The 72,089-nt window shown below is 34.4% G+C and overlaps 6 protein-coding genes and 1 long non-coding RNA gene across 8 annotated transcripts; 2 read left to right on the top strand and 5 right to left on the bottom strand.

Annotated features, from left to right (window-relative positions):
• Positions 1–13,613: 13,613 nt before the first annotated feature.
• On the bottom strand, positions 13,614–14,048 carry LOC132034923 (uncharacterized). The gene has a single exon (XM_059425255.1). The coding sequence runs from the start codon at positions 14,046–14,048 to the stop codon at positions 13,614–13,616; it is 435 nt and encodes a 144-aa protein (XP_059281238.1).
• A 1,747-nt stretch (positions 14,049–15,795) lies between these two features.
• LOC132033928 (SKP1-interacting partner 15) lies at positions 15,796–17,383 on the bottom strand. Its single transcript, XM_059424096.1, has one exon. The coding sequence runs from the start codon at positions 17,270–17,272 to the stop codon at positions 16,127–16,129; it is 1,146 nt and encodes a 381-aa protein (XP_059280079.1). The 5' UTR covers positions 17,273–17,383; the 3' UTR covers positions 15,796–16,126.
• Positions 17,384–22,361: 4,978 nt separating this feature from the next.
• Positions 22,362–26,639, bottom strand: LOC132034922 (cytochrome b5-like). The gene is made up of 3 exons (XM_059425254.1): positions 26,609–26,639; positions 22,879–22,942; positions 22,362–22,605 (listed from the first exon to the last, which is right to left on the bottom strand). Exons 1-3 carry the CDS (start codon positions 26,637–26,639, stop codon positions 22,362–22,364), a joined length of 339 nt encoding a protein of 112 aa, XP_059281237.1.
• Positions 26,640–28,918: 2,279 nt separating this feature from the next.
• LOC132033926 (serine decarboxylase) lies at positions 28,919–35,732 on the top strand. Of its 2 annotated transcripts, none has more exons than XM_059424094.1 (6): positions 28,919–29,063; positions 29,505–29,828; positions 33,416–33,647; positions 33,767–33,960; positions 34,048–34,184; positions 34,911–35,732. In XM_059424094.1, the coding sequence occupies exons 2-6, from the start codon at positions 29,528–29,530 to the stop codon at positions 35,484–35,486; spliced, it is 1,440 nt and encodes a 479-aa protein (XP_059280077.1). In that variant the 5' UTR covers positions 28,919–29,063; positions 29,505–29,527; the 3' UTR covers positions 35,487–35,732. The 2 variants fall into 2 exon arrangements, with proteins under 2 accessions (XP_059280077.1, XP_059280076.1); XM_059424093.1 differs by having other exon boundaries at positions 28,922–29,063; positions 29,524–29,828.
• A 23-nt stretch (positions 35,733–35,755) lies between these two features.
• Positions 35,756–39,473, bottom strand: LOC132033927 (abscisic acid 8'-hydroxylase 3-like). The gene is made up of 9 exons (XM_059424095.1): positions 39,154–39,473; positions 38,261–38,579; positions 37,860–38,012; positions 37,532–37,783; positions 37,359–37,445; positions 36,959–37,037; positions 36,761–36,867; positions 36,559–36,677; positions 35,756–36,473 (listed from the first exon to the last, which is right to left on the bottom strand). The coding sequence occupies exons 1-9, from the start codon at positions 39,366–39,368 to the stop codon at positions 36,383–36,385; spliced, it is 1,422 nt and encodes a 473-aa protein (XP_059280078.1). The 5' UTR covers positions 39,369–39,473; the 3' UTR covers positions 35,756–36,382.
• Positions 39,474–42,677: 3,204 nt separating this feature from the next.
• On the bottom strand, positions 42,678–47,652 carry LOC132033925 (transcription factor VIP1-like). The gene is made up of 4 exons (XM_059424091.1): positions 47,032–47,652; positions 45,927–46,059; positions 43,135–43,219; positions 42,678–43,058 (listed from the first exon to the last, which is right to left on the bottom strand). The coding sequence occupies exons 1-4, from the start codon at positions 47,598–47,600 to the stop codon at positions 42,874–42,876; spliced, it is 972 nt and encodes a 323-aa protein (XP_059280074.1). The 5' UTR covers positions 47,601–47,652; the 3' UTR covers positions 42,678–42,873.
• Positions 47,653–63,819: 16,167 nt separating this feature from the next.
• LOC132035466 (uncharacterized) lies at positions 63,820–64,771 on the top strand. The gene is made up of 2 exons (XR_009409269.1): positions 63,820–64,344; positions 64,638–64,771. It is a non-coding gene; the product is annotated as an uncharacterized LOC132035466 (long non-coding RNA).
• The last annotated feature ends 7,318 nt before the right edge of the window (positions 64,772–72,089 follow it).

The following is a 72,089-nucleotide window of genomic DNA, read 5'->3' as shown; positions in this document are numbered from 1 at the left end:
AACAATATTTTAGTATAATAGTCATGTTTGCTATGAAACCAATCTTTCATTATATGTTATATTATATATATATATATATATATAAAATAAAAATAAAAAAAAATTTAAATAAGATTTTTTCGTTTTCACGTACGGGATTCAGGGTTATGTTATATTATATGTTCTCTGTAATAGTGCATCGCTATATTAATAAAAAAATGTCAAAACAAACGACGTTGTTATAAAGATGTTTGACTACATGTACAATTATCTTTGACTTGGTAGAACTTTCTGCTAGATGTTCCTCGTGAACCACATAATTTATTAAAATGTAAGAAGTCTTCAACCAAAACATTTTGACCAATTAATAAGAGGATATATAATATTTCTTTTTCAACCAAAACTAAAACTGATAAGACGATAGGATTTGTTTTTAAGAAGTAGATAGGATCTATAAAGGATCTCAGGAGAATCTCCTCACAGGTTGGATCTTAATATCTAACCTCGTCCTATTTAATAAATAACCGTGTCTTAATAAATTAGTTGATGGCAACGTTTCCAGCATTAAAAATAAAATAAAAATCATTGTCAGTGTGTACAATAAATTTTGGTATTATGTTTTTTCTATCATAAATACAATTCGTTAGTACAGTAATAACGCGATTACTTGCTCACCTAGTGGAATTAAATAATGTTCTAAAGTGTTTCGTCATTACTCATCACGATCAAATTTCTTAGGAGGGTTTGGTTTATTTTTTCCTAAATTAATTACTTTTTCTTTCACAGGTTCAAAAATATACTAGCATTAAAATGTTCAATAATTCGCACTATATTAGAACGTGGGGGCATGTTGAATCGTTGATTAGTATTGGTATATGAGAATGAAGATAAACTTATATAGAGTTACAAAGACATTCTTAGCTTGAAAACAAATAAATTCGAAATGCTTCCAAAATTATGATACCAACATGGTATCATCCTGTCTCTTATATACCATGATGGTATCACAGAGGACTTCTTTCATTCCTTCAAAAATACTCATCAGCCCTCTATGAAACTGATAGTATACATATATTGAGATGCAGGGGCGGATTTAAGTAGGTCAGAGGGGTGTCATGTGACACTGCTTCGTCGAATTTTTTAACTAGATATCCATATATAAAAAATAAATAAAACGAACTTAATGGTCAAATTAATAAAGTGACACTGCTTCTACACAAAGTTGTGCGCTGTTATGTTGGTTAGGTGCTCCAATTTTTGGGGCTGAGGCCAAATTAATAAAGTGACACTCACTTTTTTGCTTACATTTATAATTTAAATCCTAAAAGCAAATTTTAATTTAAATCCTATATCATTTCCTACTCTAATTTTACACTAAATTTATTAATATGATTTGAGTTGTTACATCGTGACACTGCTTATGAAAAATCCTGCGTACGCCACTGTTGAGATGGTATCATGAATGACTGTTTTAATCCTTCAATGAGACACTCCTCAATCTTCATTGATACCATCATGATATATACCACATTCTGAGATGGTATGTCAGAATCGCTTCGATTCTTCAATGAGACACTCTCTCTCTCCATGATATCTGGGCCAGTATATAAATATATTGAGATGGTATCATGGAGGAAGGGTTTGGGACGAGGGGTACTCGGATAAATATTTTCGTCCGACTGGATAAAAGCGAAATTAGTTTAGGAAGGAGCATGGGCAGATAAATATTTTGCATTTTAAGGGTATTTTGTGTTGTTTTCCCAAATATTAAAGGAAAAAAGATTGAAAAAATGGTGATTTGTTTGTCCAATATACATGCTTAAGACTAGGATTTATCTTTTAATGATAGGTTCTATATGCTAATTGACAGAGGAATCTCAAAGAACGACACGGTACATGTATGAAACAAAAGGGGAAACCTCATAAATTAAAATAGTTTTATTTAATAAATTTTGAACTAGAATAAATTTAAACATAAATTAACTTTACTAATATCAGTTATAAATAAAATCTGGCAATAGTTAGTTCATTTTTGGTGTTAACAACTTTAAGTGTAATTTAATCATTTTCACCAAACAGGTCAACTGATCATTTTTAGCTTCAAACATTTTTTAAGTTCACCTCCAGCACTTCAAGAGTGCTTTCAAGTCCAACTACTTAAAAGGTATTTATTTAGCTATATAAACAGGCTGAAATACTTTAAAAGGACTCAAAAGCCATAGCTTAAGCTTAAAGTGACAAACCATTTGGCTTAATTGATTCTTGACAAGATTTAGATGATATTCTCACGAAATGCTTTTCCTAGTTTGAAGATCTTAATGTCCCATAACTTTAAAGATGATCACTAATTAAGTCCCTACTTTTTTGTTTTTGCTTCATTTTGTTTTATGCTGCAAGCACTACTAATCTACTACGTTATTATAGTAGTACTATCATTTATCTTATTGCCCCTTAGGAACTCCAAATCTTACATCAAAGATGATGTGACACGAGCTTCATGGTCATTGAACTAAAAGAATCATGTGAATTGGAGAGTATCCAAAAAGCGAAATTCTTTTCTTTTTCTAATTCTTTATGTTTATATTCCACTCCAGAACTTCCATCACTTATTCCAAACGAAAACGTGTGTCATATTCCACAAAGTCTTGCCTTTTTAATTAGGGAAAACGTTTCATAGAGTAATTTCATTGTGTATTTAATTTACAATTTGCTTCCAATAATGTAAAAGAACCAGATTAACCGGTGCATAAAATACGAACTAGATTCGTTATAACATTTGTACTTATAACTGCCGCAATAAATGACACTTCTTCTTATCATAAAGATGGAGTTGAGTTTTGCTTACACGCATCTGGACTAATTTACTCGATATAACCATTATAGATATCGGATAACTCTGTTAACGTACTCCAGCTTCTTCTAGAAAGTTCATTAATTTCCCCTAACCTAGAAGGAATGAGAATCATTTAAGCTTAGCAAGAAAATATTTCAAATACGATATTCAAAATATAAACAAATCAGCAAACAACACAATAGCATCCACAATGTAGTCATTAAAGAGTCTTGTTTAGGGGGAAATAATTCTCTCAATATGTTTTATGCTTTTTATATTAGTTTTTCCAATAGGTAGGTCACTTGGCCAAATCATATTAAAGTATTATGAGTCTTTAATCTGTTTTTCTTTGTTGTCTGATTTATCGCTATTCAAGGTTTGCGATTTTAAGCTTCCGCATGACGCTATGTTATTTCGATCCCTACACCTAGTAGTAGATTAGTGAAAATAGGAGAGGCAGTGATAGGGCTATAGTTGTAAATAAACCAATGAAGAAAAGAAAGTGGAAGTAGCTGTCAAATAAGAGAACATCATCTTTAAAGAAGTGAAAGCTCCTTCTATCCAATCCTCTTAGCTATAGGCTACAGCTTTAATATCAACAGCTCAAAATCATGACCCAACAAACCGCTTAATTTGAAAGCCATCGTTTTACACCTACTTATATATAAAGTCTATTCTAAAGCTCCATATATGTATTATTATTATTATCCTTCCTTCATTTCTTCCATTTTCATATATATATATATATATATATATATATATAGCTCTTGATGGAATGTGCTCAAACAAATTTCATTAACTTTTTAAACCACCATTTTTAATTTGAATATAAGATAACACAAAGTGACAAATTCTTAAAAAATGGTGAGTGTAATATGAATTAGTCTTAATAAGTACAGGTCATATTTCCTGTGTTTTAAGAGGTCAACTAACGAAATGAAAACAAAATTCTCATTTCTGGAGAGCGAATTAAAGTTGAAATGATTGTCATGCATTTTAATACGCCCTTGGAGTTGTAGGGTTCAAATAGAATTTAATCTAATCCCTTTTTATCGAAAATTCATAACGTACAAATAGGAGAAAATATTTTTTGATATGAATCATTAAATCTCTCTTGTTATTGTTACGATGACTTAGTGTCACAATTACTTATCTATAGTTCAATTGCATGGTTATGTCATAAATAACATATGCATAAATGGTTATGCCAATGGAGTAGGTATAAAATGTTTGATAAAGTTGAAGGAATTCAATTCCCCACCTATGTCACCAAATGGCCCTTTGCAAATTACTGTATGAAAAAAGAAAAAAGAATTGGGGGAATTGCAAAACAATGGGAAAAACAATAAATAAGGAAACATCAATCTCTGTCAGTTAGAAGGGGCTCCACTTTTCTCCAAAAGGGACATGCATGAATAGAGAAAGAAAGAGGATAAGGTAGAGAGGGGGTGTCCTATATTGATTATTTTAGAAAGGCAAAAATGACATGAGGCTATGATTATGAACTATGAAATGATCAGTTTGCAAAAGGCTTAAGTCATCAACAGACTCTCAAATTTGTCCGTGTATTCTATTTAGACCCCCCAATTGAGATTCGTACCATATGAATCCTCCAGGACTACTTTTAATGTACCATTTAGACACAAAGTTAATTTGCAACCAAACAACAAAGGTGTGTGTAATTCACACGCCAAAATGCCAAATAAAATGATGACACGTGGAATTTAACTTAAATATTTTTTTTAAAAAAAAATGTTTCTCTTTCATCCCAAAACAGCCCCCCCACCCCACCCCCTCCTTTCTTCTTCTCCTCCGCTCGTCAATCGCGCCGGCGTTAATAGAGCTTCTGAAAAACTTATCAAAAACAAAACATATCAATTGGATCATTTGGGTTGTTTGGATCTGGCCAAATCTAGTGTTTTCCGACCAGTGGGAGGGAGAGGGGTGGTCGCCAGCTGGTGGTGAACTCCGGGGCGATGCACCGGTGGTCGTGAAGGGGAGGCAGCATCTATACTCGTCGGAGTTAGTTGCCCCTGTGTCTTTTCCGGCGAAGAGCTTCTAGCTCCGGTACCGGAGCAACCACAGAATCACCATGATAGCCACTACTCTAATGGCTATCAGATCGGGGAGGGTGGTTTTTTTTTTATTTGTTTGAAATTTGTTATTTAATTAATTAAATATATTTAAAATTGGTTTCTCACGCTCTTTATAGCAGTGTAATGCATGCACTATGCCACCTCAACAAATTGTGTCCAAGTGGCACTTTAAAAGTGGTCCTGGAGGGTTCATATGGTACAAGTCTCAGTTGGGGGTTTAAATTAAATTCACGGACAAGTTAAAGGGTCTATCGATGACTTAAGTCTTTGAAAAATGGATGATTTACATGAATGATCTTAGAGGTGTATGGTCTTTAAATTTTGTATTCCACTTGTTCTATGGGAAAAATTTCAGGTTTAACAAGTTTTAACTTTTGATTTTAAAGGTTTGCCCATGAGATAATTGGGTGTCAAAATTCAAAACTACTCATTTTTAATGACATTGGGTGTAATTTCCTAATTGCAAAATAGTGGCCAAAGAATTTTCAGAGAGTTTAAATTTTAAGCATCGAAAAAATAAAAACAATCAAGATATTTATGAGGTAATTACAATTAAATCTTTCTAAAAAAGATAATTCAGTAAGTATATTAAGTATAAGAATGCATCTCATACGCCCGCAGCAGCATTCAGAGTTTCAAGTTAAGTCTTTCTTGTTTCTCTTTACATTGATGCCTTTTTATATGTTTTTATCTGCCTTACATACTCGGTACGTTCATTCGTACTAACGTCCCTTACCGAGGGCGCTGCGTTTCATGCCTGCAGGTCCAGGTAGACACACGGACGAATCTTTCCAGTAGGCTGGCCCGCCTCAATGTTGGTTATCGCACTCCTTTCTTCCCGGAGTTGCTGTAGATAGTTGGTATGCTTTGAGACTCTTGTATGTACATGCATTTTGGGTATGGTGGGGCGCTGTTCCGACCTTATGTTCTTTCTTAGAGGCTTGTAGACATATGTCCTGTGTATAGTAGTGTTGTGTGGCCTCGCCGGCCTATGTTTCGCAGTACAATTTCCATGTTGGCCTCGTCGGCCCGTAGTTATCTATAAATGTGCATGCTTATGTCTCGAGTGTTGTTCCTTGATGGGCTCTCTTTACTATTCTGGTATCATATGGCAGCCTTGTCGGCCCATATCATTGTTAGGATGGGTTGTTGAGCGTTACAGGTTGGTGCTTGGCAAGTAAGGCCTAGATACGGGTCCCGCCTCTCCGGTTCGGAGTGTGACACGAAGCATCACACGTTCATACAGAATCCAGTGAAGGGTCGCAACCCAAAGGGGTGCTATAGCCTATCATGACAAGTATCGGAAGTTGATTTCATAACTCGAATCTGTGACATATAAGTCACACGCCACATTGGGATGATTTTTTCACACGCCACATTGGTATAATTTTACTTTTACTACAACACTCCCCTTTACAATTTATTTTTAAGATTATCAATATACTTTAACATGTAATAGTAGATTACTTATTATTTTTAAAAGTCAACATTATTGTTTATAATTAAATATTTGTAATAAAACATAATGTTAATTTTTAAACATGGTAGTAACTTATTACTCCCTCTGTTTCAATTTATGTGAACTTATTACTATTTGGGGAGTCTACGAGGTGTTTTTTTTACCACGTTTTCCTTATATATATTTTTTAAAAATTATTTGAATTATAAATTATCATGATTTATAGAACTTTTTATGTAGTTTCTGAAAATATAAATTTTATTTTACAAACATGAAAAATCTATGTCAAAATTTACATTCAAAGTTATAAAGTTTGACCCTAATATTCAAAAAAAGTTCACATAAATTAAAACGGAGGAGTAAATGTTAATACCACTCTCTATAATAAATAAATAAATAAATAAAAATAAAAAAGGTATGAGGATATTGTTTTGCCGAAGGGGTGCGGGGTTGCGTGGGTGTGTGAGAGTGGTTGGGTGTTAGAAGAAGGAGTCTTAAGGATCACTTGTTCATAAAAGTGGAATATCTCCATTAAGGGAGTGGGCCAATACCCAAAGATTTCTTTCTCCCTCTTTCTTGAATCTTGATACTACTTTTTTAGGAAATTTGAGTAACTAGCTAGGTCTACGTTTGTAATTTCCATTGACCTTGGAAAATGTTAGATGACAATCTTCATTTTGCATGTCTCTGCTTTTTGTTGCCCCTCATATCACGTTAATCGAATATGTTTCTATCGGCTGATTTGATTTATGAGCAGTTCTACTGTTTCCTTTTTTTATATTTATTTTGTTGATATTCTTTGACTAAATTGAATGTACAGATCCACGGGTATCCAAGACTACTTTTGGAGGCCAGATTAGACCTAATGCTCTGGCTTTTTTTATAAAAAATAAAATAAAAGGAATTTCAACAAAACAAATGAGAAAAAGAGATTTTACCACCGGGATCTAAAATAAGATATGGATAAACAATGCCTTCCCTTAATCAGAGGTTTTGAGTTGAGTTGATATTGGGATATGAAAAAAATCGCCAGTAGGAAATGCCTTCCCCCGAATGGGGCCCATGCGGCGGAATTCGAATATAGTCAATACGCAATCTGACAGTGCGGATCTTAGGATAAAAAAAAATTCTTAATCAATAGTATAGATATGGAGATCATTTGTGACATTGACTATAAAACACTATTGGCACGTATCTATCCTCTAGCAACACTTTCGTTTCGAAAGGACAACAGTAAACAAAATTTGATAAAAAGTAGTGTCTCTCTTCCAAACAAATTATAAGTGATATTTCTTTGACACCATATAAGTAAAAAAAAGTTTCCCGTAACACCATATAAGTGTTACACACAAATTATTGAGGTTTAAGAGAATTCGTTAGTGATCCTTAAATAAAGATTAGCCAAAGGTTAAACCTTTCTTTTTGAAAACGTCAACAAAAATAGAGGATGGCACGCGATAGTTTAGAGTACAATTTGCTCTAAATCAAATACTAAACTTTGATTAAAAATATGCCAAATGCCACGTTTCGTTCAAGTGATGAATTCTAGCCAATTGAAATATTCATCTGGTCAATTCAAAGATTCATTTGGATACTTTGTAAAGCTTTCAACTCTTTTGGTTTGATGGTGGCCTGAGGATGGTCCTTTCTCTGTTTACTTTCTCAATTTATTCCTCACAATGCTTTCTTTTTGGCAGATGGAAATCATATGGAGGATGAAACATGTCCAAGACCATTCTCTATAAGAGCCAATAAGGAGGATTTTGTAGAAATATTATTAAGTGATTTCAGCAAGCATCAAACACATTCTACGAGAAACTAACAAGTGAATTAACATAATTGAAAAAGAAAATAGAGATGATAATAGGAATTATATCCCATATCACAAGTTAGAAATAGAATGAGTTTAAAACCCAGAGCAAGTTAGGGGTGTGCATAATTTGATATATGGAGTTTGTCTTCCAGCTGATATCGGACAAACTGCATAGTATTAGATATTGACATAAATGTTTGAATTTGATTGAGGTCCCGCTGGGTATGGAGTCACATTTGTTAGGGAACACTTTACCCTCCAATTCAATGTGGGACTTTCCGGCGCTAATCTGAATTTAGTCAAGCCCCAATGCTGATATCGAACACTAGGTTTTTGAAAACTAGAAAAACAAATAAATGTTTGAATTTTTAATTGTACTTAAAGAAAGGATAAGATTATTCATATGTCTGTTCTACACTTCTGTCGAGCACATCTCTGGCAGCCCAACACTATTCTGCTAACAAAAGAGGGTCATTTGCACTTTTGACTCTATTTTGTGCCCTTCAAAATCAATCTTATGCCTAGAGAAGCATAAGTTACGTATCATTAACATCCACAGTTATGTCAGTGCCCTTTAAAAACTTATGTCCACTAGTCATAAGTTCGATTTTAACGGACAAAAATTAAAGACCAGCCCATTTGAAGGCTAAAAATTAAAGTCCGGTCCGCTTGAAGGGAAAACTGTCCAATTACTTAAAAAATGTTGAGGTCCTGTATCCGAGATTTCAAGATTCATGGTAATTCTCATCTTGCAAAACATTTTTTTTGCGTGGATTGTCCTTCAAACGCGCTGGTCTTTAATTTTTGTCCCTCAAATTGTTCGTCTTTAATTTTTGTCCTTCGCCTAAAAACTGGCCAAAAATATCTGGAGGTTTTGGGTTCGAACCCTGGCTCAGTATAAAAAAAAAAAAAAACAATTTCACAAGGCAAGGTTTCGCGAAAGTTAGGCTGGACAAGGGGTAAAATTATGCCTTAAGGCATAAGCATAACTTTTATATAGAAACAATGCCTTAAGGCATAACTTATCTTACGGATTTTTTTTCTTTTACTCTGCTGAGATTCTACAGAAGTTAGGCTTTTTTTGCCCGAATAGCCTAATTTGCTACGAAATTTGTCTGGTGAATTTCTTTTTTTATACTCTGCTGAGGTTCAAACCCAGAATCTCAGGGGTATTTTCGGCCATTTAAAATGCCGAAGGGAAAAAATTAAAGACCAAGAATTTGAGAGGCAAAAATTAAAGACCATCAATTTGAGGGACAAAAATTAAAGACTGCAGCCGAACAAGGACATTTGTGCGAATGACCTCTTGCAAAAGCAAGCTTCGCTTTTTCCTTAACTGAAATATGGTTTGGGCTTGGAAAAGCATCGCAACAAACAACATATAGTACTGACGCAGATGCGTGACAGAAATAGCGTTTGTTTGTAAATTTAAATAACTAAATACTTTGATTTCGGAGAATTAAACTTATTCTAAACACAATTTGGAGCACAGTTTGTTAAGAGTCACCCTTCCATTGCTGGCCAAAGTAATCAATACATTGATAAGGGGTCGTTTTGAGTAGGAAGAATCATAATAACGTAAAGAAGTTATTCAATTTGGATGCTCCAAAGTGAATTTTATTTGAAAGGAAGCCAGCGTACACTAATTCCTAATTTTAAACCTCAGTTCCTAACAGTCCCTATGTTCCCTCTTTACTTGTCCAATATTCATTTTACATGTCCCTAAAAAACATCAAGTTAACGTTAATTTTACTAAATTAAGCACATTTACTATGCTGTGAAATACAAATTGACTAGTACTGCAAAAAATTTGAGAAATAGCTATCTAATGATAAGCATACAAATATAAAAAGATTTAACTAATTCTCTCGTGGTTTTGCTAAAGTTGACCAAGTAAAAGAAGATAATTATTTTTAATATAGGGAAAATGTCTAAAATACACCCCAACCTTTGCCCGGATTTGGTGTAACACACCTAATTTTTATGGTGGTTCTATTACCCCTGAATATATTTTTAAAGCATTTCTTTGGCATTTATAAATAAAACCAAAATCCAACGCGACACAAGCCAAGACTCTATTATGAAAGAATATAGTGATTCACAAGATCAAATTCCAAGAGAATCAACTGTTTTCTCCATGAAAAAAATTGAGAGTGTAGGAGAGAATTTTAATTTTTTGTTTTGTTCGAAGAGTGAAATGACCTGAAAATGACTGGACTCCTTTGTTTTTTGACATTTTGTTCAGCACGTGTTTGAATTGTTATCCAGCTCACTCGATAAATGCCAAAAGAAATTCCTTAAAAATATATCCAGAGGGGTAATAGGACCCCCGTAAAGATTACGTGTGTTACAGCAAATTCGAGCAAAGGTTGGGGTGTATTTTAGGCATTTTCCCTTTAATATATGAGAGAAGTAGAAGGGAACGGAGGTAACACTACTTTTTGCTACTTCTCTTTTTCTGGTATGCATTATAGCTTTAAATTTCCAATTTCCAACTCAGAAGGTTTCAGCGTTTCTAATTTTCTAGCTCTAAAGAATTTTTCGCACCATAGAACACATTACTGTAACCAGGTAAATTCACACATGTATCACTCCAACCTGCTCAATTGCTCCTCTACGCTGAGGGTGGAAAACGTGATAGTAACTCATTTACTACAATTTTAACATATCAGTGGCCTGTGGTTTCTACATACCAAAAACTAAATCAGTGGGTGCAACAAACAGGTAATACGTTATGTTATAACAAAATGCACATACCAACAAACAGGCAATACATTGTGTTATAACAACAAAATGCAGATAACAACAAGAACCTCACCAAAAGCCTGAACTCTATCAACAACACTAACTTATCTGTCTTTTATGAATTCCGTATCAAACTATAAAACTTCTACTATAACAAAAGGACGCATAACTAGTTTCCGTTACAAATCAGGCGAATAAAAACCCTACAGTGAACCATCAAGATAGATTCCCACATACTCAACCTATTTGGTTCCTGTATATGAGGCTTTAACAGCAAGAAGCCGCCAAATTTTGAATTTACACATTAAAAGTGAGAAATTTATCTAATACCGCAGTTCAGTTAGCAAGAATTGCAATAGTCTACTGAAGTTCCACAATATCAGAAACCTTTTCAGTCTAAGTCAAAATGCAAATAGTAGCTTAGCAAGTTAAGGAAATGACACACATACTGTCACTAGCAGTTGATATTGTGTTCTCTAAAAACAGCACAAGCCACAATAGAGAGGCAGATCAGCACTGCCCATCTCAGTATGCTTACCTTTATGGCATGTTCAATCTGGGCATAAGCTTATTCTCGTTTAGTAGCAAGATCTTATGCTCTTGTTTTTGTCACTTCAAACGACTTATTACGTTCTTTCCTTGGTAAAAGAAATTTCATACCTAACTTCAAAAATGATGCAATGTTCTAAAAGAGTAGCTGGCATCAATCAAACATCTCCTCAACCGCAAAGATAGGAAACAGTATATAAGACAGAGGACAAAAATTATAATTGGAACAGGAAGAATGAGGACTCTCTTGCTAGAGGAACTTTAGGTCTGTTAGCCCAAATGCCCAATGGAAACCTGCATTCAACCCAAGCTGCCTTAGCTAGAGTGATTGCAAACCATGTGTGTTTGCAGAGATCAGTGATGGGGTCTGTAGAAGTTGTAATGTTTTTGTTCAGGCATTCAGAGTTGTTTATCTAGATATGAATTAAGTTAGGAAAATTCTATTTTTTATACATATAGGGAAGAGCACCATACAACTTAAGATTCTAGAGACCAGCAATGATACGACGGTGAGTAATCAGAGAGCCAAAGCATTTTATGAAGGAATATTGGTTTTCCCGACTTCTTATATCTTATTTTTTCAATAGAAGGATTGCGATCCATCGGGGAAACACCAGCATATGCAACAGAAGATAGAGGAAAGAGCAGAAGATCAAAATATAGTGAGTGTAGAAGGATCTAGAACATATCACATTCTAGGCAATTACAGTCAAATTGCTAAAGGAGTATGAGATCCAGGGAGGTCAAAAGCCTCCATCAAGAGAAATGGATGAGGAAAAACGCAACAAAAGATATGTTAAGTTAGAACAATTTTAAGATGACAGTTGCGAATGGAAGCAATTGTGTTCAATTATTATTCACATTCTCTCTTCATTCCATTAGGTATGCAAAATGTATTTCCTCAAGCAAGCAACTAGAAGCAGTACAACTCCAGAAAGCAGACTACCGAGAAAAGGGACTCAGCTATTATACTGAGAAAAGAAATGTCCGTCGGAACAACACCAACAAGAGTAGTTCAATGCTACATATTTGATCGTGGATGTCCTGGCTCTCTCAATATTATGACCATTTTCCTTAATCTACATATTAGTGTCTCCTATCAAAAAGTGATTTTGGATGAGCACGGTCGAGATGGCAAGGGAAGGAGATTGCAGCCTTCACTGGATTTAACAGGAATCCCCGGGCTTGCAAGATTATCTAAGTTCCATAATGACACCACTGTTATATGTGTTCGGAACAATCTGAACGGAATTGGAAAGCAAGCAGGTGATTCTGCTTGAGTAATGAGCCAACAATAAGCCCTCTCTTGCTACATTACCATTGTGATTAATAACTTTAGAGCTTTTTGTTCAACCCAAACCCCCTCCTCTCCCCCCCCCCCAAGGGCATAATCTTGGGTAATGCCATAAAACTGTGTGAAATTTTGAAGGAATAGGAAGCTCCAAACAAGCAGGCATAACAGAGAAAGGATGGGAGAGATCACTCAGTATCCCATGTTTACAATAATTTGAAGGGGGCAATACAAAAAGGCCACTACAACAAAAGAAAACTTGATGTTTCAGGAAAAAGCATTCACAGACAGGAAATTTGATGTTGAAGATCAACAACATTGTGCTTCTTCTTTTTTTCCGCTTATTTTTAAAGCACACCGCAACTTCCCATTTGCATAGATGACTAAAAGTTTCCTTAGAAGCAAACATCAGGGTGCACTGCCCCCTTTGTATACAGCTAGTAATAAGTACTTGTGAGTTTTAACAAATAAATAAGTTTTCCATGTTGAGGGATATGCATAAATGTTTGTTCAACAACAACAACAACATACCCAGTTGAATCCCACAATGTGGGGTCTAGGGAGGGTAAAGTGTACGCAGACCTTACCCCCACCTTGGAAGGTAGGGAGGCTGTTTCCGAAAGACCCTCGGCTCAAAAGAAAACAAGGGAAAAGAGTCAGATATGGGCAAGCAAATCAAAACAGTGCGAAAATGAGAAATAGCAAGAGCAAGAAAGTCATGATAAAACATCAAAGATAGACAAGACCCAACACATAGAAGCAGGATAAAAATACTCCTAATACGAGAAAGAAAACCTTGCGGCCCCCCACTAGCCCTCTACCCTAATACTCGACCTCCAACCCCTCCTTTAACCGGTCATGTCCTCGGTAAGCTGAAGTAGCGCCATATCCTGTCGAATCACCTCTCCCCAGGCCTTTTTTGGCCTACCCCTCCCTCTCTTCAGGCCCACCACTGCCATCCTCTCACACCTCCTCACTGGCGCATCAACGCATCTCCGCTGCACATGGCCGAACCATCTCAACCTCCCTTCCCGCATCTTATCCACCACAGGGGCCACACCAACCCTGTTCCGAATCCTATCTCTCCTGGAATGCCCGCACATCCATCTCAACATCTGCATCTCTGCTACCTTCATCTTCTGGACATGAGCTTTCTTAACTGGCCAGCATTCCGTCTCATACAACATAGTCGGTCTAACCACCGCTTTGTAGAACTTTCCCTTTAGTATAGGCGGCACCTTCTTATAGCACAAAACCTCGAAGCGAGCTTCCATTTCATCCATCCCGCTCCAATCCGATGTGTGACATCGTCGTCAATCTTTGTCCATGAAATATAATTACAAGATATAGCACATGAAACTTAAAAAACATTGAAGACAATGATGCAAAGTCAAATGAACCTTGGCTAAAATGTCTGACAAAAGGACTACGATTAACCTTTCTCCCGATGAAAACGGAGAGCGGTGACCAGTCGCCATTATTCACATATGCTAACCAAAAGGAATTGTGCAAACCCAATAAAACTTAAAGTAGTTGCACTATCTAGGATAGTGCAGGTACAAGTAGCAGTGACCTACCCACCATTAACTCCATAAAACTCTACAAGTAGCACTAACAAGCTGCTTCCACATCTTCTACAATGTATTGCAGCATCAAACAAGTGGCTGCCTCAGCCTTCATTAAAATAGAAAATCCACAAAAGAATAAGCCTCTATGCTCATACGAGGATTATCTACTTTAATTTGTTCAATCTCCTAAACCACCCTCGTCGCATTTCTAGACGAGAGCTGATTCCTCTTCAAAGACTAAGGAGCCCTTAATGAGGAAAAAATGGAAGGTAGATGGAGGTTAGCAAAGAAAAAGGGCACTGCAACACTTCTGACTTTCAAGATAATCAACATCAATCATGAGAAAAAAGTCAAATCTAATAAAGGAAAGAAACCAGCAGTTCGTTAATACATCCCCCCACCCCAAATTTGAAGATTCAAAATTTATAGCACGTTAATCTTACAAAAGAGCTCTAGTCTTTGGGGGTTGAAAGAGAACCACTTAGCTTCACAGGATGTGAAGTTGTGAACTGACTTTCAGCTACAAATTGGTGATGTTCATTGTAGATTCAACAATTTCAAGGCTTAATAACCTCAAGATATGACTGATGACTAACCACTAAGTTTGCCTGTTACCACATCACTGTATAATAGGAGCTCAACCTCAACCTCATTCTAACGTGCGCTTAAGTTCTGAAGCTAGGTGCAAGAAATTTGATTACTTTGGATCCTTAGGCAGCACTTCAGTTCAAGCACCAAGGCACTACAGTATTCGTTTCATCATCCATGGCTTCAATGCTATTATAACCATTTCACTCAATTATATACTTTCAATTCCATTCAGAAAATTGTTTTTTGCCCTGATAATATATATTGTTGTATGTGTTAACATTACCAGTTTCCAAAAAAAAAAAAAAAATATTGTTGTATGTGTTAGTTATTATTCTTGAATTAGATATATGCTTTTACTTTTTTTCTTCATTTGTGTCTTTCTTCAAAAAACCTGCACGACATTTTCATATTAAGACCCAACAACTAAACATCTTTTTCACTTTTCGCCTTTGATAACACTGCATGATTGTAATACTAGCATGTCAATCCACCATCAATCTCCGCATTCAATTGAATAAAAGGTCTCAATCTCAAGTAAGTAGCTTAAGAAGCACTTTGTACTTAGTGTCTTGTTAGCACTGCTAAGAGTTAAGGGCACTAAGCACTATGATTGAAAAGGAAAAACAATAGGAAGCTTGACACCATTAGTTAGAAAAGGAGTAAATCCATCAACGGGAGACATCACATAGTCCACATGGCATAACTTAAAACCATTATATAAGTGATTTTTATGAAAGGGATATTTCAACTCCATAAGCTATAGAAAAATCACAGTCGCTGCCATGCAAATTAAGCAATCTGATTTCAAATATAACTAAATTACTGATGAAGCAAAGGACAGTTCGTTCTGCATCATATGAAACCACAAAGCTCAGTAAAATCAAATACACTTCAAATATATGAAATAGGAATCCTTGCATACACGAATAATCAGACATCATAAAAGAAACAAGCCAACCACTTTGTTCGAAAATTGAATTGCCGTTCAGATTAACTTCAATAAAACAACCATCTATTAGTACAACAACATTTTCCTTTCTGAAGGACCAAGCATTCTAGGAGACCACTGCCTCCATCCTGTTTTAGCACGGCAATCAATATAAAACCAACATACAGTTTCAACATTACGACAAAATTAGAATTCCCAAATCATTAAAATTACCATTGAAGCAAATGGTCTTCCTCTTCTACCTCCACCTCCTCTAAGGCACTGCATTTAACCGAGCCTCAAACACGAATCCACGATAAAGCCCATCGCTATTCCCCGGAACGCCACCGATCCACCGCCATTCCCCTTTCCCACACTCATTTTCCTCCCAAAGTGCCAATCTTCCAACCCTCTTACCCGAAAAACAAACTCTACTCCCACCACCAAACACCTTAAACTTACTCGAATCCTGAAAATACCTAAACATCTCAGGCGGCATTCTCCCCGCTTCTTCCCATTCCAATGACTCCAAATCCAATCTAAGTATCAAAATCGTCGAGCACGAGCTATGCAACGAATACGACGATTTCAACCCACCAATCATCAAAACCTTATCATTCTTACCACCAAGCAATCTTGGTCGTTTCAATATATCGAAAATATCACCCCATTCATGTTTTTCTAACCTAACCCATTGTTGACTAAACTGCAAATCCTTAACAGTTGATCTAAACAACTTCCATTGTGACCTCCAAGGTGACCCAACATCACAAAGAGCCAAAATTGTGTCACAAATCAAGATTGGACTCCTTGGTTTCGAGGGTAAATTCGACGAAAACTTAAGCCAATTATTCGATGTACTCGACCCAGAAAAGTAAATAGCAGCTAACTCAGTCAAAACAAGAACCTGATTAGGTGATCCAACAAGAACAGACCCATGTTTACACCAAGCTGAACCCAATTGAGGAAGTAACTTAAATTGACGAGTTAAAGGGTTACAAACAATTAGGGTTTTGTTATTCATACTGGTTCCCACATTAATGGGTCCTTCAGCCCATAAATAGAGTAACCCATGTGATGAAGTGATGGGAAAATGAGATCTGAAAGGTAAAAATGAAAGTGGGAAACGAAACCAGTAGTTAAGCATTGTGTCGAACACATGGAGTGCATTATTGTGTGTTGATGATGATGATGATGATGACGTGGAGTTGTGGTGGTGGGACCGGTGTGAGGGGCGTAAGGCGAGGAGGGAGAAGGGTGGTTGGGTGGTGGAGATGACGTGGAGGAAGGATGGTGAAGAAAGAGTTGTGTTGAGACATTTGCAAACACATTTGGAAACGTTGATTTCACGGAGTGTTAAATGGGAGAAGATTTGGTGAAGAGTGTCTTGTGGGAGGAGATTAAATGGGGATGAATCCATTGATGAATTTTGGGTTGAAGATGGAGAGTGTGATTTTTTATGATGTTTTTTGGATGTGTTGTGAAGAAGGTGAGGGGAAGAAAGGGGTTTTTCTTGTTTTGTTTGGAGCAGTGTATTTGGCTATGGTGATAAGGGAAAGTGGTCTTTCTTTGGAAAAAAAAAAAAAAAAAGAAGAGAGAAAAGAAAAGAATCTATTATTAATAGTAGTTGGCAAGTTGGATGCAATTGATTTGATTAGCCACTTCATATATTAGTCTGTACTACTACTTTGTTTTTAACTAAATTCAGAATAATCTCAGAATGAGGTGTGCTTTCACTTGTCCTTTTCCCTTTTTTTTTTATGGTTATGAGATAGTATTAATTTTTTATGTTGTTAGGTCTCTTTAAAAATGTTAACAGATGCGTGCTGAGTCTTTCATAACTAGTAAATTTTGTAGAGGTGCGACAACATTTTTGAAATCTCCGAACAATTAGTTAATGAGTTTTACCTACAACATAACCAATTCATATCATGATACATTATCAATGGATGTTTTGTATTTGCTATTCGCTCAAAGACTTAATACATATGTACTTTATTAAACTTGTCATGATATTCTATTTAGACACTCGAATTAAATTATGTTCCAATTAAACTCATCAACTCCTAATAAAGTGTTTCAATTAGACACTTTCAATTTAAATTTTAAAAAAAAATTGCCTTTTTTTTTCATTCATCTATTGGATAATTAAGTTAACACATGAAATATGTCATCTCTTTTAATTATACACATTCGCTTCAATAAGTCATAAGATTCAGACATTTTTTACTTGAGGTTGATGCGTATAATTAAAGTATGTGAGATATTTCATGTGATTAACTTAACCACCTAGTAGATGAATGAGAACACACTCAATTTCTCTTTTCAAAATCTGAACTACAAGTGTCTAATTGGAACACTTTATTAAGAATTGAGGTGTTCAATTGAAACAGAACTTAATTCGAGTGTCTAAATTGAAATACACAAAGGAGTTGACTATATATTAAGCCTTCTATTAACGTACAACTTAACCGATTCAGATCATGATACACTATCGATGCAATGAATGTTTTGTGTTGTCATTCTCCCAAAATTTGTGAAGTAAATTTGAGATAAGAAGAGAGTGTTGTTGCAAAACTATGGTAGACTTAATACAATTGTTAATTTATTCCCATTAGTTTGAGTCCGTATAACAATTTAAGTTTTTAGCCTTCTAGTGCTGAAATTTAAAGTCGGCAACAGATAAGTACAAAAATGTCAAATAATCAAAAGACATACTCCTACTGTATAATTCCCTTCCCATTCCACTCTCCTATGTATAATTTAAAAGGATAAAACATTATTTATATGGGTGGCTCAATAATTGATGACCTAAAGCTACGGTTTAAATAAAAAATCCTAAGCTTTTTAAATAAAATTTCACATACATGCACACATATATGTTTATTTATTTAATTAGTTGAAGTTTATTATCCAGCTTTTGGAAATCAATGCAGAATATTTTTTTTAATAATCATTTTTCAAAATGATTCTTTTTCCATCGGCAATAGAGTCGATCCATTTGAGGCTATACAGTAAGATATCTCTATAACAAGCATGTTATATAATAGCATTTCATGGTAAAATTCAAGTTTTTTTAGGAATCAATTTATATGTTATATTTTTTCCTTTCTATAACAGTTTTTACTAATAACAACGATTGTCATCTTTATAATAGTACACTATTTATAAAATTACCCCTTTATAATAATTATCACTCATTATTAAGTGACAATAAATTCAACACACCACAGGCAATTAACACTATAGTAGAAGCCTCGAAGTGAAGCCATCTGCCATTCTTCATTCTTGGAAAAAGAAATCCTAAAAGGTGTTTAGCATTTTTTTAAAACTTGTCATTTCTTTCATTATAGTCTCTTGACCAGCAGTCATAAATTTAACAAACATCGTCCTGTCAATCATTTTTTCGGTTAAAGATGGTTGGAATATGCGACATAGAGTCTGTTTGCATGAGTTTATAACTTAAAATTTGTAAGTCAAAAGTCATAAGTTAGCTCTTTTATTTTAGCTGTGCTATTTTGATTTAAAAATATGTGCTTAAAAATATTTTTTTATCTTATTTAAACACCGCAAAAGTACTTAAAAGCTATTTTGACTTAAATTTCGCAAATGGTCATTCAGCTTAGTAAAATTATTTAGTAAATTTTATTTTTATATCAATAAAATAATTCAACTTGTATTATATTTTCTTCAAAATGACTTTAATCGGATAGATTACTTTTTTTTACCGGAAAACAAACTAGAACTGCCCTGCAGACTAAACAAGATTACTCCTATTTATCTTGAAAATGAACTGTCTTGAACTTTTGACCCTTACTTGCCTATAAAAAAACCTTCAAGATTAAAAATTAAAATTTGTTACACTTCAAGTTTTGCACATTCTAAGATAAGCGGGATAAAAAGTTTAAAAACACCCACATTCAAGATCATTCTTATAAATCACCTAATATAATCCACCGGTTAATGACCCAAACCCAAAACAAATGGGTCAAACTATATAAAAATCCCTCCATTAATTAACATTTATCTCTTGCTCTTTCTTCATGGATTGTTTCCAGGAATTGGTGGTTGAGATTTGTTCACTGAATTTTGAGGAAGTTGCATCTCAAATTTGAGCTCATTTAATTGAGAATTGAAGGAGATTGACTCAATTTTTTTGACCATTCTTCTTGGAGAAGAAGATCAAAACGGGGCTAGGTCGGGGCGGGTCGGGGTGTGGAAGAAAATGGGTAATTGTTTAAAAGAGGATAATTTAATTTAATTAGGGGTTTTCCATCCAAATAGGGGTACAAGTGTAAACTTTGTTGACGGCATGGGTATATTTGTTCACTTTCACTAACAGAGGATAAAGTTGGCTAATAAAATAAAGCAGAGGGGTATATTTTCTATAACAACCACGCTATATAATAATACTTCACTCTCAAATTCAAATTTTTTCGATATCGATTTTTTATGTTATATATTAACTCTTTATAACATATTTTTACTTATAACAGACAGTACATTCTTTATCAAATTATGCCTTTATAACAATTATCACCCATTATCGTGGCAATAAATTCAACATACGACAGACAATTAACTTTAGTAGAAGTCCAGAATGATGTAAAGGCTTCCACTATTCTCCTTCTTTGGAAAAAGAGTGAAATCCGAAAGGGTGATGAGCATTTTTTAGAACTTATCATTTCTTTCATTCTGTTCTCTTGACCAACAAAAATTATAAATTTATCAAATATTGTCTTTTCAATCAAACTTTCGGTTAAAGATGGTTGGAATATGCGACATAGCCCATATTGTTTGAACTAGCCCAAAAAAATTGGAAGGTTGTTTCGTAAATAAGTCGTAATCAAGATGCCACTTAAATTGTTCACAATCCGTTAGATATTTCATGAGTAAATTTCGCAATTGGTTATTCAGCTTAGTAAAATTGTTTAAACTAATTTTTGTATCAATAAAATTATTCAGCTTATATTATATTCTCTACAAAATAACTTTAACAGGATAAATAATTTTTTTCATCGAAAATCAATTAGAACTGGCTCCATAGACTAAGGCCTCATTTGTTTGCACTTAATGGAGGTCTGAATCTGAATGGTTCAGACATTAGGCCATTAAGTGCATTTGTTTACATTAAGATCTAACCACTTATTTGGTCTGAATAGATCTTAATCATTAAGATCTTGAACAAAGTCTGAATATCATTAAGAGGTAATTTTTACCACCGGCTCCACCCACCCCACTCCCACCACCCACCCAACCCTCCACTACCCCACCCTCCATATCAACCCCCACTACCTGTACCCCCTACCCCCCTCACTCACCACGTCAATCCCCTACCTACCCACTACTACCCACCTCCCACGCCAACAACCCACCCATCACCACCACCGAACCCCCACCCTACCCCAACCACCCACCTACCTTACCCTTAACCACCCCCTCACTACCACCCACCCTACCCCCAGATCCATCACACCACCGGCCCTACCACCCACGCACCCCACCCCACCCACCACCCACCCTACCTCACCCACCACCCACCACTCACCATCACTACAAAGCATCTCCACCATTACTAGCGAACATAGATGTTTTATTTTTTTGTCAAATAATATTTTTATTTTATTAAATTTGTATTTATTTTCTAATATTTAGTTATTTGTTTTATTTGAATTGTATATTTATTATGTTTAAAAAAATATGTTATGCACATTCAGATGTTGACAAACAAACAGTCTTAATCATTCAGTGTTCAGATCTAGAGATCACATCTTAATCATTCAGATGTGCATTCAGATTCAGACGTCTTAATCTTAATGAAAACAAATGAGGCCTAAAAAAGATTCTGAGTTCCAAATAAGAGAAAATTGCACCCAATTACTTTAGAAATGGATTGTTTTAAACTTTTGATTCCTGCTTGCTCTATGAGCAAATTAAACTTCAAGGTATGCCCCTGGAGTAAGTGGGGTCAAAATTTTATGACCACCCACATTCAGGGTCATTCTAAATCACCCAATATAATCTACCAGTTAATGACCCAAACCCAAGATAATTGGGTCAACTATATAAAAGATACTTCCATTAATTAACGGTAGAATGACGTGTGTATATATATATATATATGGTGTATTTACAAAATATGACAATACTTTTCATTTTACAAAACATAACGATAGATTTTTTACAAAACATATACGAAATTTTTCGCTCAAAATTTTGTGTATGGAAACTGTATAAAATATGTAGCTTAATTTTTTGTGTATGAAATACATATATCTCGCTCAAGGATTAGAATTCTCACTTTTTTTTGTATATGACTTTATAAAAACGGTGTGCATTATGTATATAACTGTATAAATCTTGTACAAAGTTCATGTTAGCTTTTTGAAAATTAAAAACAACTACAATAACATTGGATACAACTTTTATACAATTTTAATACAACTACAACCACAACATTTGACAACGACATAAATCAAACAAAAGATGTTCTGGCAATTCGAATTAGACTACAAAATCTTGATAACAAATTCTGAAGTCTTGTCCAGATTGAATAGGGCTTGTTGCGGAGGAATGTAAGCACGTTTTAGAGGAACTGTTGACACATCAATATCTCTAATGTAATATTTATCCATCATCTCTCTAGCAGCATCGCTGTGGCTGACATCTTCAAAGTCATTTGTTGCATCAGTGGAGTTCTCAGAGGAAACAGAGAACGGAGAGAAGGGAAGGAAAGGGAAGGGTGGGGCAGATCTGTTCCCATATATGTATGAAATAGAGAACAGGGAAGGGGAGAAGGGCAGGCTTTTAATTTTTTCAGATCTGCTATATTTTGTAATTAAGTTCTTATGTTTTGTAAATAAGGAAAAATATCCTCATGTTTTGTAATTAAGAGTCTTAACTAGTATTATTAGGTCATTTTTTCTTAATTAACATCTATCTCTTGTTTTCCTTTCTTCTTCGTCCTTCAACTTATAGGGACTTATTTTACTAAAAACTCAAATGTTGAGATCGTCCATGACACACATTGCAAGCCAAAACTCTACTTTTCGACTGCATGCGCTAGCGTCTGTATTTGAATTTCTTTTTCCTGCAAAAAATTACCTAATATAACTGAATATGCTCCATAATCACACTTTATATTACAAAATATATCTATATTTACATTGTATGGTAGGTATACATTGATACACATATCCCTATATTGTAGGCACTGTTCGTGTATGCACACGCATACTATGTGTATGCTATTAGTGTATATACAATGTATCGATGTAAATACATTTGTATATATAATGTATTAGTGTATATACATTGATACTGTATGTGCACACATACAACGTATGTGCTATGTTTTAAAAGAAAAATATTACTATATTTTGAAAAGAAATATCTCTTTTTTTTCTTTCAAAAAAGACACTAATCTCGCTACTTATCAAACCTTCCCCTTTTCCCTTTTTCTCTCAATCATTTGGGAGGTCACAACCCCTAGTCCGAGAATGTTTATCCTTTTGTGTTAAGGCCCATCTCATGTATATATATACACTTAATGGGCTTTGCTTATTGTAGCTTGTCCCTAATTTAGAATTAGATAGCAGACTTTGATGAATACTTTGAAGAGCTTGTGCTTGAGAGGTGGGATACACCCCTTGTTTTTGATGTCCACATTAGTTTGATAAATTAAATAAGTTTCTTTCATTTCTCACTTGAACATGTTTGACTAGGATGCACGTTTTCCACTGGTCAGTGGATAACTATGACAGATATCTTTTTGTCACATTTCCTATGCTTAATTAATCTTCCAAATCTCAACTGTCTTGCCCCTCCGTATCTTCTCTGTATAGACTTTTCCTTTTTTCTTTTTAAATTATGTCTCATCTTTTGTTATTTTACTATTTATCTTGAGAATTAGGGATCACCATGGAAATAAGGTTAACTTAGGAATTCCTAAATATGCATGTGCTTCAATTAGAATTATGATCAGACATTAAAACCGATCAATGTGTGTTCACATGTGATTTACGAGAATGACTTTAAAGGTGGGTGGGCTTGAACTTTTGACCTCACTTAACTCATGGACAAAACTTTAAAAGTTTAATATTTTTTGACATATTACCTTGAAGATTGTCCCTAGGATATACGGGGATAAAAAAATTCAAGATCACCAATTTTCAAGGTTAATGGTAGTAATTTATACTCAATCTATTCAGATGCACTAGTCAATAATGACCAGCATTGTCCAAAACAATTCATGGGTCTGGGAATTAAAATTTCTCAACAAAATGACATACTTCCAACTACACTCGTATATTTGATCACTTACCACCATGTAAATACACCTGGGATACATTCAGTATAAACACAAATTCACGGCCGGCTCATTCATAAAGCCATTGAAGCAATATAATTGTTTTGTATCTCAAAAATTGAAGACCCAAAAGTATAAGTATTTTTATATATAAACACATATTTTATATAATTATCATTAATAAATTATTTTAAATTTTAAATTTGGTTGAAGTTGTTCGAATTAGTGAGTAATTTAGGACAAATTTTCTTCTCTCTTATTAAATTTTCAATTGTATCCCAAAATTAGCTATTTTCTTGTCTTGCTTGGTTGATCCAAAGATCATGAAGTGAGTTTCTCATTAATATATGAATTTTGTGAAGTAAGTTTAAGGCCTCTTATTATGATTTTATTTTGGGACATCAATTTCATTTAGTCCCCTTGCTGTAGTGACCAACTTTCACTAGTAGGGAAATATTTGGAAATAAAAAGGAACAAAATTTCTGTTCTAATTTGTTTTCTGCATTTCAAGTTATTTCTAAATATTCCTTAGTTAACGGATTCTCTTATAAATAGATGTAGATTCAGAATTTAAACTCTATGAGTGCAATTTTAAGATTTTTAGCCTTAAATCCATTATATTTTTAAAATTATGAGTTCATATCTATTAATTTATTATAATTTTAGGATTTTTTTTTTCACACATAAATTTATGTTTCGCGTCAAAAGTTAAGGGGTCTGCCTATGAGGCTAGCTACGCCTCTGCTCATAGTGGTCTCGGTCCAAATTTAGGACCAACTTTTTACTAATTTGCATTAGTTTATTGTCATCACATGCACACTCATGGTTCATAAACACGGCATAAATCCGCATTAGTTTATTGCCATCACAAAATCATGATTATAGAACATGGAATAAATTGGGACTAATTTATTGCCTTCACACTCATGATTCCTAAACATGTCATAAATTGATTGAGAACATAATTTAGGGGCTTTATTTATCACATATTGACTTTGTTCATTAGGATGGACTATCGTTCTCAATCTCCATAATAGATATAAGAATATTTTACTATAGCTAAATTTAAATTTTTCTAAAACGGATACCTATTTTAAAAGTAGATTAAACTTCAGTCATGGCCAAAATCAAAGTAATCACATTCACACTTTAATTTCTTCAATTCTCATTTGCAGTTTGGAGCCATTTTCCGAAATTAATCAAAGTTACGCTAAAAAGGTGCGCCACGTACACAGCCACATGTCATGAGCAGAGCCGGACGTAGACGCTTGGGTGTCATGCCAAGTTTCAACTCAACAAGTATGAAGCAAATGCAACTAATTTCAGAAAAAGAAGAAGAAGGTGTGTATATAAAGTGCGCGCTCAACATGACTTTGATCTTTTTATGTAATACTTTTATCTTTGACACAAAACAAAAAAGTAAGTGGGAAAAAAAAATAAGACTCACAATGAATCTTGATTTTGTATTACCAACAAAAGAGTTAGTGATACCAATAATTGAATCACGAAAAGGAACATCTATTATATTCCACATGACAATTAACTATTACCAGATCAGAGCTATGGAAATGTGTTAAAATTAAAGTAACAGGTATTGTATACCACATGACAATTATAGATCACTAGAGAAATTGATGAAATGTGTTAAAAGGAACATATATTATATTCCACATGGCAATTATATATAGCCAGAGCCATGAAATGTAGTGTTACTCTATGGGAAGCAATTTTTCTTTTATAAATAGAACTTTTCAATAGCTCCCACTTCCACAAAATTTCTACAAGCTTAAGAGATGGTGGTTGCAATGAGACCAACAAGGATGGGAAGAGCAGAAGGTACCTTCAGAAATATCAACCTAATATCAACACTACTACAAATGCAAAAGAAAAGCACCTCATTGATCCCTTGGAAATCAACATCAACTCAAAGGTAATTCTCCACTTACGTACTAAACAACAAAAATACTGCTTGTACGTAGATGATTGCACGTATCTTGTAATGGATAATTACATATATATGCCACGTATATATGGAAAAGGTAACCGAATGGTTTATGCCTTTAGCAAATTAAATATGGATGCAATGGCACTTGTAATTTACTTTTACTAATAACGGGACCTTCTATATGATCCCATCACCAACCCCTTTATGTGTTTAGTAGTTCCACCTTTGTGGAATGGCAAATTGGAATCAATTCTTCACCAGGTGAGCTAATTTTAAGAATAGAATTTGGCCCAAGGTCTATTTTTTTTTTAGTCTAACATGATAACAGAGTCATATTTATCCAAATTCTTGATTTACTTTATATATTATATTAATCACACTCCAGTTGGTAGGTTTAAAATGCACGGAGTAGGGGGAGGGGTCTTAGTAGTACTCCCTTACTGTTTGTGGGATGCACAATTAGACTCGTTCTATACTTTTGTAATCCTCACCTCATGACCTACCTTTTGAGATTGAGTCAAACTCAATATCCATTTTCTTAACATTATGTTGTTAATCTCGTTAATGTGTGGACTCATGCAACTTAAATAACGGGATTAGAATGCTTTTACCTTCGTTCTTTCATATTCCTGTTACTACAAGTTGGAGTAGTTACTTAAATGATTAGAGTACCAATTTTCTTTACAAAGTAATACCCAAAATACGTTTATCCTAGCAAAACATTCGACTTTACCTACAAATAGGAACCAAAACTTTGGTCCTATATAACTATAATTACACCAAATAAAGGGGTATAATTAGAATTTAAGCAAACATAAGGACCACAGAAGCAATTTACCATCTGCATGGGGAACCATAGACTTTGTGCCGCTACACGTTTGCCACTTGACAACTTAAAGAAACATAAAATCAGATGGGTCATGGAAGAACGTGCCACGCCCAATAGTTAAATGGTCCTACAAATTCAGATATTTTCACATGACATGTCCCACTGAATCTTTGGAATCCAATTGCTCTTCATTGGTTGTGTTACGTATCTTTTTTCCTCCTTTCGTTTTATTCTACAATTTTTTAATATTTGTATTACATTTTTTGTAAAATTTATATTATCTTGAAAACTGGGACCTACTCGCGTTGTTTCGTCCTTTTTCGACTTTTAGTAGGCGTTTGGCCCCGGAAATTAAATATTTTTCAATTTATTTAGAATTTAAAAGTTGGAGTTGAAGATAGAGTTGTGGTTGGTTATAGCTTTTATAAAAAATATTTGTTTGTTTGAATACACTGAAAGTAAAACGAATTTTTAGATGTTTTTCAAAATTCAAATTATATTTAGAATTTTCATGGCCAAACTTTAATTTTCAAATAAAGTGAAAAAGTTTTAGGAAAAAAGTGAAAATTTCTCCTGGCCAAACGGGCTATAATTTTTTGTTTTTGAAACAATTCATAAAAGTTAGGAATCTAATTGAACGGTAGAGTTTCGAACTAGATTTACGTGACTGCTTAATCATGAAGGAATATTTTCATTTTCTTTACTTTCTATTTTGTAAATGAAATGTTCACCATTCGTTCATTCCCAACCCTATTGTCACCTAATAGAGTGTAGACCTCTTCATATCAATTATTCTTTGTAATAATTACTATAATGGCAAGTCTTTTTAAAAAAAAATTAATTTTTTATATTATGTTATATTGTATATTCTTTATAATAACATTTCATTATAATAGTAAAAATATACCTAAAAATCGAACCCGTTATTGCGAAATTTGGCCATATACGGAGCAAGTATTTAGAGGAAGAGAGTGAAGTGCTTTTCATTTGACTAATAATATAAAACTAATTAAATAAACAATTTTCTTTGGTTCTTACTTTTTCTTTTCTTATGTCTACAAAAGATTATTCTAAAATCAATTAATCTGAATTTTTTAGGGTCATTCTATCTCAATTTACTTTTTTGTTTTGTTTTGTTTAGACAATAAAAAAGAAAATGGCCGTTCGGACTCCCAAGGGGCAGTGATAATGTTTAAGCAATTAATTTTCTTAAAATGGCAAATCCACCCATTTCTGAAAGTCCAAATTAACATAATGAAACTATTTGAAACTGTTGTGAATAATTTGATATCTTTATAGTACTTCTTTTCATATTTTCTAAATATATTAGAGTAGTATATATACTCCTTCCATCTGTTTTTATTCTATGTATTGACTTGGCATAACCTTTAAGAACTATAAATGAAATGACAATTTTATTATATCACCGTAATTATTACTAAATCATCTAACTATTGAAATCAATCAAACATACTTTAGGATTTGTGTATCCACTAACAATTCATGAAGTTTCTAACCCAATAATTAATAATAAGGGTAAAATAAATATGAATTGATAAATTATCTCTTGATTTTTCAGTACGAACAAGTAAAAATTAACATTCATATTTTTAATAAGGGTGAGTAAAAATGGACGGAGGGAGTACTGGACACAATTACAAGAATGAATTCAAATCATTTTATTTTGAACTCGAAAAAAGTTAGTCATAAATGGGACAGCGGCATTATTCAGGGGGGAATAAATCCATTTTCTAGAGAATTGGAGGAGTGAACAAATAAAGTCACAATGATTAATGATTCCATGAGGGACTTCCTTTCGGGGACATCTGATAAAAGAAATCCTACAAGGGAGTGATTAGCAAATATGTAAAAAAAAAAAAAAAAAAAGGACATCTGATAAAATAAATCCTACAAGGGAGTGATTAGCAAATATGAAAAAAAAAAAAAAAAAAAAAAAACTATAACGAAAAAGAAAAGAAAGAACAAATCAGTTATTACGCCTATAAATAGAAACCATATTTCTTGAAAAATATTCCTCTTTGCGCAACACAAAATCATCAACTACTCTTCCGATCATTGCTCAGCCTACACTGCCGCTTTTCCATATATAGAAATCCCTCCTAATTCAGGTGAACCATTCATTTATCCACTATTTCCTATTTTTTCGCATACATTCATTAACCATGCCATTTTCCCCTCGTGCCTTATGTAAAAGTTTGCTAATCTTTTTATATTTCCTATAATCAGTTACTGAACTTGAATCTATATATTGTTTTGGTTAAAAATCTCGCAAATTTTCTTATTTTTAATCCTTGCGCTTTTTTCCTTGATTATCCTGTAAAAATTGCTCTTTTTGTTGCATTTTATATAGATAATAATCTGTTATAGAATTGAAATCCACACACTTTAGAAGTTGCTAATTTTTATCCTTGATAATCGTGTACAAGTTGCTATTTTTGTTGCATTTTATATGAATAATAATCAGTGAGAGATTTGAAATCCAGCTAATTGTTTATTAAAGTTGTATCCGTGACTACGAATAAATTCAATTGTAACTAAAATGGAAGCAGTGATTGTTGATTCGAACAGAGTTATGGTTGGAACAAGCGCTGTAATTGAATCGATCAGCTCCGTTAATAACGGAAAAGATGTAGCAGAGGTTAGATTTGATCCGACGGTTGTGGTGGGAGAGCCTGTGCCGGCAGTGGTGAAACTGGACGGCGGCGAGGAGAAGAAGAGGGAGATTGTTTTAGGGAGGAATATACATACGTCGTCGTATTCAGTAACGGAACCAGATGCTGATGATGATTCTACTGGTGATAAGGAAGCTTATATGGCTAGTGTTCTTGCTCGCTACAGAAAGACTCTCACTGATCGAACTAAGTATCATTTAGGTATTGTCTTCTTATCACACTTGAGTCTTTTTTTTTTTTCGTCTTTGGTTGCTCTATAAATGGAATCATATGCTAGTCCCGCAGTTTCAAAATATTTGTAGTTCTTACTAAAAATATTTGTCGTTTTATTTATCCAAGATAAAATTAAGTAATTTTTTCCCATTTTACCCTTGTATTAATAACATCTGAGTTCACATACAGTTTCATCATTAATGGAGTAAATATTTATTGAGGAGAGAGAACAACAACAACAACAACAACAACAACCCAGTAAAATCCCACATCGTGGGGTCTGGGGAGGGTAGAGTGTACGCAGACCTTACTCCTACCACGGTAGGACTAGTGCGTTTCCGAAAGACTCTTGGCTCAAGAAAAGCATAAAAGCATAAAAAAAAGTCAGATAAGGCTAAGAAATTCAAAGCGACATGGAAAAGCAATAATATAAAATAAAATAATGCAATCAACACAGGTACCACAGGATAATGAAAGCACAGGAAATAGTAGATAATAGCATAAATTGGAGCATAAGAAATTATATTGCGATACTGCGATTACTAATAAGAACGGATAACGGGACTATCTACTAGCCTTCTACCCTAATTTGGGTCCTCCAAACCCTCCTATCTAAGGTCATGTCCTCGGTAGTTCGTAATTGTGCCATGTCGTGTCTAATTACCTCCCCCAATACTTCTTCGGCCTACCCCTACCTCGTCTGAAACCATCCATGGCCAACCTCTCACACCTCCGCACTGGGGCATCTGTGTCTTTCCTCTTCACATGCCCAAACCATCTCAATCTCGCTTCTCGCATTGAGGAGAGAGAACATGATGAAATATGTTAAGAGGGTAAAATAGTCAAAATACCACCCTTATAAAGTACTGGTTCAAAGTATTTTTTGCAATACAGAATTAATAACAATCTTAAAGAAATTTTTGTTTATATATTTATATTAATCTGTATTCTGTTTTGGAGACTAAAACCTTCTGGTTTTCTACTCTGTTGGAATTTTTGTAGTCCAACTTGAAGAACATAAAAACTTCCTTGGATTATTAAAGTTCATAACAGTGAAGCGATTTGAAGAACATAAAATCTTCATGGGTTTTCTCTTATAGCCTGTTTGGCCAAGCTTTTTGGAGGTAAAAAAATGCTTTTTTAATTTTAAAAAGTGATGTGTTTGACCAAGCTTTTGGGAGGTCAAAAATGCTTATTTTTAAAAAGTTGGGTTTTTAGCCAAGCTTTTGGGAGACAAAAGTGCTTTTGGGGAGTAGTAGAAGCTGTTTTTCAGTAGCTAAAAAAGTAATTTTTCCCAAAAAAATACTTTTTAGATTTGTGACACTTGATTCTGTTTGTCTTTGGTTGCTCTATAAATAGAATCATATACTCCTTCCGTCACCTCTTGTTATTTTGATCTAATTATTTTCTTTTAAATCCTGCTTAACGGAAACAATCTCTCTACCCCCACAAAGTTAGGGGTAAGGTCCGTGTACATTTTCCAGACCCCACTTGTGAGATTGCATTGGGTATGTTGTTGTTATTGTTGTATACTCCCTCCGTCCACTTTTACTTGTCCACATATTAAAAGTAGGTATCCACTTTTACTTGTTCAGTTTGGAAAATTAAGAGATAATTTACCATCTTATACCTATTTTACCCTTATTATTAGTAAGTACTATTTATTTCTCAACATTAATTAAATGACTTGTAACAATTAGAGGTGATATAGTAAAACTATCATTTTATTTGTTGCTTCTTAAAGGTTGTGCCAACTCAAACATGGACAAGTCAAGATGGACGGAGGAAGTATTCTCTTAGGTTGGCTCAGATTCATTGTTTGACAAAAGTTGCTACTGAAATTTTCATTTGGATGCCTAAACTCAGCCCATGCATGACCTTAGTTCAAACTGTGTCAATTATACACACCGTTGACATGGCACAATGGTTGAGTTTCACCTATCTTGAGCTCGTCTACATGTCAAATTGAGCAAACATTGATTTTAGAATTCATAAAATCCACCCCACTTCTGTATCTAGTTCTCCCAATTCATTTTTCTCCTCAAAGTCGCCATTTTTAAAACACTCTGACACAAAGCTCCAAGAACATTCAGAAACTAAATTCAAGAACAGCAAAAAAATTAGTGATCATATTTGGTTCAAGAATATCCATAAGCTAAAAATGACCAGTACCAAACGGCATGGCAAAGTGTGATGGCTCTTGATACTTTGCGAGCTATAATGGTGCAACCCAAAATGTAGAAAAGAATAGGTTCTGCCATTTTCTGCTGGTGGCACAGGGTTAGAGAAACTGTTGAAAGTGAACTAGAACATAGGAAAGCAATCTCTCTTACTTTATAACATGGGTGAGATTTGGACATAAAATGTCTCTATCTGATGGAAGGAACTAGAATTGCCCACCAACTCATCTTGCTATCTCTAGAAATATAAAAAGTTGCCCTAAAAAGTTAAGCTAATGTTAATCTAGAAGTTACTGATTTCGTATGGTCGAGGCGTCTTTAACTCGTTGCCGATCCTTCTCCAAGTAGAAGTGGAGTAAAAAATCAAAAAGAAGAGGGGAGGAAGAAGAAGGATGAGTGTTTTACCTTTGAGTGTAGATATGTTTGTGGGTCTGGTCTCGTTGTTGGCTTTTGGAAAGAGAAGAAGAAGACAATTTTCTTTTTTTATTTTGGTTTGCTCAAATTGTTTTCTTTTATTTTTTTGGAATCTACTAAATCCATCTGTCTTTATTGTATTGTTTTATTCCCAAGTATGATCGAACTACACATATCTCATTTTTTGACCGTCTCAATGCCTCTTGTCTGATGAGTAGATTTCTCGAGTAGTCTAGTTTTTCATTAGGTACTTGCCGTAGTTTAGGTGTCTAAATGAAATAATCGGGCAAGTTAGGGGGCAGCTTATGTATTAGGCTTAGATTTTACTACTATTTTTCCTTTTTGGGGCTTTTTGTTGGTTTCAGATTTTGATAACTTAATTACTCTTCAGGCTTAAAAGTAACAGTTGTATAAAATATTGATTTTTTCCTTTGAAATTGGTAATCTTGTTATTTCTACCAAAAAGTGTGTGTGTTTTGTGGTTTTTTGAGTGGTGGGGGGGGGGGGGGGGTTGGTGTCAGATCTGAGGTTATTGATGTAACCTGAGAGGATGAAATCATTGGGTGGTTATTTAATACTATGAATTGTTTCTCATAATCTTCACCTAAGTTTGATATAGTTTTCCCTGCTCCTTTTGGTGGGGCAACATAATTTGTTTTGACTTTTGTCTTTCTTTTAGACAGCTATACGCGTTGTCTTATTTGCTGATGATTAAAGTTTGATTTTGTGTTGACTAGCGTTATAAAATCCTCGTCTCTATTAGAACCTTAGGTAGTGAGTGCCTTTGAGCTATCTTAGTGATGTTAATACAAATGTTTTGTGCAATGAATATAGATGTATTGTTGAAATTAGCCAATAGTATGTTCCAGTGGGTGGATCATGGATGGACAAGTGTAGTTTACAATATCCTTTACTTCTTTCGTTGCATTCCAAGTATAAAGAGATATCTGCCTTATTATTTCTGATTGCTGATTGTCACAGGATATCCATACAATTTGGACTTCGATTATGGTGCACTCACACAATTGCAGCATTTCTCCATCAATAACTTGGGGGATCCATTCATTGAGAGTAACTACGGTGTGCACTCAAGGCAGTTTGAAGTTGGTGTTTTGGACTGGTTTGCGCGCCTATGGGATATTGAGAAGGATCAATACTGGGGATACATCACAAACTGTGGAACCGAGGGAAATCTTCATGGAATCCTTGTTGGGTTAGTATAATTTTAACTTTTTCCCTTCGGAATCTTTAGGTTTGCTGATGAAGAAATGGTTACCCTCCTTTTTGCTCTATTTTCCTAATCCTATGGGAAACACGATCTTAATAATGCAGGAGAGAAGTATTTCCTGAAGGAATTTTGTATGCTTCGAGGGAGTCTCATTATTCTGTTTTTAAAGCAGCACGAATGTATAGAATGGAATGTGAAAAGGTTGGCACTCTACTAACTGGTGAAATAGATTGTGCAGACTTCAAAGTTAAGCTGCTAGCCAACAAGGACAAACCTGCAATCATTAATGTCAACATTGGTACTGTCTGACCCTTTCACTGTCTGAGATATTCCAAAATGCAACAACCTCTTAGTTGACTAAGCTGCCATCTTTTTTGGTTGACAGGAACTACTGTGAAAGGAGCTGTTGATGATCTTGATCTTGTTATAAAAACCCTGGAAGACTGCGGGTTTTCACATGATCGGTTCTATATCCACTGTGATGGGGCCCTCTTTGGGCTTATGATGCCATTTGTTAAGCGCGTAAGTTGATTTCTTTCTCCAAACTGTTTTTATTGTTAAACTTCTCCTTGCATTTCTTAAACTAGCCAATCTGAAGCGCATGTAAAAATACTTGGCTATTGTTAGTGAAGCAGGAGTTCATACGAAATTGAAATCTGAAATTAGTTTGCAGCCTTGTCAAGTATTTGATGCCACTACCAATGTTGCAGAAGGTTATAATGTAAAGTTGTTTTCTGTTCTCTGTAACCATTGCTTTTGGAAGTAAAGGGAGAAAAGATGAAGAAAAAAGCAGAATCCATTTGTTTTGGTTGATTAGAAGGACTTAAAAGATGAACTATCTTTTTTTCCATGTGTTCCTTATGTAGATACTTCTTCACAGCAAAAAGCAAATTAGAGATTCAAAGGAAGAAAAGAGATTCTTTATGCAGATCTACAGTATTCCTTATTCTTTTTGATAAGTAAATGAATGTCATCATGTGTGTACTTCTTCATGGTAAAAAAAAAAAAAAAAAAAAAAAAAAAGGACATTCTGTAAGCAGAGACCATCCACTGCCACAGCTTTTATGAAACATAAATTTATCTATTATCTTTCGTTGCTCCTACTATTACTACTATTTATGGAGCAATGAATTTAGATATTAGCTTTTCAAAAACAAAAAAAAAAAGAAAGAACTACAAAAAGATTGTTGAAGATGTTGTTAATTGTTTCAAGGTTTTCCTCTTAAGTAATATTTCAAATTTGTACAGGCACCAAAGGTTACTTTCAAAAAGCCAATCGGTAGTGTGAGCGTCTCCGGTCACAAGTTTGTGGGATGTCCAATGCCATGCGGTGTTCAACTAACAAGGCTAGAACACATTAATGCCCTTTCTAGGAATGTGGAGTACCTTGCATCAAGGGATGCCACTATCATGGGGAGTCGGAATGGGCATGCTCCACTTTTCCTTTGGTACACCCTGAACAGAAAAGGGTACAAGGGATTCCAGAAAGAAGTCCAGAAGTGCCTAAGGAATGCTCATTATTTGAAAGACCGCCTTATAGGAGCTGGAATCAGTGCTATGCTCAATGAGCTGAGCAGCACAGTTGTTTTTGAGCGACCTAAAGATGAGGAGTTTGTCCGCAAGTGGCAACTTGCTTGTGAAAGAAATATGGCACATGTTGTCGTGATGCCTAGTGTGACAGTTGATAAGCTGGATCACTTCTTGGACGAATTAGTTAAAGCACGATCAATCTGGTACAAGGAAGACAACGTCAAGCCTCCTTGTCTCACTTCGGATATTGGGAGTCAAAACTGTTGCTGCCCACAGCACAGAGCTATTTCTTAGATAGAGAAGCTATGGGTTTCCCACTGTTTCTGTAGGAAACATTAGAGGCATCATAGAAGTGATGTTTGTATTAGAGAAGCTATTAGTTTCTCATTGTTTCTGTATGAAACATTAGATTCATTGTAGAAGTGATGTTTGAATTGTGACTTGGAATCTCGTAGAAGCATATGATTGTGGCCCTTTTGCTTTTGCATAAATGTGTTACCATAAGGAAGAATTGCCAAAATTACGTGGCAGCTTTGTGAATTTTTTGTATTCCTCTCCACTTTCTCTGTATGCTGTCTTGGATATGACAAGGGGACAAACATTACTAACATCTACTTGGTTTCTTGCCACAAGTTACTTTCTCAGCCATAGCAAATATTGAGATTTTTTTCTTTTGAAAAGGTAATTTTGAAACATAGAAGAAAGATAAGGGGCATTTCGATGTCGACAAGTTTTCCAGAAACTTGTTCGGGTTATGACTGCAATATTTTGGGTCAGTCAAGTCCTACCAAGAAATTACAGTATTGGATTTAAAAGTTTTTAACCATGCTGAGAAAATATACGTTTCCTTACCTTCTTTGGTGGAGCCAAGTGGGGCTGATGGATTTTTTTTTTTTGGTATGTGCTTCCTCTTCCCTTTTTTGGGGCTAGATGAAAATATACGTTTCAGCAAGTACTTGCTATGAACTTTAAAATATCTCACTTTGTTAGACCGCCAATATTTAATTCCATACTTTATATTTCAGTTTAACAATGGATATTTAGGAACAATTCCAACTCCTTGGTTACTTAGTGAGTCAACTGGAACCAGGAGTTAGCACCTTTTCCTTATTTGTGCTATTACATTCTCCTACAAATCTGAAAATGCTATTGTGTTTCTTCTTCTTCTAATACAATGTAAACGACATTATCTAAAGTGTCTCAACCATGACTGGATACTTGTTCTTCAACATCCTGACAAGTGTTGGCTGGACAGAATCATCTGTGTCTAATGGTGTCCATCTGCAAAGAAGACAAAATTTTCAAATTAGTAAGCAGTTCCTTACAGAAAATTTCAAAGGGACTGTTTTTTGTTTATTTTCCTTACTTGTATCTGCAGACAAGATGGTGAAGAAAAACAGAAATTTCCAGTTTGGCCAGGTTGATTCCAGGACACATGCGTGGTCCGCTTCCAAATCCAAGGAAGCTGAAAGGTTTTAGAGGTTCCTGTAGAGAATTCAAAAAGTTTCTTTCCTATAAATCTCAGGGGTTAAATAAAAGGAGTCGACTTTTTGTGTTGGAAAACTTACATCAAATCTAGAGGGGTCAAACTTCTCAGGATTAGGAAAAATCTTGGGGTCGCGATGGATAGACACTACATCCAAGTTAAGAGACCATCCCTTCTTGATTTTGCACCCTGAACATGGTTTTAAAGAATCATTTTAGATCATTATCTTGTTACAAAAGAAATGTAACAAAATCCAGATACTGAGAAATCTGACAGTTACCCTCAATCTCAAAATCTTGTGCTGCTTTTCTTGAAAACCACGGCAGGATTGTGGCCATTCGAAGTGTTTCACTAATTACCTGAACATTGAAATATCAACAACAAAAAAAAGTTGATCTTTGAATTTCAAGGATGAATAGAAGCTGGATTTGGGTCCTGTTTGGCCAAGCTTCCAAAATCTGCTTATTTCGAAAAGTGCATAGGTGATTTTCAAAAAAGTACTTTTAGAGAGTAATAGTTTGTGTTAGGTTAACTAATTTGAAAAACACTTTTTACCAAATATTAGAGCAGTACTTTATGCTTGGCCAATGATCCAAAAGTGCTTATGAGGAAAACTACTTTTTTTATCTTCTGGAAAACAGCTTGGACAAACAGACTATTATGACTAGTATGATGCTCACTTTGGCGGTGTAAGGCATATTGTTGATGTCGGACCAGGTGAGATCTAATGTGCTTTGCTGTCTAGCTCGGATTTCTCTATGTTCCGCCTGCAAAATACAAGATCCCAAAGTTATAATCTAATGGAAGCAGTTAAAGGTTGCTCCTTTTTCCCGTTAGGTTCAATTCGAATTACCCTTAGTCTTTCCAATACAGCAGGATTTTCTTGAAGAAATTTGAGGAGCCATGTCAAACCAGCAGTTGTAGTATCGTGGCCTGCAACTAGCAGTGTCAATATGTTATCCTTCAGTTGTTTATCAGTGAGTTTGTCATCGTCATCTATGCCATGCTTCTTCACCAGGGATTGCAAGAAATCTTGTTTTAAGCTTTTCCCACTCCTCCGTTGGTCAATTATCGAATCCAACATAGCATACATTCGATCACGAGCCTGTAGTTTACAAATATTCATCTCTTTTAGGCTTCCCATTGATCCGATTTTGCATAGACTTTTGAAGATTTGTTACCTGAATCCCACGATAAAAGGCAGTTCCCGGGACCTTAAAGGGTAAAGAAGCAAAAGAGCCAGAAATAATCTTGAAATTGGTACGAAATTTCTCTTGTTCCTCACCAGTTGGCTCTAAGCTCATTATCATGTTGCCTATCACCTTGAGTGTGAACTGCAAAAAAACATAGAGCCCATTTGGATTAACTGAATTTAAGTGGCTTTTAAGCATCAAATGTTGAAAAGCACCTTTTTAGTGCTGGAGGTGAATTTATAAATAAGCAGTTACGTGTTTGGATAGAAGTGTTGAAGCTGAAAATAAACCGTTAACGTCGTAAAAATGGTGCTTTTCTGTTAGCAGGTTCAAGAATGCCTCTAAATCAAAACCAAACTCTATAATAGAAGTTTATCAAAAGACTCAACTGTGGAAGCTTCTTCAAGGACCAAGACTTTTCTTCCGGACCATTGATCCAATGTTTCAATAGCTAAGCTATTGATAAACTGAAAATACTTCTTTAGTCCATCAAGGGAAAGTGGTTCAGCAATTAGTCTTCGGAGTCGTTTGTGCGCCTCTCCTGTCTGTTGGAGCAAGCTAGTAGGTCCAAGCACTTGCTGTCCTGTGTAGAACAGGTTTAAGCTTACTATCCCATCTTTTCCTGTCAACAAGATTTTGCTTGCTTCTCTTCCGGTCATGAATACCGTGTACCTTCCTAATACATAACTCTTAAACACCTTCCCATACCTAATAACACAATCATAAAATTGAGGTGAGTGTTTAAATAGCATCGATTGTTTTAAGAATTTTCTTCGCGGAGTGATGATAAGATGGGGTGTGAAGAGTTTTCTGAAGGGATTGACAATGCTAGATCAATCTCTAAAGCATATACAGTCAGACCTCTCCATAACAGTCATCATCCTCTATAACAACCATGTTTTATGTGGAACCGATCTTTCATGTTATGTTATATTATATGTTCTCTATAGCTGCACTTCACTATAGCAGTCGAAAAAATATCGGAACAAACGATGTTGTTATAGAGAGGTTTGACTGTACAACAAGAATTATCTTCCTGAACAACTTTTAACCTTTATAAGCAAGATTATTAAACTGATCTATGCATAGTTTCCAGCAAGTGATTGATTTGTTTCTAAAACATAGCACATATTTAGGATCCCCTGGGAAAAATGGCAATGCTCGAGCAATTTTCGACGTGCTATAGGAAGACAAAACGAAAATAATCATATATTCTTACATGATGCCAAATATGATGAAATTGCTGTGACATTAAATCAATACTTGTTGCATTACTACTTACATTTTCTGTCTCTTGTTGATGAAGCTGTATATACCAGCAGGGCTCGAGAATTCCGATATGAAAGAGAGACTCTCTCCAATAATAGGCCATCCCAAGGTACCTGGAATTGCTTCCATTTCTTTTGGAGAAGTCCTTGTTCTTATTAAGACTGCTAAAACTACTAAAACCACTAAAACCAACACTACTACCATCACAATAAACATGATTAGCTCCATTTTTTTTTACTATGTTCAGTACGCAAAATTTGAAAACATTTATATGTGTATTGTTTGATGATCTCAAGAATGTTCTGTGAACAACTTTAGTATTAAAAATAATTCCTTGTCGATTTTTATGTTCTTTGTTGATTAATTTGTACAAGATGAGTGGGATGGGGCAAATTGACCCCATTGAATATATTACTCCCTCCGTCTCAATTTATGTGATACTCTTTCCTTTGGTCAATTCCAAAAAGAATAACACATTTACATATTTAGTATTCCATAACAATAGCAGCTTTAAACACCCTTTTTTACTCTTACTGAAATCAGTTTTAACCAGAAAAATATCTATGGCGTATTTTAGATTACAAATTTCAAAAGTCTTCCTTTCATTCTTAAATTTTGTATTCAGTCAAACTCCTACATAAAATGGGACGGAAGGGGTAAGTTTCTATTGGTATAAGATGGTTTCTAAGACAAGGATCCAAATGGATTTACAGTGATCTGTTTTTTTTTTTTTTTTTTAACATTTACAGTGAACTTTATCACTACTGCAAAATAAAGTTTGTGAAAGTAACCATTTCTTGTAGACTTCTTTTAATGCCAAGAAAATGACATAGTCAAATTATTCCACTAACAGAAAACGGTAAGCCGGTAAGGCGAAGGAGAAAACAATAAGTTGTCTTCATCTTCATTTACAGTTTGAAGAAAGTAGGGATCCTGAATGGATTTAATTATGAAAGATAACATGCTTAACAATAAATCAAAACCATTTTATTCGATATTTAAGTTATAGACATTGATAGTGTAAACGTGTTTTGTATTACAGATTATTTACCATTTTATCAAGTTACCAATTAATGTTTATCGTAAAAACTTACTTGCAATGGTCTAATAAGTAACCTAATCGTGTAAATGTAATTTACACTATTACTGCATATAACTTAAACTCATTACTTATAATCCATTAATTTGGACCGGATGCTCAAACTAGCTAACACAACATTTCTCACGATCTAGGATAATATAATACCGCCTTGATTTTGATTCGGATTTTATCCGAAAGTGATAAATGAAGAAGTTTTAAGGCACAATAACTAGTTGATTCTTGGGGTGTGTTTGGTATAAGGAAAGTGTTTTCTTGGAAACGAAGTGGTTTTCCTTCTTATTTCTTGTGTTTGGTAAGTAAGCAGAAAATATTGTCCCAAAAACATTAATATATAATATAATGTAGGAAAATACTGGGCGATGGGGCTGGGGTGTGGTGAAGGGTGACTAGGAGACAATAAGTGTGAAATGTTATTTATGGAACGCGTTTTCCCTACTTTTATTGGGAAAGTCATTTTTAAGGAACCTATTTTACTAGAAAGAATATTTTTAGAAAGTATTGACCCACCAAATATGAGAAAATCGGAAAACATTTTCTGGAAAATATTTTTCATTCATACCAAAAACACCCTTAGATTTTAAACATATTCTGCAATTCTACATGTGAAGAAGACAATTTCACTTTCCTATTGGAACTAAGCCAAATTTAACATGATCCAGAATTCTAAACTTCTGATAAGGGATTGTAACCCCCAGTGTCTATTGGTATATAAAGTAATTTTAGTCTCTTGTATAAATCATAGGACCTAACTAACATAACTTTAAGTATGATACAAGATATGTCTTTTGCAAGCTTAACTTTTGTACAGGAACCAAATCCTAACATAGGGTCCTGAGGAGGTAAGGTGTCATGTCCCCCTTCTTCATGTATTTACATATTGGATTCTAATCTACATGGTAGGGGTCTATGCCAAACCCCCCAGCATCATCAGGTGTACTAACCTGAGATGAATCTGGCTTAATATTTTTTTTTTTTTTAAAAACACTCAACATTCTTGTCTATCACAGCTGCTTGACGTATGGATGTTTGGATTTATTAATTACTCCAATTCTTAACTTGGCTGATACGTAGATTTTACAATTTTCTGTTAGACTAATATCCAAGGAAGGCCACTCATTGTTGTTTTGTGTTGGAATTATGCCCTGTTTAACTTAGTTGGCGTCAACATTCTTGTCCAATTAAGCTACTTCACATGTGTAAGTGATTAATTAATCTTTGAAGCAATGCAACGATGGATTTTGGCGTTGATATCCATGTCAGCGTTACATTGTACATTCAACTTTTTGTTTGTTTTTCACTCGGTGTTCGATAACTATTTTGGGTCTTGACTAATCTGAGTTAGTGTTGCTAAGGTCCATTAAAGGGGAAGCGCTCCCTACCAGAATTTTTGTATTCCCTATACTTGAACACGATACCTCTAATTAAGAGTAGAGGGTCCTACTCATTCCACCACAATCCGTGGTGGTTAGATTAAACTTTTAAATTACTAGAAACTCCGGTTTCTTGATTAGTTGATGTAATTTAACTTCTTGTTTCATATATGAGTTTTCTTCTTGCTTCTTGTTATACGGTTTTTTTGCATCAAACTTAAGGGTTTAGGAAGAGTTTCGGACAGCTGGTTTTAGATGTTAGTGTATGACTTTGTAATGTAGATATCCTATAAACTTGACATCCTTCCAAAATCAAAAATAGCAAACGATACTAGGAACTATTTGAGAAGTGGAGTTGAGTTTTGCAGGTTGTATTAAATAAGTGACGCTTCATATCCCTAAACTAGATTCACTGAATTAGATTGTGATATTTGATGAAGCAAAAGATAGTAGCCCCACTTATTTTCTTTGTTAAGCTTAATTTGGCATGATCGTTCTGTTATGGGATGGTTGAGTTGAAATTGGCGTATACATCAGCCCAACAGGCTTCCTTTTGGATCATTGTTTATTGACATATTCTTATCACACAAACAGGACTTTACAGGAAGGAAAATAAAAAGAGGTTTCCCTTAGTAGGATCCCATTAACAAAATAAACCATGATAAATAGATCTAAAGTCTTTATCTTATTTACTAGTAAGCCATCCAAACTTTGGATTTGGGTTATTGCATTCCAAATCTGAAGTCCACTCTAAATTCTGATCATGCTCAATAGAAATCATTAAGAATCCAATCTCTCAACTAGTATGAGGCTATAAGGTTATGGATCCACACAAATAGTTCCAATTGTGGAAATAAGTAATGAGAAAAAAGTGCAAGTTTATTTCCTTCAAGAGCAATTTCCTATTAGAAGAATCTTATCACCAGCAAGGTATTATTTTCAAACTCTCTGATTCCCACAACCGGAGGACTCACAAATATAATACTCAATTATACTCACCGCGTAAAAATTCCCACAACCGGAGGACTCACAAATATAATACTCAATTATACTCACCGCGTAAAAGATGCTGAACGATATCTAACTGCTGTTTATAAAACAAGTATATATGCCATAGCATTCACGTAACTAGTATTGATAATGGTACAAAGTGATATGATCAGAATGCACCGAGTCTGTAACACTATTCATTACATATCAATATATACAACAAGGCTCTATGCTAATTACTCATTAGTGATGTGTTGCCTTTTTGACATTTTCAACCCCTGTTATTGAAGTTCATGAAGCTAGGTTGGGTCTGCCCACCAATATTTTGGCTACTTGTGGTAGCACATTGGACAAATGACTGCGGCTGGGGAGGGAAATGTGGATATGTGCCCCTGCTTCCATTTGCAGCTGCTATCTTTAGTCGCTGCAGTTCTTCTCTCAGAGCTTCATTCAGAGCTGGAAATTATTCACACATGTTAATACAATTAATAGCAGTGAAAACTATACTTATCAAGTTATTATACAGGCATACCGTCTCTAAGATGGGCTTCTTGTTCCAAAGCTTGCAACCGTAGTTTGAGTTCTTTGTTCTCAGTAGTCAATCCACTATTGTCTCTCTGCACCATCATACACAAATGGCATGAAAATGAGTAAGGATAAGTTATTATGCTTTTTGACAATAGTGTGTTAGCAATAGCATAATTTGCAATGGTAATATTCCATTCAGCAACACATAAATACAGTCGATACATGTCTACAGATAACTAGAAACTGCAATTTTGCGCACACAGCATATACAACTCATGGATAACTGGATCATCCTAGTGTATGTTACCATCAAAATGAGAAAATAAGGGCAAAAAGTTCAACCGTCAGCCAAAGTAATTTTAAAAAAGGAAAATCAAAACAGCAAGGAGCAATCATGGAAAAACTAGAACAGTAAACCTTCAGTACAACAAACTGCAGACTGTGCCACACAACTACATACGCATTATGTCGTGGCAGCCAGATCCATACTCAAACAAAAAAAGAGTGACGGAGTAGCATAAAGATGAATTTCCAACCAGAGAAATGGAATTAACGTAGATTCCACAAACAACTTATTGCTAACAGCTAGCTGGGTACCATACACGGATATTTCCAATGATGCTAGAAAACAAGATAACAATAAGAACCTCTTAATTGATGATGACTATTCCTCCATTAATATAGTTCATTATTTAGCACCATAGAGAAGTGCAACAGCTTAGAAAAAGTCTAATGGCCTGACTAGCTAGTGGGTGAAAAAGAAAAGGTTTGACTGAAAATTTTCCTGTATCCTAAGAAAAATTATGCTTTCCATGATTAGCACCAAAGAAGTGTAACTGAATAGAAAAGCCTAATTTCATGTATTTTCCTCCCCCCCTCCATCTTGCTAAGCTTTCCACATCACTAGTAAAAGAGGACAGGAATATGAACATAATACCCTTTCAGTCAAAAGAATCCAAAAGAAATAAATAATGGGAAGTTCAGCGTAGTGATAATAGTTTAGTGGTAGATGGGGTATATAGTTACCCCAATAACAGCCCTAAACCCAAGCTTCTTTGATGACAAAAAGATTATTTTACTGCAAGCAGGAAATAACCTACCCCAGTTATTGAAAGCCAAAGGTCGCTTCACTGATTTGGTAATAACCATCCAGGCTGCACTGAATATTTTGATTATCCGCCAACATTTCTTTCAGAGTTACTTTGTTATTGATCGCACAAATATTTCCTAAGTTTGAAGTTCTACACCAAATTGGTCTGCCAACTGTTGCCTTATTCTTGATTCTTCGTCTCATTAGTAACGTGAATGTTCAGTTGATTGACCAGTGCATTGGTATTTAAATGTATTTTCTTCATCTAACCACATGGTGAAAACCATTTCAAAATCAACACAGATGCACTCCTCACAAACATCAGCACTCCTCCCCTTTACCTAACTTCACTCTACGCTATATCTACAACCCTGATCCTCTTCCTGAAGGCAAACCCCCTTCACCTTCATGATGCCAATACCCTCTCCTCCTCGTGCACAACTAACTCCCTCATCCATTGCCAGCATCTGCGCTCCTCTCTTCCTCCTAGTCTGCTCTACTCATCAATTCTTCAATTTCTTAATCGCAGTGCTCACCCTTCACAAAAACTACTTTCTCGTCCCCATAAGGCCATAGCTTGAATAAAAGATAAGACCATAAATATAGCACTTATTCAATTTTTTTAATCTAATTTTTCGCATAGGTAACCACAGCGCTTATTCAGCTGAAAGACAACCCCCCCCAAAAAAAAAAAAAAACGGGGGGTGTTTCAAGCTTCTTCGGTGACAAAGGTCAGCTTAGTTTCGATTTCCGAAAGCTAAATGTTTGCTGATTCCAACATAACCATCCAGATAGCATTGGATCAACTACCCATACAGCCAACTAAGATCCCAGCCCAAATTAACCACTTTTAACAACTGCTTTAATCCCAAGTCGGGATCAGATTACAAAGTATGCTTGGATCTTCTCTCAAAAGCCCTCAGAAAATAACCTGAAGATATGAGCTTATACATATCCAATGATGTTACTTGTAGGCAAAGACATTTTCTATCCCTCTGTTACTTCTGCTCAACTGGAGAAATGATCCTAATCCACAGACCCTACTGAAACTAGCATATAGAGCTTCTTACTTTCAGTCATCAATTTTGGCAATCAATAACCTCTGGATCTTTAATAACAAGATGGACGAGAGCTTGTTTCTCAACCTCAATCCTCACAATTAGGTAAAAGGTACAAAAAATACAGACGAATTCTTTATAATGATATCTATTAGAAAATCGTTCTACCAAATTCTTATGACACACATTGACCAGAGTAAGACACCCATGTAACTCATTCTTTGAACCCAAATAAAATCCTATAAGAAATTAAAACCACAACATCCTCATTCGATATCAAGGCAATGAATGAATTGAGAAATTTAATTCAAGTTAAGTCAAAAAAATCATACAAAGCGGAGAGCCATTTTGAATTGAAGATGTTGCAACTCTGACCCACATACATGCAATCACATATCTGAACACAAGAAGCTGTTGGAAGCTGTTGAACTTCTAAGGTTACTTCAGACAACAGAATCTCATGACCATGATAAGTATTGCATATACTCTTTGTTTATTGTATGTAAACATGAGAAGCTATTGACTCTTTAAGGTTACTTTATATAACAAAATTTGATAACCATGAAGAGTATTGCATATAGTCATTTTGGGTATCAAAAAATAATAACAATAAAGAAGACTACTGTATAAATTCTCTCTATTTTGTACCTGCAGAACCGTGATTTGTGCCGATAGAGTAGTAGCTTCAGTCTGCAGAGTCTGCACCTTTCTCTCCAGTTCGCTAGTATAACGTATTTTCCGCTCCTTCGAACGTGCAGCAGATTGTCTGTTTGCAAGAATCCTGTAATAATGCAGAAACAAAGATAAGTTTCTACAAAAGCTTAAACCTAAGTTTAATGCTAGAACTCTGATCTACAAAAGGGACTTGGCATTTTAAGCAGAACTGAAAACACACAAATGACAAGATAATAATGCTGGGAAGCCATGCTATGTAACAGTGACACATGATAACCGTTTGTGCTAAAAATTTCAGATTACTATGTTTTTTGATGATGAATTTCAGATTACTACGTTGTCAATGAGAGACCATCAGTAACCTATAGTTACCGAACTTCCTCGTACTCTTTCATCCTAAACCAGCATACAAGGTACAAACTTCTTTTTTCCCAAAATAAAAAGTTCAGTTGTTTCTGTTAAAGACCAATTTGCCGGTGTTAAATATCCTGACCATTCACATATAATTTAGCGGACACTTATTTCATTTTGCATAAGAGAGAACTGTTGTAAAATGATCACCAACATACTTCTTTCTCAAATCATATCCTTTTCTTCTCTTCCATCCATTTGAGTGTGCGAATATGTAACTCATATGATTTCATCAAATTCACACTTGACAACTGAAAAAATAGACAATTTTGGCATTCCAAAGAAAAAGCAAATCACTTCAAACCCAAGAAATGTAGCAACCAACTATTTCGCTTCATTTTCTCGAGAATTTTTCAAAAAGCCAAATAATTTGAAGAGAGAGCCAAGTATTAACTCCAAACTTTAATCACTAGAGCTAAGTATAATTCCAAACTTTAATCACTAGAGCTAAGTATAACCCCAAAGTAACACTCTTAACAAAAAAAACCTCAACCCCTAAAATTTTTGAAGAAACATTTCCTCCTGATCATTAGAGCAAAGTGTAACAAAAATCTTAACCAAACAAATAGAAGCTTAACCCCAAAAAAATTCACATTAAAATTGAGACAACTGTACACAAAACTGAAAAAAGATTTTTTTTTTTTTTTTTTAAAGCAAAAGTTTTCACCTTTTAGCTCTCTTTGGATCAATCAAAGCCAACTCAGCAAGTCTATCAGGCGCCATAGCTTTCTTAGCAACCGAACTGCTACACTCACCCCCTTCAAACGACGCCGTACTAAACGACCCATCCATCGAATTACTATGCCTATGCCTCCGAGAGCCCGACCCGGAACCCGTACCCGAACCAATCACCTTCTTCTCCTCAACCGCCGCCACGTCACCACCACCAAACTCCAACCCATCAAAAAAGTCAGCGTCAACTGATAGACTCCTAAAGTGATTCAGACCCGGTCTAGGGTTAACTAAACCGGGTCCAGTTGATGACGTGTCAGCTGAATTAGCCGGTTGTTGTTGGTGCATGTGGGTATCGGAGGAGATATCTAAGTTGAAGTCAGCAACGACGTCGTCTAAGAGGATATCATCATCTTCAGTGAAGTCTGGGAAACGGAAGAATGTCTCTGATTGGGCTCGACGGTGACGTGCTATTCGGGTCGGAGTATCCGGCATCTGCTCTAACTCGGTTCGACCCGCTACAAATTTAACGGGTATCGGCTTTCCGCTGAACTTTGGGTCCATTACAAACTTCAAATCAGTTCTCAGGTTTGAGTTGTTGAGTAGAATAGAAATGGAAAAGGAGGAGGAAAGACAGGGCAGTTGGCTGAAAATAGCAAACTCACATGGGGGGGTATTTTATTGGAGTTGTTTGGAACGGTTATAATAGCAAGGGTTTTACTACTTTTATAGAAGAAAAATTTCTAAAAATTTAGAGCGTAATTACGAAGTACAGCTAAAGTTTGTGTATTTACGAAATGTAGCTATAAGTGCGTACTGATTGGACACTTACTATTTGGCGCTAGCTGAGATTACGCGCATCACCTGTATCGCACTGATTACACGTGTGTATTGTGTATTTGTTACAATACCTAAAATATAGCTATGTTTCGTAATTTTTTGAAACTCTAGCTACATTTCGTAAATATAATTTAAATGTCTAACACGTTATTTTTCTTAATAATGCATAGTAATTCTATTGAAAATCCAAATGTAAAACACATACATACAAGAACTGATTCAACTACAGTCAAATCTCTCTATAACAACATCGTTGGGTCCGAAATTTTTCAACTGTTATAGAGAATGACTGTTATACACCTATAACAGCATTGACATTTAAATAAAACTTCACTGTTATAGCAAAAAAGATGCATAAAATCTAATTTTTATTTTTAATTGTCAAATTCTAAGGTTAATCACACTTTGTATGACAAAGGAATTTTTTTTAATGATGGATATATATATATATATTACTGATAATCATAGATATTCTATTTTTATAAAGATGGTTAATTATTATATTACTAAAAAAAGAAGATGGTTGTTATATCAAGGGTAATTTACAAAGAGCGTATTGTTATAAAGTTGGTTGTTGTTATTATCGGTGAAATGTTGTCATAGAGAAGTAAAATATAACATAAAAAATCAGTTCCGAAAAATTTTGGTTGTTATTGAGAGGAGCTGTTATATGCGGGTGTTGTTTTAGAGAGGTCTTACTGTATATAGACAAAATAACAACTCTTAACAAGTCAACATATTAGCTTATTGTCAAGTAGTTAAACTAGAACTGAAAATGGCAAACTAACCATCTCATCCTCGATTCCGGCATCTTATCTTCCATCGAGGCCACTCTCACCTTGTCCCGAATATTCTCATTTCTAATCCTATCTCTCCTAGTATGCCGTGCATCGATCGTACTCTTCGCAACCTTCATCTTCTGAACATGAGAGTTCTTGACTGGCCAACACTCCGAGCCTACCAAAAGGAAAGAATCCTATAGGTTGTAGATGGGTTTATAAGATCAAGTATAAGGCCTCAGGTGAAGTGGAAAGATTTAAAGCAAGATTAGTTGCTAAGGGATATTGTCAAAAGAGGGAATAGACAATCAAGAAACCTTTTCTCTCGCAAGAAAATTGTCACAGTCACTGTTAGAACCATTCTAGCCTTAGCTGTATCTAAAAAAATGGCATATACACCAAATGGATATGTATAATGTTTTCTTACAAGGTGATCTACATGATGAGATTTACATGCAACTTCCTCAAGGATTTAAAAGTCAGGAGGACTCATCAGTATGCAGACTAGTTAAATCCTTATATGGATTAAAATAAGCTCCTAAAGAGTGGAATCACAAACTTACAGAAGCACTGATTTAATTCAATTTCAATCAAAGTCAGTTTGATCATTCATTATTTACAAGAAAAACAACCAGAGGTCTAGTTATAATGCTTGTGTATGTTGATGATATGCTAATCACTGGTGAAAGTTTAGAGCTTAGTAATGAAGTCAAGGATTCACTTCAATAGGCTTTCAAGATGAAAGATCTAGGGGATATCAAGCATTTCCCTGGTATAGAGTTTGCAAGATCTGACAGAGGAATGATAATGCACCAAAGAAAGTACACTTTAGAATTGATTTTTGAAACTGGTGTGTCTGCTGCTAAGCCTGCTTTTACTCCAATGATCCAAACATCAAATTAACCTCAGTACAATATGATGACAATGTCAAGGATGTTAAGAATAATACAGATCCACCTGCAGATCAGACTTCTTACCAGAGGCTAATAGGTAAACTTCTTTATCTAACAATGACTAGAACTAATATCTCATTTGGAGTTCAAACTCTAAGTCAGTTTCACTAAAGTCCAAAAAAGTCCCATATGGATGCTGCTATCAGAATAGTAAGGTATATCAAACAGCAGTCTGAACAAGGTATTTTACTCTCAAGCAACCAGAAGAATACTATCACTGCATGGTGTGACTCTGATTGGGCTGCATGCCCTCTAACAAGAAAATCTGTAATTGGATTCCTAGTCAATTTTGGTGATACTTTAGTTTCTTGGAAATCAAAGAAACGATCTCTTGTTTCAAGTTTAGTTAAAAGCGGAGAATATAAGTCTCAGCAACCATCGTCTGCCGAATTGATTTGGCTTCATGGTTTACTCAAAGAAGTAGGATCAGAGATTTCCTTGCCTATTGATGTTCATAGTGACAGTAAAGCTGCTATGCAGATTGTAGCCAATCCTGTTTACGATGAAAGAACAAAACACATTTGCACGATTGCCCTTTAAAGGCCGTCGATTCCATTAATTATAACCAAAAGGAAGATTAAGAAGTGGTTTTTTGAAACTAGAAAACATTTTAAATTTTATCTTTGTCTAATATATATAATTTATAAACCTGTTATTCATTATTTGAATAGAAATTTTGTTCAAGCTCTTCCCTTAGAAAGGAAAGCAAAGAAAGACGGAAACAATTAACAGTCATTTTGGAAACAACCAGTATATACTTTTAAGGGCTAGTTAGTATTGCAGAGCAACCAACTAAGCAGATAAATAGAGTACTAACTTATCACTAACCTGTGACTTGAAGTAATAGCTAAAAGAGTTGACCCCATTACCTAACTAATAATAACATAATTAGGACTCCTAAGATGACTTAACTGAAACATAATAATTGTAGCTCCTAAAACATGACACTAACTTTTGAATCAGTCAACGGATAAAGAGAAAGTAAGTCTCCATCGACGGGCTTGAAAGGCGAGCGTAAAAAAAAAAAAAAAAAAAAAATATGAGAGAGAAGGAAGAATGGGTTATTTTAGGAGGTGAGTGGGAGCGGGTAAAATAGGAGAATGGGTTATTTTTTATGAAATCTAGTTATTTGAATCAATTTGGGGATTTCCATCAAATGAAGGGTATATTTGTTAACTTCCATAATGGCAGGGGCTTAAATGACCCAAAATTAGTTCGGATGATATTTTTAGCCATTTAAACAAAGTAGAAGGATATTTTTGACCCTTTTCCCAACTCAAATACATAGGAGAGAGTAAACACAATGTAAAACATGCTTTGAATATAGGTTAAACAGTCAAAATGTGTAAACCGTATATCATTACGAATGTTTTGTGATTGAGACAATTAGTCTCATGAGACTTCACGCCTCCATGATCCTTTTTTTTTACTCTTCTGAAGCAAGTATTTAATTCTGAATGAAATAACTATTATCTTTCTTTTAGAATATTGATCAACGACAAGCTTCCACAAATCAGGGGCAGAGATATACAAAGGAAGGGGGATAGAATTATTGCTATTCTTATTTTATTTTATTTGCATGATAAATATTGCCAATTATAAGATACGGTTAACAAATACAATAGTAATTGGTTTGCTTTGAAGAAAATCGGAATCAAATGAAAGAAAAAGAAAAGAAATGATGGAAGAAGATACAATGGAAAGCACCAAATTATTTGGGTCTCTGAAAAAATTGACTATTTAATTGCTTAGTATAATCACCACCAAATAATTGGGGAGTAATATTGCTAAAGAAGCTTCCGTCTTGTCGGGACAATGTGTTGTTTTCTATTTAAGGGATCCAATGAGTGTTTATCACTCTTATCAAAATTAAATTATAATGGTTTTGACATTAACAATTTCACCAATAAATGATTCGAACAACAAGGAATAGATGCAATGAATTTAACTAAGTATATTTTAATCTTTTTATGGTGGAGCTAAATCCCTCCTTGATACACTTGTAAATATAATGATGATAGTATATGGTCTATGGATCAATTATATAGTTCTTCAAGGACAGCATGTTTTATCGTCGGCTATGGATATGATCATATGGCTATGGATATGATCATATGAATATGATCTGCAGATAAAGACAGGTATTGCTACTCAGAGAGGTGTTCATATTTTTAATTGATTTAAGCTATTATACTAACATTATTGAATAATGAGCCCGGAACTTTTTTAACCCAAAAATAAATTTTGGAACCAAACTAACTCTTTAAAAAAAAAAAAAAAAAAAAAGAACCAAACTAGGCTTCACGCACAGAATCTGTGTGTGAAAGGGCCAAAGTGTACATTTACACTTTGGAAAGGCGTAACAAAAACCCACCAGAACCTCCCATTTCCAGCATACTCTTCTCTTTCATTTCCTCCATTTTCACCTTTTCAACACACTTTTGCACTCCCAAAAACATGTCTCAAAGTTTTGAAACTTCAAAGTTTGCTATACAACCCGATATTTGTGTGTCACACCCTAATTTCCCTTAGGGCGTGATGGGCACCCGACCCTTATTTAGGGCCGAGCGAACCCGCCGACTCACATCATGTTCATAATCACGCTGACTTTCCGAATTATGACACGAATACATAACGATAATTTTTCGAAACATAATATACTTCTTTTTACCTTTCTCGAATCAAAGGGAATTTGTAACATATAGAAACATATAGAACTTATAATACAACGCAAAATGACATATCGGCTTACATAGCCGCTTACACAACTAACATCGTATACCCACGACACTGTCTGCAAAGTCTCAACCCTTAACATGAAACCATAACATGATAATCCGACTCGCAAAGACTCGGAAGAAATGGAGCTCGCTAATCCCGCCGGAACGTCTTCTACCGATATCTTCACTCACACGGGTGTACCGCGGCATGAAACGCAGCCCCCGAAGAAAGGGGGTCAGTACGGAATATGTACTGAGTATGTAAAGCATGAAATATAATAAGCGGGATTATACCGAAATAAGGGGTACAGAAAAACCACAAAACTTTCCTTTAAAAACATATATCATGTATGTCATTTCCATAAAATCATCAAGCATGCATATAACGTGCCCCGGCCCCCTCGTGAGGGACGCGGTGAATGAAATCATCGTATACACATATACATGTACATATACATATAACGTGCCCCGGCCCTCTATTAAGGGACGCGGTAGTAAAATCATATCATATGTACGTACATGTATACGTGCCCCCGCCCCCATGGAGGGACGCGGTAAAAGGAATCATCATGTGCCATCCGGCCACCTCCCCCATGTCATTATATCAAATAACGTGCCCCGGCCCCGCTAGCAAGCGGACGCGATAAATATACGTGCCCCGCCCTCCACGGAGGGACGCGGTGAATAATGCGAGAAATGTGCACGAATACATGCCCGGCCCGGACGCAGCCGAAAGAGTGGCTACGCTCGCACGAACAAGAGTAGTGAGAAACCAAGTGCAAATAAAGCATTTCCAAGACTCAATGAAGTAATCCAAATGAAATGTCATTTGAAAGTCGGACATTAGTCTTATCAAATATCTTTCGGAAACATAACACGCATCATAAACGTATTAACAAAACCGTTGAGTTCATAGTCATATTTAAACCATAGGGATCATAGTATTACGCCAAACCAACCCGAGTCCGCCTCGGAAGTTACAAACACTATTCACCTTAGAACTTTCTACGAACAAATCGAAGCGATCCGAGCCTTTATGTGAAAGTTACGGAAGTTCGTAGTTTCGGGATCGTTTAGAAAACAAACTCTCTTTGAAAACCAACTTTTATGCAATCTTTGAAATCCATTCATGTGAAAAACATAAAGACCATAATTTGGTTATATTACGAATATGAATATCAAGAAACAAATATGGATCATAAATATGCTCGGATCACCGGAGTAGAATTACCTCGAAAATCGTGTCATAGCTTATTTTTAACTAAGACATGCCAACAAAAGAAAGGTGAGCTTCACATACCTTAGCCGCTTTCTAAGCTACTCCGAACTTACGTCTCGACTTCTCACAATCTACAATAACATCAATAAGCGTCGAACATTAGCCATAAACATCTAAGAATCCAATTCCAAACCATTACTTTTTCTACAGAAATTTCGACAAACCCTATAAATTGGACATCCCCGAGAATTCAACTCGGCCAAATAAACAACAACCAAACCAACAACCCTACTAGCAATATCCACAAGTGATTCGAAACGCATTCTAACGTCAATAATTCCTTTCTACACAATTCGACAACATTCGTTCATATTCAATTCAACTACATATATTCAAACTAATATTAACGATCGCATACTCAAATAACAATCCAAAACCATTCGAACACGATTCAAGAACATTCCAAGTAATCCATACAATATTCAAAATAACTCCAACAATGTACTACTCCCCCGAAACTATCTAAACTTGGCAAGAGCAACACAATGCATTCTTTTCTCCCAAATTCATCAATGACACCAATAATTCATACATTCACAACATTATTTTCATAAATTCAAGGAAATATACTAGAACCACATTACCTTCCAATTCAGCCCACACAATTAAAATCTTAACTTGAATCATTAAAACTTCATTTTACATCATAAAATTCACATCGACGACAACCAAAATACTACCTTACATTAGTCCCACATATCTACACCAAATCAGCCCATTCTCGGCCAACACCACAACACACACATTCCATGATTTTCATCCATTTCCATACACTACAACCACACTCAAACGTGCTAAATAAAATGAATTCATCTCCACTACACAACAACACACATACACGGCCTAAGTTCAACTCATGCACGGCTCACCCTCAACACACATATTTTCCATGACTTCCATTCAATTCTACATATTACAACATGTACAAATCTTCCATAAAACATGAAAAATAAAATTGAACCATACCTTTTCCACCTAGTGCTCCCTCGGCTAGAACTCTTTCCCAAAAACGAGCGCTTTGCTTGCTCTACCAACTACTCCACGTTAACGAGGGCCTTTCAATTAGTAGGAAAGCTTGAAGCAAGAAATTTTTCATGATCAACTCATGGGGCTGGTTCTACCAGCCCCTCCAAGCCGTTCTCTTTTTTTTTTTTTTTTTTTTTCTTTCTTCATATTTCTTGAAATCTCTAGATGACAAATAATGAATTGGTCTTCCCTTCATGACTTATCATATATATATATATATATTGGGTGCACATGCCATGCACATGCTCCATGTCTTTTTCTTTTTTTTTTTTTTTTTTTCTCCACTCCTCTAGAATTTTCTTAAAGATGAAAATGATTATCTTAATCATCCAATTCCCATATTTTTAACTTCCATGTGGCCATGGCCCACATCACTTTAATTTCATGAAATTTTAAATTTTTCCATAATGCATTTTTAGTCCCAAATTTTTCCTTAATGTTTCCTTCCAACTAAATCATAAACCACTTGTCGTAAAACAAAGTCGGAAAATAGTCTGGCCCATAATTTGTCGCAACCAAGTTAAAATATTCCGACGTGCGAAATGCGAGATATAACATTGTGAATGCGGTTATTACTGTAAACTAAAAACATCAAAGACCCAAGATAATCCGGGTCACCGTTTTTGGCGTTGTAAAGTTCCCGAAGTAAGTGTTTTGTCATTTTTTAGTGTTTTTTTTTTCACGTTATCCACATATTTTACTTAAAAAAAACCGATTTTCTTGTAATGTTTATAGGATATGGGCAGTTGCAAACACTTTCGGTGGGAAGATAGCATTCTCGTGGATAAAACGGTGGGGGCGAAGTTTAAAAATCCACTTTTTGATAGAGATACCGCGCCTTCACGTACTCTAGAGATACCGCGTCTTCACGTATCTCTAGAGATACCGCTAAGTTGGACTCGCAATTTAAGCTTGTGGAAGCTAAAGAAAAAATTGAACTTTTGGAGGTCTTGCTCACTGGTTCCGGAAAAAAACGAATTTTGCTCAAGGCTAAACTTAGAAACGCTCAACACGAGAAAATAGCTTTGAACGAAAAACTTAAATTGTGGAAGATTATTTGTGCTATCTTGTTATTGTTTATTATTTATATGTATTTTGTTTATTAAGTTTAATATTTCTATGGATTATGTTTTTATTTATTTGTGTTTCTTTGTTAAATTGTCAACTAATAATAGACTTTAACAATAAAAGCAAATTAAAAACATGCCAAACTAATTCAAATTGATGACTTCATCATAAAATAAAAATACAAATTAACGGCCTTAGTCTGAAACTTAAATGACCCATAATCTAAGACAGTGAGCCTAAATAGACCCTAATCGTCATCGAATAGAAGTCCTCAATATCGTCCTCGAACGATATTGGCGGTCTCTTAACACACATCTTTTTTCAGAGATGTTAGTTCTCTACCGATTGATGATGCTTGTTCTTGACCAACTTTAGCATGTAAAATCTACAACGTCTTGCCGACGATACGTTATTTTCTTTTCTAATCCTTTGTACGGCAAACTCGCAAGTTTCTGGACCTACTCGAGGCATGGTTATTGAGTACCTTGTTGGGATTGAAGCGTTGAGATTTTCCAAGTCACGAACAAGACGTTTTGATTCGGCAATCCGATGTGACCATTCTCGGTGTAACCCGCAATAATATTCTCATGGATCTGAATATTTCACACTGCAGAAATCATCATTACGCTCTATAAGAAGGTGAGGATTCAATTCGTCTAGTTTGAAATCACTGTTATCACTCGAAAAACTGCTATGATTTGAACTCTCATCATCACTGCTATTTGGTTCTTTTAGAAGGAGTAAAGACCAAGCTGCATTTCTACTACTCGACATTGAATACGTTGTGGTCTAATAACAAAAGAAATGACTACTTATATAGTTGCAAAACCCCCAACTACCCTCGGGGGGAGGGGGGAGGGTATTTATGACTCTACCTACTTACCTTATTATAAGAAAAATATTAATCTTCATAAGACATTTTACAGTCCGAATCCCACTTGGATCTAAATCTTGTGTTAGATTGTACACCATATTCTACCCTATGGTAACGTATTTGCATCCGATTGTTCTCTTCGCGAAAACGATTAAGAGAAAAATTAAACTCTTGTGGAGTTCCACGAGGCATTGACATAACACGTTTTCTTGGGCATTTAAGCCCTACTGAAGCTAACTTTTGCTCCAGTACTTCTGCCTCCCTAACACGCCAATTTCACTTCTCTCTCATTGTTTTATTGTATTCTCGACTGAATCTTTTGTTAGGGTTATTTGAGTAATGAAAATCATCATCATCTAGTTCCCATGTCCTACTCATTGCTTTAAATATGTTTCTTTGGGATAAAACATGTAATAGAATCAAGATTACCAAATTGGGTGTAAAATGTCATGATAACTCGTTTTAAAGTGAATACTAGTTGTTTGTCAAGCAGCTCTACAACATGCTAATCCTGGCACAGTGGCGGCTTTTAGAGGGCAGAATTTTCGACTTTGTCTTTTGGGCATTCAAACCAAGTATTGATGGTTTTGCTCACTGCCGGAATGTGATATCGATAGATGGGATGCATGTATATGGCTGATATGACATCAAGCTCCTAATTGCAGTAGGAATGGATGCCAATGGGTCAATATTCCCTCTTGCTTTCGCAATTGCCGCTAACGAGAGCAACGAGACATGAGGGATATTCTTGACTCATTTGAAAACTCATATTATTAAGGGTCGTCAGGGCATATGTGTCCTATCGGATCGCCATAAAGGCATATTGCACAATATGCGAACTGCTGGAAGAATTGGCGACCTCCACATGCTTACCATCGATATTGTTTAAGACACGAAGGCTAATTTGCAAACAAAGCTTGAAAATGGTAATCGTAAACAAATTGATGTGAAATTTCATACGCAAGCATCAACAAAGAAAAATAGGTGAAAAAATGGAGCTGCTAAGGGAACTGAGTGAAGAGGCATATGTTTGGTTGATGAAATTAGAAGTTGGAAAATGGACGCTTTATCTTTGATGGAGGAAGGAGATGGGGCATGCTCACAACGAACAGCTCGGAGTCTTTCAATGGACTCCTCAAATCTACTCGAGGACTACCTGTCACCGCAATGGTAAGACTAACTTTCAAGCAGGTCGTGGAGCGATTTGCGGATAGGACAAGGCAGGCCAGAGCCATATTAGCCGAGGACGGAACATGGATGCCAAAGCCCTACAAAAAGATGGAGCACCATAGAAGAAAAGCAGAGGGTCACCAAATGACCAGGTATGACGTCGTTCAACGAGTGTATGAAGTTAGAACGGGTTATTACGACGGTAAAGGAGGAAACAAACATATCGTTACTGAGCGTACAAAATCATGCACTTGTGGTAAGTGGCAAACGTACCACATGCCATGTTCTCATGCAGTCAAGTGCTTTGAGAGAATGGCCAGAAATGTAACTGATTATGTGGCGGGGGAAAATATAAGGTCGTAAATTATCTTAAAGCATATTTCGGCCACTTCCATCCCCTTGGTAATCAAGCTTATTGGCCAGCCGCGCCGTTTTCTATGGTTGCGAACAAGAAGCATATCCGTAAATTGGGAAAAAATAAGCTAACTCGTTACCACAATCAAATGGATGTTAGCGAAAAGGCTTACTCTCACAAGTGCTCGACATGTAAGCAGTTTGGGCATGATAAGCGTTCATGTGGGCAAAACTCCCATGGTGGCACTTCATCTGGAAGTAGAAGAGTCTCTAGAACTAGTTTTTTTTTTTTTTTTTTTTTTTTTTTTTAAGTCTATTGTAATTTAATGATGTATTTCGTTTCTAATGGAATGAAATATTTTTCAATTATTATGAACCTTTCGTATTGGACGAATTATTTTTAAATACTCCTTCTATTTCAATTTAGGTGAATCTATTTCCTTATTAGTCAGTGCCAAAAAGAATGACCTCTTTCTATATTTGGAAACAGTTTACCTTTATGCAATGATTTATAGCCACACAAAATATATGTGACTCATTTTACACCATAAGTTTAAAGGTCTTCCCTACTTTCTTAAACTCCGTGCCCATTCAAATGGGTTCACATAAATTGAAACGGAGGGAGTATTATATTTATTTTTGCACATTCAAAAGGTGCGGATTACACAATACAATAACAAAATAAAAAAGACATAAAAGAAAAAAATAACCTAATACAAAGCAGAGTAATTTTTTCTTTTCTATCTTTCTTGAACCAAAAAAGTACTTTCTTAGCTTTGGGAGTAAAACAAAAGAGATTAATCAAAACCCTATAAAATATGCCACTTAAACCTAAATATAACAAGTTTTCAAACTTACTTCGGAGTACTTTATAACCCCTAAAATGACGATCCAAATGTATATGTATACTTGATGTAATGAGCCGATATTATTGTACGCTAAAAAAAATATTAAGTTCTATATAAAATATTTATATTTCGATGTTTGAAACGTGACTAATTTTCCGTCAAAGTACAGAAAAAAGCTTAATTTTGAGTTTGATTTTCAAAGAATAAAGGTTGGGGTCGGGGGAAAAGAGGATTTCACGCACAGATTCTGTGCAATCTGTGCGTGAATCCTAGTTTGGTTTTTTTTTTTTTTTTTTTTAAAGGGTTAGTTTGGTTCCAAAAGTTATTTTTTGGGTTAAAAAAGTTTCGAGTCCTTGAATAATAAATTAAACTTTGCTTATTTAATACTAAAAATGGTAACTGGTCAAGAATTCAAATAGGGCTGCTTCTGAGTAAAACCGGTCTTCGAAGAAATAAATCTAAGTTATGACGAAATTGCCAACTACACACCTAAACTTGAACTAACCCATGCAGGAATATATATATATTGCAAAACCTAGTATATTTGAATTTACAGGCAAAACAAATAACATATATATGCGTCCTTAGAAGCTAGCATATTACTGACTTCCGAACAAGTTACAGTTCAAGTCAACATAGAAATTAGGGGTGTACAAAGTAAACCGATAAACCGCACCAAACTAATAAACCGAGTCAAACTGAGAAAAAAACCCGACTAGTTGTTTGGTTTGACTTGGTTTGGTGTTGAAAAAAAAAAATCTGACCATAATTGGTTTGGTTTGGTTTTAGCTTAAAAATTTCAAACCGAACCAAACCAACCCGACATTAAATGTATTCAATTTTTAAAATATTTTATACATAAAAATATTTATTTGTAACGTAATTTATAAATGTTTCTTATATTTTTTCATAGTTTTATCTATTATCATATTATTCAAGCTTGAACTTAGAATTTTGAATGTTAATAAGTTTTATATCCTATGGATATTAGTAACTCATATAAAGTCCAAACCAAAACCAACCCAACACTAATACTAATAAAAGAAATTCAATTTACCACTAGGAATGACAATAATGTTGGATATCTATTCTTTAGTTTTGCATAATTGGTTTAAAGAGTGAAAATACATAATTTAAGTTTTTTTTTTCTTGTCATGTAATTAATACTTATTAGCCGTACTTATTTTAGTATGACTTAGTATTTTTAGATTATGGTAATTTTCTTTATGGCTTATTAATTAGCAATATTTATTTTAACCGATTTTACTATCTTTTGTTGAATATTTTAATACAATGTCATCACTCTTCTCACATTTTGTGTTATTTTCTTATGAAACACCTTAATTATATAGTTGTATTTTACTAGAACTAAAGAAATATTTGAAGTAAAAGTTATATATTTTGTATCAAGACTATTCCGGAAAAAAAAAATCAAAAAACCCGAGAAAACTGAATAACCCGAAAAAACCCAAGGTTGAAAAACCCGAATTTTATTGATTTGGTTTGGTGTATAAATTTAAAAAGCTGACATAATTGGTTTGGTTTGGTTTGGTGTTTAAAAAATCCGAACCAACCCAGTCCATGTACACCCCTAATAGAAATTATGCCTATTAAGTATATATGTTAGTAATCCAACATGACATATATGTTGAGTATAGCATGAAATCCTACTAGTTATCACAACTTGCATGTCATCGTACTAAGATGAAAACTTTTTTCTTTAAACCCATAATATTTTTAGCGTTGAACCCATAATATTTTTAAAGTTAGGGGTTCATATCTACTATTTATTGCAATTTTAATAATTTTTTACATATAAATTAAGATTGCGCGTCGAAAATTTGGGGTTCAGTTGGAAAATTTGGAGTTGAACCCCTACCTTGTAGGCTAGATACGCCTCTGGTGATATGCATATCTAAAACCAATGCTAAAGTTGAAAAATAGAAATTTTTTGTATATCTCAAATTTAATACGATTAGGTAAACATTGGGTGAAAAACATGTTTTCGTTCTAATTATACATTAAAAATCAAAGATTTTTTTCAATTTTGAAGAAGTTTGTCAAAAGGCCAAGTCAGCCACATATAACCGAATTGGCCCTGGTGAGGGCTGGGCTAGAACCAATAAGCGAGGTTGGGCAGAATAAGATACTGGGCTCGATAGATCAACCAAGTGCTATAGCTAGCTCGGGTCTCGGCCCATGGAGGCATCAGCACAAACCCACCTGGTTGGTAGTTAATTCTTTTACAATATTATTCACCGAATCTAATTTAAAATTTCAAAATCATAAGTCAAATAGACAAAATAGTAAATTAGCAATAGGAATAAAACTTGTTGCATATGATTAAAAGTTTAAAAGGCCATAACTTTGCTCTCTTTTATCGATAAGGTGGTTTTGGCAGAGTCAATTTCGGGAAAAACAATCATCTTTTTTGTTTTATTCAATTTATAGTTTTTCCCAAATTGGTACACAATTTTAATCTTTCGATATAAATTTTCTATGCAAAAAAATAGAGCTCAATATCAAAATGGCAGCTTATAACTTATGTAAATGTCAATTTTAGTAATAAAACGAAATAAAAAAACGGAAAAAGCTCAAATATGCCATCCAACTATCGGAAATGACTCATTTATGCCACTCGTCAATAGTTTGGCTCATTTATGCCATCGAACTATAGGAAATGACTCATTTATGCCATCGAACTATAAGAAATGGCTCATTTATGCCACTCATCATAGTTTGACTCATTTATTATCGCTTGCTACCAAAATGACTCATCCATGCCACTTTTTACTAACGCCAGCTTTATAATACCGTATATGACATGTGGCTCCAATTAGACCTACGCTATTTGATTAAACTAACCCAATTTTAATACCAAATTAATAAAAAATCTGACTCATACACCTTACCCACCCACAACCATAATCTAGTTGGAGGTCACGTGTCATATATGGTAGTGTAAAATCAGCTTTAATGAAATATATCATGGATGAGTCATTTTGGTAACATGTGATGTCATAAATGAGTCAAACTATTGATGAGTGGCATAAATGAGCCATTTCCTATAGTTATCAAGATAAAAATGAGCCATTTCCTATAGTAAGATAAATGAGCCCAAACTATCAAACTAAAATGGGCATAAATGAGCCATTTTCGATAGTTGGATCAAGATATTTGAAGCCTTTTTAAAAAAAAAAAAAAAAAAAGGCCAACTCTAATGTACGGCCATATTATCATATGATAATGTCTAATAATTCCAAGATGTCTATATTACTCTTAAATAACTTAATTCATACAAATATTGTGATCATAATTAATATACGCAACTTTTTGTCTTTTTTAATATAAAAATGTAAATCAAGAATAAAGAAAGATTCACAGAATCCCATACTTTCTTTTTAAATATCCGCTTCTTTCATTTTCTCTTTTGTTCTTCTTTTTTGTCATTTTGAATCTTTAACCGAGTCCTCTTTTGGATGGTATAAATCAATCAATCCAACAGAAAACAGAAAACTATATGATGAGATAATAAAATTCAATTATTTGGTCCATTCCACGAGCTTTCAAGGGCTTTACAAGTGTTTTTTAAAATAGCTTTCACGTGCCAACTTAAACGCATTATTATATTCCTTCCGTCCACTTTTACTTGTTTATCATATTAAAAATAAATGTACATTTACTTATTCAGTTTGAAAAATCAATAGATAAAATTAAGTATTATTTATTTTCCAAAATATTAAATTTTTTATATTAAAAAGGTGATATAATAAACTTATCATTTTATTCAAGGGTGTGCCAAGTCATAAAAATGGACGGAAGGAGTACAATACAATAATAAAGGGGAAAACGGTCAAAAATGCCCCTCTACTTTGGAAAAAGGATTAAAAATATTCTCTATTACAAATTTGGATAAAAAATACCACTCCCGTCATTAAAGTTTTCAAATATACCCCTGTCTTAACGGAAATCCCCAACATAACCCGATTTTATTTTTAAATTTGCTCCATTTAAATCCGACCCAACTACATGAAAAATCCATATGCGATCAACTTGTTTCTAAGTCCTACATTTGGAGCCATTAGCACAGGAGCGGGTAACCCATATGCGTTTTTTATTTAATTGGGTTGGATTTAAATGGAGCGAGTTTAAAAATGAAATCGGTATATGTTGGAGATTTCCATTAAGACAGGGTTATATTTAAAAAATTTAATAATGAAAGGGATATTTTTTATCTAAATTTATAATGGAGGATATTTTTAGTCCCTTTTTTCAAAATAGAGGGACATTTTTGACTCTTTTCTCCTAATAAAATATTGACTGACTTCAACGGGAAACGCCAAACACCAGATACCTTGAAAAAGGTTGCTTCTCCGCTTCTCCTTAAAGTTTGAACCAAGACATGATTGGTTTATTGGATTTAAAAATGGCTTACGTGTAAATTTAAGCTTAGCCAAAAGGGCAAAAAAGAAGCTATACTTGACTTTTCATTTTTTTTTATTTATTTATTATTTTCTTCGTTTTTTCTAGAGCCTGTTTGGATGAGCTTAAAAAAAAAAAAAGTTGGGCCCCCAACTTATTTTTTTTTAGCTTATAAGCTGTTTTAGATAAGTTGCCCAAACAGATCCAATTATTTTTTTGGGCTTATTTTAAGCGCAAAATGACTTTAAGCTAGCCAGCCAAATACTCAAAAAAGTTGACAACAGCTTATAAGTTGTTTTCAGCAACTTATAAGCCAGTCCAAACGGGCTCTTACTCGACTCTTATATTAAAAAATAAATTTTTCTTTTTACTTATCCAATTTAAAAAATGGGCAAAATACATCAAATGACCCCTAAACTATACCCAAAATATCGAGTTCACACTCAAACTATACAGGCGACCTATTACACACCTGAACATCTAAAAAGTGAATTTAATATCACCCTGGAAGGTATTATACCACTTTCATACCTTGTGGTGTTCCACACGCGCATGCCACGTCAGCGCCATGTGGAAATAAAATAAATTTTATTATTTTCATTACTTTTTCTTTTTAATTTGCACTATTTTCTTTTTCCTTTTCTTTTATACTCATTACAAAAACTCCATTATCACCGGTGGCACATCACCATCCCCAAACCCAGTCATCAATTCCATCATCACCATCAAATTTACTAGCTATAAACAAAGATGCCATCACCAACAATTTTACAGCCCACCATAAAAAAAAAAAAGAAAAAAAAAAGAACATGAATCTCGATGGTGAGAGAAAAGGAGAGCAGAAAATCAATCCCATCACCGTACGTCGTTGTTTGAAACAATTGGAAAAAGAGTTTTACTTTAAGCTAAATTGTTGGGTCGATTCCAGTGAAGATGTCACGAAAATATGAAGTTCGGCTGTCGGAAAATTTTCTGGTAAGTCAGAATCCGTCGTGGTTTATTGCTCAAAATAAATATTGATAATCAAATTATTCTTTGTATTACTATCCTAATCAACAAAAATTGATTGGGATATTTATATTAACTGTGTTGGGTTTTAATTTTTGATGGTGGGTCAGGTGAGGATGGTGAAATTGATGGTGGCAATGTGATTATTTGTGATGGAAGGTATGGTGGAGATGGTAAAATCGGGTTATAATTTTGTGATTTTTGGTAGTGATGGTGAAATTAATAGCGGTTCTTCTTCATTGATTCTTCGTTTGGTGTAGAGAAATCAATGGCGGTGTGATAATTCTTCTCTACTAATTTTCCGACAAAGTTGCAGCTATATGTACTAAAGAAGGTGAAAATTTTGAGTGTTTATTTTTTTTATCAACAATGGAGTAAGAGAAAGATTGGTTTCCACGACAAGAAGAAGAGGAGGAAAGCGGGTAGGGGTTGAGGGTGGGGTGTGTGATTGAGGGTTTGTAGTGAAGAAGAAAGGGAGGGTGGGATGAGGAATTATAAAAATATATTTTTTAATTAAAAAAAGAAAATAATAAATAAATTTTAATTAAAACGCGCCTCTTTTTTAATTATTTTTATAATTTGTGCCAAATCAATTTGTAGGGTGGTATTAAATTCACTTTTTAGATATTCAAGTATGTAATAGATCGCCTGTATAGTTTGAGTGTGAACTCGATATTTTAGGTATAGTTTTGGGGTCATTTGATGTATTTTGCCTAATAAATAAGAAAAGGTATTATTTTCTTCCAATGTTAACGTTATCACTAAATAACAATATAAAGCAATGGTAGTCAAACTTGGATTTCAAGAGCATAATAAATAAGAATAATTTAGTAATACAAACCCTTAATAAATAGTACTTAATTTCTTAAGGGGAGTGTCAAGTCAACAAGGGCCAAGTAAAAATGAAACAGAGAGAGTATTTAATCAGACTAATTTGAATTTACGTTGGGTCAGCTCTTTAAGGGAGAAAAGATATCTCCTACCAATAATTTTTTATTCTTAAAGTTCAAATTAAAAATCTCTAATTAAAGATGAAGAGTTGCCAATCAATTCAAGTGATGATATAAACTAATGTTATTGAACATGAAGTCGTCTTTGTATATAAATTTGATTTTCAAGTTACTGCATTGTGCAAATTGATCATTAACCAATTAATTAAGCAATTCAAAGGAACATCAAAGTTAGCAACGCTCTATTGTCAAACAGCTTCCGTTGATATGAAAGTCCTTGTTCCCTCTGGGCCCTAGCTGTATCACTCTATTGATCCGTTCCTAAATATTTGTCCCATTTCACTTTTTAAGAGTCAAACTACTTAAACTCTAACCAATATTTTAATACGTATCTTTTCACCATATTAATATAAGAAGAATTGCAACTTATAATATTTTTTTGTGTAATTTTTGAATATTTAGATTGTAATTTTAAAATATTAAATTAATATAATCTAATTTAACTTCGAAGATCAATCCAATTGACTCTCGAAAAGCGAAACATGATAACTATTAATGGGGCGGAGGGGGTGCTAATATGCTTTCTACTAATATATTTATTGGCAAGTTAGTTTTTAATGGTTTAAGTTAATGCTTTGTTCTTTAATTTATTTCCCAGAATAATTTCAGTTCCTTATGTACTAAAATCATCAAGGACCTAGAGAAAGTAAACCCACAAGAAAACAGAAGTCTTCATAGAAAGAAGACTCGGTCTTTCAAGAATAACGCGATAGCTTCTAAAATTAATTTTTTGCTCACAATAGCTATAAAAAGAAAATGTACTTTTTTTTTAAAGAAACAAAAGCAAGGAGGGGAATTGGCAAGACCCCAATTTGCATTATATTAATATCCAAACAAAAAAGAAGAAGATATATATATAGAGGAGTGGTGGACATGGTGTCAAACCTCTCTATCCCAATTGAGGAATGAATAGACTCATGCCGTTACAATTGAAAATTAGAATTTAGGTAATCTATACAATGCACTGTAGCCAAAACTAAACAAGATTTGGAAAGTTATTGAATAAAACTGGCTTAGGTACTCTGGTCAAAATTCATATATGTAGACAATCTCTAGCTAATTGAGTTGCTAAATTATGTATAAAGATTTACCGACAAAAGAAATACAGAACATGTTTAAGGTAGGTTTTTTGACTACGAGGTAAGTTTATTTCTCTGATAAATGCATTTTGAAAATTTTATTTATTTCTTTTGTTAGTATTTATTTATATATGAAGTATTTATTGAATCAATTAGAGATCGTCTACATCTATCAATTTTGACGAATACCTAAGTTATGTTCTATTCAATAGCATACTAAAACCTGATGACCAATATCTAGTTCTATTCTATTCAATAATAGAACTTAAATTGTGTTCCAAATTGATAAATGTAGACGATCTCTAATTGAGTCAATAAATAGTACATATATAAAGAAATACTAACAAAAAATAAATAAATTTTTTAAATGCATTTAGCCCAGATACGAACTTACCTCACACACAAAGAATTTACCTTAAAAACGTTTTGTATTTCTTTTGTCGGTATCTGTTTATATATAATTTAGCAACACAATTAGAGACTCTCTACATCTATCAATTTTGACAAGAATATCTAAGGCAGTTTTAGCCAATAACATTCCAAAACTTGCATTGAAAATAATATGTCTAATTGCCTTATGCTTATATCTATATTGCAATCCTCGAATGTGCACATAGTGCAGCCAAAGTAATTAAACAACCTCATGCAACCATTGCATTGAGCAGTTTGGGAGCAACCCCTACATGATTTTCGACTTTTTCGTTTTTCAGCATAATCACAAATTATCCTTAAAATCAAAAAAATGAAATATAGGACTTTAGTAAATCAAATATAAATAAACAATAAAATAAAAAATCCTTCTGAAATGCAAACTTTATCCTACAAATCATTCAAGAAATGACGGTAATAGCTGTACAAAATAATTCAATGAATAATGAATCGATGTTCTAGGGCTAAAAGACATATATTAACCCATATTTATTACACGCTACACAAGCATATCTTCTAAGTGCACCATATTTTCTCATCACTACATGTATTAGTTTATCAATTGATTGTTACTCTTTCACCAATCTATTTAGCCTTTGAAGTAGTATTCTATTTTCGTGACAACACACACATCCTTGCTATTTATTTAATGGTCATACAATCCAAAATATCATTTGTGAAGTTTCTTAGTAATTCATTGTATCTATATCACGTCCTTCATTGTAATGATTCATATAATTTTGGTCAATATAATTGTTTCTTCTCCCACGATCTTCCTTAAATTGGTTATGAAACAAATCAAAGCTTTAGTACATAAATAGTGGAAAATCAAAAGTCAAGGTTATCGAAACGTTAGTAGGTGAATTATAATTGAACTAAAATCTAAAGTAAGATTCACATATATGAAAGAACCTACAAAGAAATATGGTATGGAGTCAAATTAAGCAACTCACACTGTCTAGAAAAGAAAGAAAAAATAAAAAAAGAGATGGAGGAGAAAACATATGGTTCTGGCCTACAGTACTTTAACACATAAAATTAAATCGATCAAACATAAAGGTATCTTTTGCTCTAAACCTGATTACCCATGACTTTAACTTCTCCAAAACCATATATAAATTTAAGTTAAAACCAAATTTCAAGAGAAAATTAAGGAGAATTCTATAACTTCATAACTAATGTTACTCATAATATTCAAGACTTAAAAAAACCATAAAGAGAGAAAACAAAGATAAGTAGTCATAGATTGAAAAAATTCTATAAAACAAAATTAAAAAAAAAAGAAAAAAAAAAAAGAAGAAGAACAAAAAGAAGAGGAAGAAGAAAAAGAATTAAAGAAAACCTAATATACCTCACCATTTCAATCTGACAAACAGAGAATCAGAGATAAAAGTCTTGCCTCTTACTACACATTTATAGATTTCAAATATGCAAAATTGCATCCCAAATTTTATTTTGGCAGGACAATGAATTAATTCCTTGAAGTAACTTAATTTCTGTATTAATTAATTTTCTTAATTATTTGGATGTATATCCTATTACAATCGTACCTCATTTAATGTAGTAGTTGACTCCGGACTTTGATACTTTCCTTACAAGGTTCTTTCATCGGTGTCTTCGAGAAATAAACTGTAATTTTATACTCCCTCCATTTACTTTTATTTGTGAACTATTCCATAATTAGATTTTAACTTTTACTTATTCACTTTTGTATATTGAGAGAAAAATAATTTATTTTTTCTGTTTTGCCTTTAGCATTAATTACTCATTATAAATTATTTTTCAAATCCAACGCAATTGTACATTAATTAGTATGGGTATCATGGTAAAATATGCACTTTATTTATTATTTTTTAAGAAGTATGTAAAGTTTATAATAGACAAGTAAAAGTGAACGGAGAGAGTAACTGATATATATAGTATTATCATTGATAGAGAAAATCGAGAAGGTAAATTGACTTTAATTTCAATTTTTGTTAAATAAATTTTTTAAGTAATAGTAAAGCAACAAAAGTGGCGGGGGCTAGACCAATACGTGTACAAATGAAATTTAAGAATGAGAACATGTGCTTAATTCATTTTATATGTAAAACTAATAAACTAAAAGGCCAAAGTCATAGATGAACCCTGAATTTGTCCTGATTTTTCATCTAGACCCCCAACTGAAACGTTGATCATCTAAACCCCCGAACATAAGATAAACTGTGCCATTTGAACCCCCTCGTGCCAGCTGGCACACGCGTGAAGCTCACTTTTTAAACGTAGCGTGAGAGACTAATTTTTTTTTTTCTTTTTTTGAATTTTTAATCATTAAAAATTAATTTTAACAAAAACTCTATTTTAAAATCTATTTAAATAATTAAAAAAATTGAAAAACCCAACCCATCCTCTCCGATAGCCCACTTCACCGCCGCCACTGCCTCCGCTGCTCCTCTGCCACCGCCTCCTCCTCCGCCGCCGTCGCCGCGTTCTTTTTTTTAAATTTTTAATCATTAAAAATTAATTTTAAAAAAAAAGCTATTTAAATAGATTTTGAAGCGGCGGCGGCGGGGGCGTATGCGGCGGTGGTGATGTAGTGATGGCGGTGAAGTGGGCTATCGGAGAGGATGGGTTGGGTTTTTCAATTATTTAAATAGATTTTAAAATAGAGTTTTTGTTAAAATTAATTGTTTTTGTTGACATGGCTTATTTAAAAAAAAAAAAAACAGGTAACATGACATGGCTCCATGTCACTGGTCTATTTTTCCATGTCACAGCAAGTGAGCTTCACGCGTGTGTTGCCTACTGCACTAGGTTCAAATGACACATTTTATCTTATGTTCGGGATTACCAACATTTGACAATGTTGGGAATTTGAAAAATCGTGAGAAGTTAAAATCAATTCATCTATGACTTTACTAAACTAAAATAATAACCAAGTCACTACATGCCGTGATACAAGACATAACATTCACATTACTATTATTACTACCTATATATAAGCCGCTAACGAGAGCTGCTTCGGGTCGTCCGCGGAATTGACCGAAAAACCCTTTGAGTTTCTACAGATGCATACCATTGAAACGTGGGCCCATTAAAAGGTTATCTGCTTTTCATTTCACTTGCATAGGAGAGTTGCAAACGTTACTCTGACGCGTGCTATTCGTTTTCTCCAGTTTTGACACGTTTTTATGGAGCTAAATTGAAACTGCAGCTAACTGCTAACGATTGCTTCGGCATGTTCTTTCTCCAGATTTTTGATATGTCTTCCCCTTTTGCTTTGTTTCTTGATTCTTCTCTCTCCCTGCTCAGTTTAGGTTGGGTGGGTTGCCTGTATTTTTCCCTATTTCTCCTTTCTTTATCCCATCTTTTCTGATTATCAGTGTTATTTGGATTTAAGATTGTGTTGAGTTTTAATTTGAAGAGTGTTTGCTTCTGATGTTTGAGCTTACTTTTGCCTAAAATTTTAAGCTAATTGGTGATCAATTGTTACACCTCTGTTCTTCGTGTTCCGCGTCGCTGTTTTCATGGTTTATTCTTCATTTTCATATGTTTTTGAGTCTTTTAAAGTGCAGCAAGAATGGATTTGAGTTCGTTATCTGACATACTGCATCCGGACTTTCGCTGGAGGTGTTTGAGAAATTGCCCCAAAGAAGAAACTACTAATCTTTTTAGGCTTTGTTAGTGCGCTCTTAAATTCAGATTGTCTGACCGAAAATAGCTTGAATAGGAGGCCCAGCCGTGTAATCTAAGCTCTCAAAAAAGTTGATGCATTCTTCTTAGGCTATTTGAATAAAATAAAAAGAATAAATTTCTACTTTCTCCTCACTTGCTTCCATACTAACATTCTTATTTTAAATTATCGTCTTAAGTTATTATTATTTGTGCTTCACATCACTTTGTATAAAAAAAAAAAAAAATTGATCTTCAGTTTCTACAGCTTTTTGGATTATGATATTCAACTCAGCAGGGTTCATTTTAATGTCTATTTTTGTTGTTGAGCGAAACTAACAAAAATATATGGCCTCTACTTAGACATTTATTAACTTTTCATTTCTAATTTGGCTCGATTGCTCTGAAAATTATAGCAGCCACCATTCCATTATTTTAAAGTTCATGGCTGCTATATTGTGCCAAAGATTTTATTCTTACATTTTTCTTTGTGAATTGAAGATTTGTAATGGCTGTTTCTCTTTAAGTTCCTAATTTTTCATTACTTCCTTGAGGAACCACAGTGATCTCTTTCACTCTCTAGCAGCACGTTCTTGATTTTTCAGAAGTTAGTTTAATTTGGAGTTCGATGAAACACCAAATCACTTTGACTCAGATAGGAGTTGTTGGAGTTCAATGAATGCATATCAAATATGTTGTCTCAAATGGTATTACAGAAGGTACAAAACATAAACTTAGCGGTTATATGATCGTGTTAACATTTATAGTTTGTGCTTGTAGTTTAACTCCAAAGACATCTCAATTTATGACAGACCAAGGAGAAGTGTTTGTTGAGTGAGTTTTGAATTTTTGGATGGTTAATTTGTTAAGTTGCTCTTCACTTAAGTGAAAGTCTGTAGTGCTTTGAAATTTGAAGAGTTGGGTTTTTTTTTTTTTTTTTTTTTTGGGTTGTCGAAGTTTGCTTTGGTAATCGTTTAGATGAAAATCTGTTTTCTGTTGGCTTTGAGTGCTTAATGTGCATTATTCATGTTTTTACTTGGTACCTTTCATTTCGACTTGTGCATCAATTCTGGTATATTGAAAACAAATTATGTCTCTCTTATTTTCAGAAAGATGGGCAAGAGAAAAGTCACGTCGAAAGACGATAAAAGGAAGGTCAAGGAAGACAAAGACACCACGAAAGATCCTAATAAGCCTAAGAGGCCTCCCAGTGCCTCTTCAGTCTTCATTTTCTTAAAGTAATTTTAGATTCAGTGGCATATCTATAGTTGAGTGATGTAACCGACAAATGGTCATGTATGCTACTGCAGTGAGGAATTCGGGAACACATTTAAAAAGGAAATCCCAATGAGAAGATTGTATCAGCTCTAAGCTTTTGCTGATTATTTGATAAGCATTGCTACCTTTAGTAGTTGGTTCTTAGCGATTGATTGTTTCTTGGTTTAACCCTATAAATAAAGGTCGGCAAAGCTGGAGAAGAAAAGCGGATATCTATGAGCGCAACTGTAAATAATTCAATTTATTCCCTAACATTAGTGATTCA

Source organism: Lycium ferocissimum, chromosome 10 (genome assembly GCF_029784015.1).
Source record: "Lycium ferocissimum isolate CSIRO_LF1 chromosome 10, AGI_CSIRO_Lferr_CH_V1, whole genome shotgun sequence".
In the NCBI taxonomy this organism is placed as follows: domain Eukaryota; kingdom Viridiplantae; phylum Streptophyta; class Magnoliopsida; order Solanales; family Solanaceae; genus Lycium; species Lycium ferocissimum.
The sequence above is the reverse complement of the archived record's forward strand: the minus strand, read 5'-3'. Positions and strand labels throughout refer to the sequence as shown.

Excerpts from the sequence above, each read along its gene's own strand:
- LOC132034923 (XM_059425255.1), bottom strand. The coding sequence starts at position 14,048 with ATGGATGAAATGGAAGCTCGCTTCGAGGTTTTGTGCTATAAGAAGGTG.
- LOC132033928 (XM_059424096.1), bottom strand. The coding sequence starts at position 17,272 with ATGGATTCATCCCCATTTAATCTCCTCCCACAAGACACTCTTCACCAA.
- LOC132034922 (XM_059425254.1), bottom strand. The coding sequence starts at position 26,639 with ATGGATATTGAGTTTGACTCAATCTCAAAAG. Across the intron at positions 22,943-26,608 it reads GTTTGACTCAATCTCAAAAG|GAAAAAGAAATTCAAATACA; the intron begins GTAGGTCATGAG and ends AATTTTTTGCAG. Across the intron at positions 22,606-22,878 it reads GTAGAGTTTTGGCTTGCAAT|ATCTGCCCCACCCTTCCCTT; the intron begins GTGTGTCATGGA and ends ATATGGGAACAG.
- LOC132033926 (XM_059424094.1), top strand. The coding sequence starts at position 29,528 with ATGGTTGGAACAAGCGCTGTAATTGAATCGATCAGCTCCGTTAATAAC. Across the intron at positions 29,829-33,415 it reads TCGAACTAAGTATCATTTAG|GATATCCATACAATTTGGAC; the intron begins GTATTGTCTTCT and ends TGATTGTCACAG. Across the intron at positions 33,961-34,047 it reads AATCATTAATGTCAACATTG|GAACTACTGTGAAAGGAGCT; the intron begins GTACTGTCTGAC and ends TTTGGTTGACAG.
- LOC132033927 (XM_059424095.1), bottom strand. The coding sequence starts at position 39,368 with ATGGAGCTAATCATGTTTATTGTGATGGTAGTAGTGTTGGTTTTAGTG. Across the intron at positions 37,038-37,358 it reads ATATGCCTTACACCGCCAAA|GTAATTAGTGAAACACTTCG; the intron begins GTGAGCATCATA and ends TTCAATGTTCAG. Across the intron at positions 36,678-36,760 it reads TTGACCCCTCTAGATTTGAT|GAACCTCTAAAACCTTTCAG; the intron begins GTAAGTTTTCCA and ends AATTCTCTACAG.
- LOC132033925 (XM_059424091.1), bottom strand. The coding sequence starts at position 47,600 with ATGGACCCAAAGTTCAGCGGAAAGCCGATACCCGTTAAATTTGTAGCG. Across the intron at positions 43,220-45,926 it reads CACAAATCACGGTTCTGCAG|AGAGACAATAGTGGATTGAC; the intron begins GTACAAAATAGA and ends ATGATGGTGCAG. Across the intron at positions 43,059-43,134 it reads AGAAGCCCATCTTAGAGACG|CTCTGAATGAAGCTCTGAGA; the intron begins GTATGCCTGTAT and ends AATAATTTCCAG.